Source organism: Lycium barbarum, chromosome 4, assembly GCF_019175385.1.
Source record: "Lycium barbarum isolate Lr01 chromosome 4, ASM1917538v2, whole genome shotgun sequence".
Classification (NCBI taxonomy): Eukaryota; Viridiplantae; Streptophyta; class Magnoliopsida; order Solanales; family Solanaceae; genus Lycium; species Lycium barbarum.
In genome coordinates this window covers 132,018,270-132,090,358 of record NC_083340.1, presented here as the reverse complement: position 1 = coordinate 132,090,358, position 72,089 = coordinate 132,018,270, and the positions used below count along the sequence as shown (strand labels likewise).

General features: G+C 36.5%; 3 protein-coding genes and 1 long non-coding RNA gene across 5 annotated transcripts; 3 read left to right on the top strand and 1 right to left on the bottom strand.

Annotated features, from left to right (window-relative positions):
- Window positions 1–6,221: 6,221 nt before the first annotated feature.
- Window positions 6,222–14,810, top strand: LOC132636509 (uncharacterized). Its single transcript, XM_060353421.1, has 2 exons — window positions 6,222–6,997; window positions 10,469–14,810. The coding sequence occupies exon 2, from the start codon at window positions 10,952–10,954 to the stop codon at window positions 13,130–13,132; it is 2,181 nt and encodes a 726-aa protein (XP_060209404.1). The 5' UTR covers window positions 6,222–6,997; window positions 10,469–10,951; the 3' UTR covers window positions 13,133–14,810.
- Window positions 14,811–23,138: 8,328 nt separating this feature from the next.
- Window positions 23,139–23,968, bottom strand: LOC132637800 (uncharacterized). The gene is made up of 2 exons (XM_060354836.1): window positions 23,689–23,968; window positions 23,139–23,620 (listed from the first exon to the last, which is right to left on the bottom strand). Exons 1-2 carry the CDS (start codon window positions 23,966–23,968, stop codon window positions 23,139–23,141), a joined length of 762 nt encoding a protein of 253 aa, XP_060210819.1.
- A 712-nt stretch (window positions 23,969–24,680) lies between these two features.
- On the top strand, window positions 24,681–27,576 carry LOC132638605 (uncharacterized). Its single transcript, XR_009581818.1, has 3 exons — window positions 24,681–26,402; window positions 26,499–26,690; window positions 27,276–27,576. It is a non-coding gene; the product is annotated as an uncharacterized LOC132638605 (long non-coding RNA).
- A 30,483-nt stretch (window positions 27,577–58,059) lies between these two features.
- On the top strand, window positions 58,060–61,466 carry LOC132638604 (uncharacterized). Of its 2 annotated transcripts, XM_060355428.1 has the most exons (3): window positions 58,060–58,478; window positions 58,583–58,663; window positions 59,181–61,466. In XM_060355428.1, the coding sequence occupies exons 2-3, from the start codon at window positions 58,618–58,620 to the stop codon at window positions 60,515–60,517; spliced, it is 1,383 nt and encodes a 460-aa protein (XP_060211411.1). In that variant the 5' UTR covers window positions 58,060–58,478; window positions 58,583–58,617; the 3' UTR covers window positions 60,518–61,466. The 2 variants fall into 2 exon arrangements, with proteins under 2 accessions (XP_060211411.1, XP_060211412.1); XM_060355429.1 differs by lacking the exon at window positions 58,060–58,478 and having other exon boundaries at window positions 58,506–58,663.
- Window positions 61,467–72,089: the final 10,623 nt, after the last annotated feature.

Sequence of the window (72,089 nt, the reverse complement as noted above, 5' to 3'; positions counted from 1 at the left end):
AGAACTGTGAAGATATGGGCAGCCAAGGTACTACCTCTATTTGCCATTGCAGATTCTTGGTCGAATGAGTCTTTCAGTAAATTTTTCTTTTAATTTTTAATGGTTCATAAGTAGCAGTCAGCACAGAGTCAAATCACCAGGATAAATATTCACTAGTTTTACAATTTCGTTGTTCTTGGTCCACATTAATTGTTCTGATTTCTGTGCTAATATTATCCTGATTCTTTTTGCTTGTACTTAGACAAGAACATATACATTTTTTTGGCTGCTCAGACAATTGTCAATGTGACATTTATTGTCACATTCTTTACATATGTAGTAGTGAGGATACTCAAAAGATTTATCGTAATTATATCAAATATAGCGTTGTTATGTTATGTTGTCTATAATAAATTTCATTTGAGTCAATATTTGAGGAACCTGTTGTTACCAAAACATCTTATGCGGTCTTTAGACATTCAGAATCTTTTTGCTTTTTCTTGTGGTTATCAATATTTCTCATAATGATAACTGTTTAATCTCCTGACTTGCTTCCTTTCGATCTCTGTCTATGACACTTTACATAACTCACCATTTTGTCATAATCCAGCCAAGCAACCCTATCCAAGACCTTGTTGAGCATGCTGGGCAGGTGATGTCAATAGATTTTCATCCAACAAAGACAGGTCTCCTCAGTTCTTGTGATAGCGATGATGAGATTAGATTATGGGATGTCAGTGTTGGTAAACTGTGTTTAGAACCGTAGGAAACAGAGACCAGAAACTGGAAAAACCAGAAACTAAAAGAAAAACATAAACTGTGTAAATTTGGAAAAAATTTCAGAAACAAAAAAATATCCGAGACCACAAAATTCACTGTGTGTCCTTAAGGAATTTAATCCCCTCATTGTACCCGAGGTTATGGATTACTTCCTCCCAGGATAAAACAGATATACCTGTGGCAGGAGTAGCGGTACCTCAAACGCCTACGACTTCGACGAACTCAAATCAAGCAACATATCACACACAGAGACTCGATAGTTTTACTTTAGAAAAGAAGAATGCAGAAGCGCAATGTAGGGAAAAAAATTTCAGTCATTGAAAAATGAGGTATTGCCTCAGTTTATATAGCCCCAAAAAATACCTGTACAGAACAGGTTTGGTGACTGTTCGGAAAGGCTTTGCCTTTTCCACAAAAAAAAATAAGAACGTTGGGATTTATTTTTATTCCGCGAAATTAATAATAATTTGGCAGAAATAATAAAAAAAATCAGAAAATAAAAATTGAATTTAAATAAATTTGGTCTAAAAAGATTATCAATCAATCAGATCATTTGACCCAATCCAAATCCAAAACCAAATTCAAATCCGAAGTCGAGCGACGACGACGGCGTGAGGGGAGTCCCTCTTCTCAACCCTTTAAGAGCTAGAAGAAGTGCTTTCTAATAGAAGCGCATAACTTTCCCTCTCTACCACCAATGTGATACAAAGCTTCTTTTCAAAGGACTTTGCTTTAAACTTTATTTTCCTTCCATTGTCTTTTTTCTCTCCATTTCTCATTCACACCAACTTAGCTAGCTTCAATCATTAACTAGCTTTAATAATCCCCCACATGAATGGGGAATGACTATATGATGCATGACAAAAAACTATGTGATTCGTAAGCAAGGATTAATTGCATCTGGATAAGTAGATTTTTCTTTGAACTTTCTGTAGTGAACATATGTCGAATATACTCGGTCAATCAGTAGATTTGATATCTTTGAACCGTCGAGCTTTGGTGTATACCTAGACAACCACATGTCACACAATTAACTCTTTAACCGTCTTTGGTTCTCATTGTTTTGTTCGTTTCAGCCATGAACACTGCCTGGTTCATAAGTGCGTAGAGAATTGGCCTTATAGAATTCTCCTTGAAGCGGCTTACACTTCACACTCACATATTGATTGTCATCCCGTAGATACACTATTTGATATACCCCGTATCAAACTTAGAAACCATTACAAATCCTTAATGCTTTCTCCTGGTACTGAACATTGTCTCATCACGAGAATGGACCAAATGTTATTGTGACAATGTAACCGTCATCAATGACTTTGTTTGATCTCTTTGAACCTAGATCTTGGGATCTCCAGTCTTCTAGGTAGAGTTACCGCCACGATGACTTACCCTCGGCCATAGTCCCATTCCCTCGATGTTCTTCATCGTATGTGACGAGACTTTTCGTTATACATAACGCTTCCAGTCCTTCCTATTGCCGCTTAGCTATCGCAATATATGCATATAAAAGCCAACGGTTTGGGCCAAAATGGAATGTCTTCTAAGAAATTCCGGAGCCATTCAGCTTCTTCACTGGCTTTGTCTAAAGCTATGAACTCAGACTACATTGTAGAGCGGGCGATACATGTCTGTTTGGATGACTTCCAAGACACTACTCTTCCATCTATGGTAAAAACGTATCCACTTGTGGATTTAGTTTCAGTTGAACCTGTCACACCCCTACGACGAGTATGACGGGCTCCGACCCGTATGCCGGGAACCACCTGACTTATCCGTTACTTTGAACATTATAAATCGTACTCAAAGAACAACTGCACGCAGAAAATTCCCAACATAGGAATATCCGATCAATCAGCACATATGTACATATGCAGACCGACAAGGTCACTACAACATAACGTATATCATAAAGCCGATAAGGCTAACAGTAAAGTATCAAGAGCTCAAAATAAGACCGACAAGGCCACGAATATATTATACCATAATATGAACTGGTGGAGCTATAAAATATCTAACTGTACACACGTCTACGAGCCTCTACATAGAATACAATGATCATAAGGACAATACAAAATAGACTGTAGCTCTGGAGTGTTGTTGCGAATCCGCTGATAGAATACCTACGGGTCTGATTCATCTCCCTGCCTACCTGAGGGCATGAGCGCAGCGTCCACAAAAAGGGACGTCAGTACGAATGATGTACTAAGTATGCAAGGCATGAATAACAACATAATATAGATATGGAAGGTAACATGGAATGAGAGAGATAACCTGTACATCTGGATGCCTCATAAGGCGGATGCCATGCCTGCTTAGCCTTAAAAAAAAAACATTTCTATACATATATATAGTACCATGCCCGGCCATTAAGGCTCGCTGTCATATATATAGTATCATGCCCGGCTATTAAGGCTCGGTGTCATATATATATAGTATCATGCTCGGCCATTAAGGCTCGGTGTTATCATCATTAGCCCGCATCCGGGCCTCCCGCGTCCGGGGTAATATCATAACATGCCCACTGTAGTGGTGTGCACATCTACGTGCCATGCCCGGCCGACTATAGCGCTGCGCGGTGTGAGAAAATACATACATATATATAAAGCATGCATGAGAGCCAAATAAAAGCTATAAATACATCGGAGTGACCTAAGGTCGGTAACCTCTGATTATATTATGGAATAATCATCATCGCTCTATCTCACCTTGAAGGAACAATTATTATAAGGCAAGATCAACAACAATTAATAAAAATTAAGAAAATCACGAAAATAGCTCAACCTTCTCATATTCACATTGAAATCATAAGCTTAGGACTTTTAAACATGAAACCATCATCATCGTCATAATCATCATAGAAACATTCTCATCTTTAGCATCGTCATTAACATTGTAAAAACATGTCCGTTGTTGTTGTCATAAAAGCTTATAAAATCATAAATCTCTGACTCGGAAAATAGGGACATTTTGGAAAACATTTATGGATTATCAAGAAAGAAATCATGCCTTTGAATCATGAACTCTAACTTTTGGAAGTAAGGAGGTTATGAAACATATGTAGGGAATTCTAGCATAGGAGTTTCTAGAAATAGGATCATCGTCATCATAAAACATGTTTATCTTTAGCATCATAAGAACTCTATGAATCATGAATCTCTAGCTTTTGAGAATAAGAATATTCTTGGACTACGGATTCACAGAAAGGGATTCTGGGACATTTGGAAAATACCTATTGGATTCATAAGAAAGGAATCATGTATTTAAAAGAAAGGGACTAGCCTTAACATACCTGAAAGATAATTTCTCGACTTCCAACTTACTTCCTGTTTTGCAATTCACTTAAGATCATTCATAGCCTCGTAATCTACATATACAACCATTCATATTGTTGTTAGTCTCATCGTCATACGCTCGTCTTAAGCCCTTAATTTAAATCCATTTAGAATCTACCGAAATTCGGGCAGCATCTCCCCTGTTGATATGCCTAGCCCGAAATCATAATATTAGCAACCAATCAACAACAATAATACCAACATCATCAACACCATTATCAGCACCAACATATGCCACAAAACAGCCCACACGTTGTTTTCCAACTTCCATAACTAACCAACTTACTATACTATTATTTAACGACTTTATCTCCGTCAATAAGCCTTAAATAATATCAAAAGAGAAAGATTCATACTTTTTTTTGTTTAAGAGCAATATCCTCAATATCCACGCTAAAATCCAGCGCAAAACAATACTAGAATCACAACCATGCGTTACCCGGACCTAAACCACTACTTGAAAATTGCTCACTTTTTAATATCCTCATTCTCCCTTCTAATTTCTGGAAATTTCTGGGCTAAAATCTGGTAAAAAAAAGGGTTATTACCCTTTATATAGGGGTCAAGTTCGGGCTGGGTTCACTATAGCACTTTACTGTAGCAAGTTGGTACTGTAGCAGTACTGTAGCACACGTTTCTGCTCTGTCAGCCTAACTTGTAACGTCCATAATTCTCTATTCCGATGTCATATCCACGAGCGGTTTGTTGAGTTAGAAACTAGACTCGACGAACTTCATTTTAGGCTTTTGAAACACCTTAAAACTCCCCATATACCGGGAGATATACCCCTCCAAAGTTGACCCAAAATTCTGTCCTTAATTCTGCCAACGTTTTCCAAACTTTCGTCAAACTTATTTTCTTCGATTTGCTTGATCCCGAAATCTTCCGAAACTCTCCATACATGATATTTATCACTAATCATACTTGCTAATGGTCATGTCCTTTGGTTCCAAGATTGTCCTTCTCGGCTACGACTTACAAGATCATAATTCATCCTTTACCCAAACAATGTACTTAATAATGCTTCGCTCCTCACACTCCAAAGTTGTTTTACCTAGTCATAGCTCGACATATTTACATTCAAATTTAACCAATGCTTCTCCGAGGTACGGGGTGTAACACTGAAAGTGCGGGGTGTAACAGAACCGGTGATCCAATTTGCATCATTGTACCTTCAATAACTGCAGGATACCTGTTACAATGCAAAAGAAAGTTTTGAGTATGTTTCAAATACCCCAAAACTCATTTTATTGCCAGCCAATGATTTTGGTCGGTATTACTAAAGTAGCGACTTAGTTTACTTATTGCACATGCAATATCAGGTCGCGTACAGTTCATGATATACATCAAACTTCCTAACATTCTGGCATAATCCAATTGAGAATGACTTTCCCCTTTACTCTTAGAAAGAGCAAGGTTCATATCAATTGGTGTCTTTGAAACTTTAAAATCCAAATACTTGAACATTTCAAGTACCTTTTCAATATAATGAGATTGAGACAATTCTAGACCTTGAGGAGTCTTATGGATTTTAATTCCCAAAATTAAATCGGCAGCCCCTAAGTCTTTCATATCAAACTTACTAGGAAGCATGCGCTTAGTAGTATTTATGTTAGCAATGTCGTTACTCATTATCAACATATCATCCACGTACAAACAAATAATGACGGCTGTTGACACCCAATTTTGTCCCTCCCCTATTTAATTTACTCGGTTTTCTAAATTTACTGACGAGCTAAATACTTTATTTTCACAATATTTTTTGCCACTTCTACTAATATCATTACTTTTATTTTTTACATTACATGTATCACTTTACTACAAATTTTAGATGATTTTGTCATCATTTTATTTTTTTCGAGTTTGGACTCGTTAAATTAATTACAAGACAACATTTTATAAAATATCTATTTTTTATTACATATTAATTATTTATTGTCTTTACATAATATATATTATACCAGTCATTAAATTGGAAGCCCAAAATAATTAAATAGAGGAGGAAAAATCAACAATTTTCATCTCATAAGCAATTGCTCGGAAGTATATCAATGTTGGACTCATTTTGAAGCTCGTATTTTAAAACAACGTATTATAATTTTTATTTCATCAAAACATTATTTTACAAGGGGGAAATTCTTGATAATAGCTATCTACCCCAAAAGAAAAACAAAAGAGAAAATAAATAAATAAATAAAAAAAAACTTTGCAGCATTCCTCTTTCTTCATTTCACCACGCCACAATCTGATTTCTTCTTCCACTTTTTCTTTAATGGGCTCCACATATATTTTTTTGGACTACATCTCAATCTCTTATTCTCCCTAAACCTACCCGCTCCCTCTTTCTTTCCTATCTTCTTCTTTCTTCCGCCTCCTTTGTCATCTTCTTCTTTCTTTTTTTTTATCCTTCATCGTGCTCCCCACCTCCTTCCTCTCTCCTCTCCTCACCCGACACTCCTTTCTCTGTCCCCCCCGCTCCTCTCTCTCGTACGCTCCTCCCCCTCCTTTCTTAAACCCTATAAATTGTTGTGCTTGGATCGTTGACGGGGGCATCGAAAAAAAGGGAAGATCTTGAAACAAAAAATCTCCCCACAAAACACAAGTTTAATCACCTCAAATTTCCGAGAAAAGAACAGTTTTCATCAACTTTGTTTAAAAACATTTTTTCTTGGAATTCAGCCTAAAGGATGGATTTTTTCAGATTCTAGGGGATGATCCAGTGATTTGGGGAACGGATACCATCTTCCACTCCTTTTCCGGTGAACTTTAGCCGCGACCAACAATTACTCTATTTTCATCTTTTGTTTTGAAACTTTAGTTACTTTAATCGGGTTCGGGTTCGGGTTCGTTCGCGTTCGAGAGTAGATTCAAGGCCATCGACGCCCCATTCACTGCACCTATAAAAGGTCGGTAAACCTTTTACTCTCTCTTTATTTTTGGTATTTTTGCGGGTTTAGTTTAATTTGTGTTTGTGTGTTGTTTAACATTTAAGTTAATTGCTGCTCAGTTTGGACTCACTATTTCGTAAGATATAGAATGTGGCTATATGCTCCGTTTGGTTAGCTTACTCGTATGTTATTAGTACGTTCGTACGCGAATAGATAAGCCAAAAGTAGTTTTTTTTTATACCATGTTCAGTGTTAGTTTAGTTTCGGTTTTAATAATGTTAGTAATTATCCCTAATCCTTCTCTGTTTGTAGTTTGGTTGTGATGTTATTAGTATTTTCAGTTCTGTTTTCGTGTTATTATTTTCGATGTTGTGTTGATATCGTTGTGCCATTGTTTTTTTTTGGTTCAGTTCTGTCCTGTTATTTAGAGCATTTAATTTTATGTTCCTTGTGTGATTAGTTTTGTCCTGTTTTAGTGATCTTTGGTTCTATTGCCATACAAAATCCCTATCTGTATTGTTGTTCTTATAGTTTGTTATTGCTGGATGAATTTCCATGTAGTATAAAATATGTTGTTTGTATTGTGTTGCTTCCCTTTTTCTCAATATAATTCTGTGTATATGAGTGCACATTTTAAGTGCTACGCATATTTGTTGAAGTTTATTTCCTGTTCCCAATTTGAAGTGTTTGACTGAAACCTGATCTGTGTATGGCTTTTCTAGTATATTTTGCTTTTCTCAGTGAGTTTGGTATGAGTTGTTTAGTGCTGGGCTGTTAGATTATGCATAAGATCCATGTTTCATGTTCGACATCGTAATGGAGTGTACCTTTCACTTTTGTAAGATTTAGTTACCTTGATCTCATTTTTACAAACTAGTCTTTTTTTTATAAATGTTTGGTCAAGTATTTGATTAGGCTCATCTGTTTCTTTCTTTTTAAAAATGACTTAGGCATTGATTCAAGTTTACTGGCTGGTTCAGAAATACTCCATCCTTTCCTCCATGTTTAAGTAATCTAATTTCTCTACAAAGATTAAGCTCACAATAGTTAATAATTCACTATTTTCCTCCAAGTTGAATTCGTACACTTAACACCTTATGTTCTTTCCTTTGTAAATATGTATGTGAAGCATGAGTGTTATGGTTTTGTTTGGTTTCGTAAGAATAGGATTATATTACCTTGCGTTTAGTTTTGCAACAGTTTCCATAACCCTGCATGTTTAAAAGATTGTTAAAATGATTGTTTGGTTGCTTTCCAAAATGAGACCATTCATTTTTCATGTTAAGATGTCTGTGTAATGCTCGGACTACTTTAAATAGGAGTTTATAATTAGAAATCAACACTGCATATTAACATGAATTCGTTTGGGCATTTGTAAAAATATGTAGCAGTTCACAAGCAATTAAATGTTTCAAGAAATATCATAGACACCAGTATAGGATATGCTATTATTTGGATACATGAATTTTTCTAACCCCTCTGTGACTTGAGTTAAAATCGTTCTTTGTGCAATATAAGCCTAGACTTTACTTGGAATAAGCAACTGTTGTAAGCTTTGTATAATGGAGGCTATTTATTAGGCTTCTCGAAATTATTTTGAACGCATGAAGCATTAATATGTGCTTGTCATTCAGTTTCGATTGTTCTATTTATTGGGACTAAGTAGATTCTAATCTTTATCTTTTTTTTTTTTTCGCATGTACACTTCGGGAGCAAATGGAGTCATAAATCATGACTCTCTCAAAACGGAGTTTCAAAAAATGAAACTCGGCATTAATACATTACCCGTGCATGGAGTCGACATATGTCCTTATTCCTTAATCTCATCCTACAACAAGAAAGCGATGAGATTCGCTTGAAGCTCGCCCATGGCGATTCCTCTTAAAGTTTTCAACTTTTCACTCTTTTTATTATTTTGTTGAATGTGTGTTGAATGATTTCTTTGGATGCGTGTTTGATATTCTTGTTACATGACACAATGGTTTAAGATTGGCATGCGATTATCTTTAAATGCATGATTGAACCAATCGAGTTTAAAAAAAAAATACTAAGTCTGATTTCAAAATCATTCACATAAACATATTTTTTTTTTTATTTTTTTTCAAAACTTGATACATGTATTGGTTAAAACAACTTTTGAATAGCCATAATTGAACTAATAGTATTTCATACGTTTTACTTTTAAATAAAACTTAGTGTCCTCTTTCATGCAAATTATCCTATTTTTCTACAAATCTTATTTTCGAATAACATTACTATATTTTCCATTTAAGGCCTTAGCAATATTTTTGATTCTTATTTAACATTTAGAACCTTCTTTTACGCAAATTATTACACTTTTTACAAGTATTATTTTAAACAACACTATTACACTTTCGTTTAAAAACCTTGACGACATTTATAAATCGTATTTCAAAATAGCATTAAAAGTACTCTTTTATACAAATTGTTATTTTCTACAAGTTCTATTTTGAATAGCATTCTTACATGTCTATTTATAACTTTAGCAATATTCACAAAGCTACTTTCTTTTCTATAACGCTATATTTTACACCTAGCTTAATTAATTATAAGTCCGGTCGGTTAACCATTGTTAATGGGTCTTAAAGGGTGCCTAATACCTTCCCTTTAGACTAATTGAACCCTTATCCAGAATCTTAAGTTTCGCAGACCTTAAACACAGTTAACTTTAAACATAACTTTTAATAAACTTTAGGTGTCCTAATTCACCGTAAATAATTAGGTGGCGACTCCTTAACAACAAACACAAAAACAGGAATCTCCAATATGTCGTACTTTTACTTTAACCTCCGGGTCAAAATGTGGTATGACAGCTTGGCGACTCCGCTGGGGACTACTTAGGTTCTAACCATAACGGACTTAGTTTAAGTAGGCTTTGTGTGCTTATTTTGAAATCGCTTTATTTATTTGTTAATTATTTTTTACATGCTATTAATTGTTTGTTTGATATAAACTGTTTGTCTGATATAAACTGTTTATGTGTTACTGTTTTGATAAACTGTCATTCCGTTCATATTTCTTCCACTCCTGGAAAACTCACACATATTCACACACTCAAAACGGCTTCGCGGTTCGCGCCCGTTCACTATTAAATTACCTTTTAGTTGGATCGATCTTGTGGATTTAGTCGATCAGCGGTGCAGTCGACGGCCACGGACTTTCCACTCCCAAGTTGTCCGCTTGGGGGAACCTTGTGTCATAGGAAGCCAACTCTTAGTCAGCCTAAGATAGAGCTAAACCAACACCCTTTATTAAGAGCATACATTTCATGACCTAGGAGGTTTAATACCCTTGGTGCATTAAATCCATTAGATGACTTTACCCAAACGTCCAAGCGGGTTCACGACCCCAAGTGACACCAATCATACTTTATGTGCATGTTTGAAGGATAACTGTGCCTAAATATTGACTATTTGCTTTAATTAATTAAACTTTAGTTGGGAAGGATGATTAACGTTTCTATGACAGGTATGGATTTGCATTGGAGTACAATGAATGACGAAGATCAATGACATCACAAATGGAGCTAGAAGTTAGGCATAGAAATTTTATTTACTTTATTTAGATTAGGAAACACTTTATGTTGTATTCATTTGACATGTAATAAATATTACATTATTTTTTTTACTTTTGAGAAAATAGAATCTGTTTAATTAATCAAAGCAACGGGATGACATATTATGGCACATTTTATCCTTTAAACAACGTTAGGCCCACCTCTGGCGCAAAGAGGTCACATGCATATTAGGACGTGCTAGTTGTTTTGATATAATCGTTTACATTTGTTTGACAACTTGTTTGACTCTACTTGATAAATTATTCGCTACATGCCTCACTCGACTTTACGTGACCATGACTTTACCTAGATATGTTCATGAGATTAACATCGTTTATACTGTATGTCTATTTTATCTTATTCCCGAACAGAGAGTTGATTCGTGTTGACGCTCGATGGCCGACCATCCTTACATCACGAGGTCAAAGACGTCATCGTTACCTGAACGTAGTTGGGCTGTCCAAGGAAATGAAATTACTATGTCTGATCCGGCCGCATCTGTTCCAACTAGTGTAGAAAACCTCGTGATCGCTAGCGATCTGCCTGAAACTTCCGAACATGGAACTGCTATTCAACGGGATGAACATATCGCCCGCCTGACTCAAGAAATTGAGAATCTACGTGGAGAACTAAATCGGGTTAGGGACTTGACCAATTTATCCATCACACTCCAAAATTCACCTTCTGAACCTAGCAATACTGCACCAGAACCACCTCGTTTCCCATCACTCGAATCCCCAGTTCCTGAGCATTTTCCTCCCCAAAACAATGCACCTACTAACAACAACTTACCTCCGATCACCCCCGCAAATCCACCAAATCCATCATCCGCCTATACTCCCCCGCAAAGTCAACCGCCCACTTACACTAACTATACTCTCCCACAAAGTCAACCACCCACTTACACTAGCTATACTCTTCCACAAAATCAACCACCCACCTACACTACCTATGCTACTCATAATCCACCACCCGTCAACCCCCCAAGTCAATCGCCAGTTCGCACTCCCTATGCTCCTTTACCCACCAACACCAATCCACTACCCACAACCATTCATCTAAACCCACCAAATCAACCACCTATAAACACTACTTATAACACACCACCACCGGTCCAGAACACCCCCATCGCCCAAACTTATCCAACCCAGCATATACACGGGGCACACTTTGCCACCCCTAATGCACAATATGTTCCTCCAGTATACGCCACAGAAACACAAGCCTTTACCAATCCAGTAACGGTCAGGTTCCAACCCGAAGTAGATCAGTACGAAGAAATGGAAAAGGATGCAAAGGCAGGGGCAGATAACATGTTGCTAAAAGAGATCCACAGTCTCAAAGAAGCAATGAGAAACCTTCAAGTTGCTAGGGGAACTAAGAGTGTAGAATATGAAGATCTCTGTGTTCAACCTGACGTCGATTTACCCGTAGGCTACAAACCGCCGAAATTTGATACATTCAATGGAACAGGCGACCCTCATACACACTTAAGGGCTTATTGTGACAAACTGGTTGGAGTGGGCAGAGACCAGAGCATAAGGATGAAGCTCTTCATAAGAAGCTTATCTGGCGAAGCACTTACTTGGTATACACAACAGGATGTCTGTAAATGGCGTGGTTGGAGTGACATGGCGCAAGACTTTATGGACAGGTTTAGTTTTAACACCGATATCACACCAGATAGAGTTTACATGACTAAGTTAACCAGGAAGTCAACTGAGACGTTCCGCGAATATGCGCTACGTTGGAGGTCAGAAGCGGCCAGGGTTCAACCTCCGATGAATGATAGGGAAATGACTGCTACCTTCATTGAATGTCAGGCTGGCATATTTTACGAGAAAATGATAGGTATGATGGGACAAAAATTCACAGAAGTTGTTCGAATGGGAGAAGCCTTGGAAGAAGGAATCAAATCGGGGAAAATTCAGGATCTTATTGCTTTACAAGCAATGAACAAAGCTATACAATCTGGTTCTATCAACGGGATTAAAAAGAAGAAGGAAGATGTCACTGCAGTCATGAACGCTCAAGGACATGAGCCGAGCCAAGCCATTCCATACTTTAACCACCCACAACAAACTTTCTACCCTTACCACTACCCTGAATCCTACCAAGCTCCACTACCTCCTTACCCCGTTTACAACACCCAAGCAAACTACTACCAACCCCGAGCGCCTCCGCATCAAAACCCACGCCCGTATCAACCCAACCAAGCACCAACTTACCAAAATCGACCACATACTATACCTAGAGCCCGTCCAAACCCTGACACCAAAAACACCCGTAATTACACTCAGATCGCTGAACCCTTGGCTCAATTGTTCGAAAGAATGAAAGCAGCAGGTATAATACAACCGATTGAAGGGAAAATTCCCGAACCTATCCCAAAATGGTTTGATGGTTCCAAACGCTGTGCATACCACTCTGGAGTTGTTGGGCACGCCACCGAAGATTGCTATGGGCTTAAAAACAAAATCGAAGCCCTGATTAAGGAAGGAGTAATCCAGCTCGCTGAAGCTAAGCCCAATGTGGTCAACAATCCTTTGCCAGCTCACGAAGATGCCAAGATTTGAAGGAGTCCAGTGCGGAAAGGGTCATATCAACAACTTTTTCGCTCTCGTGGGAACAATCCAATACAACTACTCGCAACACCAAGGCATTGACAATATGGGGCGCCTAACCAGGAAAGACTCCGAAGAATTGGACTTGTACTCCGTCCTCGATCCGTCAGGAGCCTTGGTAGCATGAACATGTAGTGAACTTGTTTTCTTTTATTGATGCTTGAACCGTACTCAAAATTTTGTTTGCTTTGCTTCATCTTTTGGAGGCTTAATCGTGAAAACTATGAATGCATTTCTAATTTTCCTTAATCATCTATTATTGTTATTTTCTACTATAATTATCAAATCTGCCAACTCTACGATTGTGACATGAAATGAACAACATACATCCCGAAAGAGTAACAAAGAAACTAGGGGACAAGACAAGATCCCACTCAAAAGAGTTGAAATAGCCGATAGGTGATGACATAAGCCTGAAAGCTAGCAATTCAAGAAGAGATCAAAGGACGACATTAGGTGAGACAACCTAGTTTGCAACCTTTCCTTTAACAACCAAATGCGAACTACGCTTGACCTGATTCCTCGGTGGATACGTAGGCAGCCCACATAGGGACTCGGTCATACTAGGTTAGAATTTTTCCCATTGGCATGCATACGAACTACGCTGACCTGATTCTTTTGGGGGGATACGTAGGCAGCCCACATAGGGTTCGGTTGCATTTAGAACAAAAATCAAAAGATTTTTGCATACATACGAACTGCGCTGACCTGATTCTCATGGGGGATACGTAGGCAGCCCACATAGGGTTCGGTTGCATTTAGAACAAAAATCAAAAGATTTTTGCATACATGCGAACTACGCTTGACCTGATTCCTCGGTGGATACGTAGGCAGCCCACATAGGGTTCGGTTGCGCTATAACGGAAAAATAAAAAATCCTTACACGAAGAAAACTACACAGGGCCTGATTCCCTCGGCGGGATTCGTACACTATCAACATATAGATCCGTCACACCTAGATAAAATCCAACAAATCTTTTACCATTTATATAACAGAACTACGCTGACCTGATTCCCTCGGTGGGATACGTAGGCAATCCACGTCGGGTTCGGTCCCTTTACTAGAAAATTTTAAACCATTCTTATATACCTTACGAACTACGTTCTGACCTGATTCCTTGGCGGATACGTAGGCAACCTATATAAGGTTCGGTCACACCACAACATAAATTTAGCACACCCTTCTGAACCCAAAACTGGGGCATATTTTGGAAAAGATATAGACGAAAGAACGGTTGGACATCGACAAGATTAAGGCTATCAGACAGGAAGTATTATAGACCAATTACTTTAGAAGCGTCACAATCTAAAGTTGGCAGAATATTTTACAACTTACATATGTATACGTTTACATATATATCTTTCCTTACATACATACATTTACATATACATATTTCACAACCTATATACATATAGTCACATTTCCTCATACATATACCTACATGCCTACCTTTCAAATGAAATACTTTCTTTCAATTATTTCACTACTGTTCATCTACCGAGGCTTAAACAGAGGCCACAAGATCCACACAAACAGGATGAATGGAGCGCCAACAAAGCCAAGCTTGGAGTCAACACGAATCAACTTCCCCCTCCCGAACTAAGAATTTTTCTTTGAGTGCAGGAATTAAAAGACCGCGAGATCAACAGTCAAGTCTATCACGACCGAAAAGCATCATCTGGCTCAATATGGCCTCGCCTCAAAAGCCAAACGGCTTCATTTCTAAACTCTATCTTTAATTTTATTTTATCAGAACAACTTTATGACTTCATTAACGAATATACCTGTTTTGTAGGTTAAAGACAAATCAAATCAGGATTACGCGTCATTGATTCAGCCTGTTGTGATAGCGTCGACTTCATCAGCCAAACGGCTATGCTATCACTTTACTACATACTTTATTACCTTCTTTATCTGTTTTAACCATTTTGCCTGAACTTTACAGGAATCAACATTAAGTCTCCGAAGACAACCGGAGGGATTTATCATCAAATCTCCGAAGACAACCGGAGACATCACATGGCTATACGGCCTCATACGCACAAGCCGGACGGCTACACTATGACTTTACCCTCTATTTTATCATTTGTTCTACCAACTTTAACCACTTTACCCTGAACTTTACAGGAATTATCATTGAGTCCCCGAAGACAACCGGAGACACAACATCAAGTCCCCGAAGACAACCGGAGACATAGCATCAAGTCCCCGAAGACAACCGGGGGCATCATTCGGCTATACAGCCTCACATGCATAAGCCGGACGGCTACACTATGACTTTACCCTCTATTTTATCATTTACTCTACCAACTTTAACAACTTTACCCTGAACTTTACAGGAATTATCATTGGGTCCCCGAAGACAACCGGAGACACAACATCAAAGTCCCCGAAGACAACCGGAGACACAACATCAAGTCCCCGAAGACAACCGGAGACATAGCATCAAGTCCCCGAAGACAACCGGGGGCATCATTCGGCTATACAGCCTCACATGCATAAGTCAGACGGCTACACTATGACTTTACTCTCTACTTTATCATTCACTTTACCAACTTTAACGATTTTACCCTGAACTTTACAGGAATTATCATTGGAGCCTCCGAAGACAACCGGAGACATCGTCCACTTTACAACTTTATCCTGGACTTTACGGGAATCATCATCAAATCTCTGAAGACAACCAGAGACATCGCATGGCCACACGGCCTCAATACGCATAAGCCAGACGGCTACACTTTGACTTTACTCTCTACTTTATCATTTACTTTACCAACTTTAACAATTTTACCCTGAACTTTACAGGAATTATCATTGAGCCTCCGAAGACAACCGGAGACATCGTTTGGCTATATAGCCTCATCAGCATATCATTGAGTCCCGACAACCATCGGAGACATCACCCGGCTACACGGCCTCACTTGCATAAGCCAAACGGCTACACACTTATTTTTCTCCTTACTTCATTCCTTTATTTCATCATCTACCTTACCGCTTTAATGAATTTACCTTAAAATTCGCAGATATCATTTATCATCGAGTCCCGGAAGACAGCCGGAGACCTTATCACTATCATCTTCCAATGCAGCGGGAGATATTATTACATCCCTAGCATGCGCATCACACATTCATTCAAGTCCCTGAAGACAACCAGAGAGAACATTGGCCACACGGCTTCATTTTTCATTCCCCCAATCATATTTACGATCATTTACACTCTTTATAGTTTTACATTTTTTAACTTTATTACTAATTTTGACATGAATTTCAGTTTTGGCAGAAAATACAACCTGCAGCGACACAGCACAACGTGGAACTTTATCTTACGCAGTGAACTGGGGCAAATTTGCTAAAGAGGAATACCAAACTCACAAGCAAAGGTCACGAATCTACTCTCGAAGTCAATTCCGCCTATGTCCACAAACACGTGATACGTAGGTTAATTTCTCTTTCACATCCTCCGCTAAAACTCTACTAAATCTACTCTTCTCACCATCTCATATTCCTTTCTACATCCCCAGTGTTTCCATAACTCAACACTGGGGCATCTTTGAAGAATTTACACCGTGTCTAGTAGAGTCCTACTTATGGGTGTGTTGTGCATCACATTTATAATTAGGAGGCTATAAACACGTGTTCCATTCTTGAACGTCTCGTCACTTGTCTACAACCCCCTGCAAGATTGTGAATCCACAAAAACTTTCGAACTACACATGGCCTGATTCTCGTGCAACCCGAGATATGTAGGCAACTCGAAACTGAGATTCGGCCATAATTTTCCATAATTCCTTCGGCCCTCATAATATTTTCCATCAATTTTCCCAAAAAAAAAAAAAAATCGTACTTTCTTATAAATCCATATTCGTTGGTCCAAAATTGGCTACTACGTCAACTTCTTCGCCTGAAGACTCTTACATCGTCTCCGGTCGAAGAGGGGCATCTGTTGACACCCAATTTTGTCCCTCCCCTATTTAATTTACTCGGTTTTCTAAATTTACTGACGAGCTAAATACTTTATTTTCACAATATTTTTTGCCACTTCTACTAATATCATTACTTTTATTTTTTACATTACATGTATCACTTTACTACAAATTTTAGATGATTTTGTCATCATTTTATTTTTTTCGAGTTTGGACTCGTTAAATTAATTACAAGACAACATTTTATAAAATATCTATTTTTTATTACATATTAATTATTTATTGTCTTTACATAATATATATTATACCAGTCATTAAATTGGAAGCCCAAAATAATTAAATAGAGGAGGAAAAATCAACAATTTTCATCTCATAAGCAATTGCTCGGAAGTATATCAATGTTGGACTCATTTTGAAGCTCGTATTTTAAAACAACGTATTATAATTTTTATTTCATCAAAACATTATTTTACAAGGGGGAAATTCTTGATAATAGCTATCTACCCCAAAAGAAAAACAAAAGAGAAAATAAATAAATAAATAAAAAAAAACTTTGCAGCATTCCTCTTTCTTCATTTCACCACGCCACAATCTGATTTCTTCTTCCACTTTTTCTTTAATGGGCTCCACATATATTTTTTTGGACTACATCTCAATCTCTTATTCTCCCTAAACCTACCCGCTCCCTCTTTCTTTCCTATCTTCTTCTTTCTTCCGCCTCCTTTGTCATCTTCTTCTTTCTTTTTTTTTATCCTTCATCGTGCTCCCCACCTCCTTCCTCTCTCCTCTCCTCACCCGACACTCCTTTCTCTGTCCCCCCCGCTCCTCTCTCTCGTACGCTCCTCCCCCTCCTTTCTTAAACCCTATAAATTGTTGTGCTTGGATCGTTGACGGGGGCATCGAAAAAAAGGGAAGATCTGGAAACAAAAAATCTCCCCACAAAACACAAGTTTAATCACCTCAAATTTCCGAGAAAAGAACAGTTTTCATCAACTTTGTTTAAAAACATTTTTTCTTGGAATTCAGCCTAAAGGATGGATTTTTTCAGATTCTAGGGGATGATCCAGTGATTTGGGGAACGGATACCATCTTCCACTCCTTTTCCGGTGAACTTTAGCCGCGACCAACAATTACTCTATTTTCATCTTTTGTTTTGAAACTTTAGTTACTTTAATCGGGTTCGGGTTCGGGTTCGTTCGCGTTCGAGAGTAGATTCAAGGCCATCGACGCCCCGTTCACTGCACCTATAAAAGGTCGGTAAACCTTTTACTCTCTCTTTATTTTTGGTATTTTTGCGGGTTTAGTTTAATTTGTGTTTGTGTGTTGTTTAACATTTAAGTTAATTGCTGCTCAGTTTGGACTCACTATTTCGTAAGATATAGAATGTGGCTATATGCTCCGTTTGGTTAGCTTACTCGTATGTTATTAGTACGTTCGTACGCGAATAGATAAGCCAAAAGTAGTTTTTTTTTTATACCATGTTCAGTGTTAGTTTAGTTTCGGTTTTAATAATGTTAGTAATTATCCCTAATCCTTCTCTGTTTGTAGTTTGGTTGTGATGTTATTAGTATTTTCAGTTCTGTTTTCGTGTTATTATTTTCGATGTTGTGTTGATATCGTTGTGCCATTGTTTTTTTTTGGTTCAGTTCTGTCCTGTTATTTAGAGCATTTAATTTTATGTTCCTTGTGTGATTAGTTTTGTCCTGTTTTAGTGATCTTTGGTTCTATTGCCATACAAAATCCCTATCTGTATTGTTGTTCTTATAGTTTGTTATTGCTGGATGAATTTCCATGTAGTATAAAATATGTTGTTTGCATTGTGTTGCTTCCCTTTTTCTCAATATAATTCTGTGTATATGAGTGCACATTTTAAGTGCTACGCATATTTGTTGAAGTTTATTTCCTGTTCCCAATTTGAAGTGTTTGACTGAAACCTGATCTGTGTATGGCTTTTCTAGTATATTTTGCTTTTCTCAGTGAGTTTGGTATGAGTTGTTTAGTGCTGGGCTGTTAGATTATGCATAAGATCCATGTTTCATGTTCGACATCGTAATGGAGTGTACCTTTCACTTTTGTAAGATTTAGTTACCTTGATCTCATTTTTACAAACTAGTCTTTTTTTTATAAATGTTTGGTCAAGTATTTGATTAGGCTCATCTGTTTCTTTCTTTTTAAAAATGACTTAGGCATTGATTCAAGTTTACTGGCTGGTTCAGAAATACTCCATCCTTTCCTCCATGTTTAAGTAATCTAATTTCTCTACAAAGATTAAGCTCACAATAGTTAATAATTCACTATTTTCCTCCAAGTTGAATTCGTACACTTAACACCTTATGTTCTTTCCTTTGTAAATATGTATGTGAAGCATGAGTGTTATGGTTTTGTTTGGTTTCGTAAGAATAGGATTATATTACCTTGCGTTTAGTTTTGCAACAGTTTCCATAACCCTGCATGTTTAAAAGATTGTTAAAATGATTGTTTGGTTGCTTTCCAAAATGAGACCATTCATTTTTCATGTTAAGATGTCTGTGTAATGCTCGGACTACTTTAAATAGGAGTTTATAATTAGAAATCAACACTGCATATTAACATGAATTCGTTTGGGCATTTGTAAAAATATGTAGCAGTTCACAAGCAATTAAATGTTTCAAGAAATATCATAGACACCAGTATAGGATATGCTATTATTTGGATACATGAATTTTTCTAACCCCTCTGTGACTTGAGTTAAAATCGTTCTTTGTGCAATATAAGCCTAGACTTTACTTGGAATAAGCAACTGTTGTAAGCTTTGTATAATGGAGGCTATTTATTAGGCTTCTCGAAATTATTTTGAACGCATGAAGCATTAATATGTGCTTGTCATTCAGTTTCGATTGTTCTATTTATTGGGACTAAGTAGATTCTAATCTTTATCTTTTTTTTTTTTTTCGCATGTACACTTCGGGAGCAAATGGAGTCATAAATCATGACTCTCTCAAAACGGAGTTTCAAAAAATGAAACTCGGCATTAATACATTACCCGTGCATGGAGTCGACATATGTCCTTATTCCTTAATCTCATCCTACAACAAGAAAGCGATGAGATTCGCTTGAAGCTCGCCCATGGCGATTCCTCTTAAAGTTTTCAACTTTTCACTCTTTTTATTATTTTGTTGAATGTGTGTTGAATGATTTCTTTGGATGCGTGTTTGATATTCTTGTTACATGACACAATGGTTTAAGATTGGCATGCGATTTTCTTTAAATGCATGATTGAACCAATCGAGTTTAAAAAAAAAATACTAAGTCTGATTTCAAAATCATTCACATAAACATATTTTTTTTTTTTTTTTCAAAACTTGATACATGTATTGGTTAAAACAACTTTTGAATAGCCATAATTGAACTAATAGTATTTCATACGTTTTACTTTTAAATAAAACTTAGTGTCCTCTTTCATGCAAATTATCCTATTTTTCTACAAATCTTATTTTCGAATAACATTACTATATTTTCCATTTAAGGCCTTAGCAATATTTTTGAGTCTTATTTAACATTTAGAACCTTCTTTTACGCAAATTATTACACTTTTTACAAGTATTATTTTAAACAACACTATTACACTTTCGTTTAAAAACCTTGACGACATTTATAAATCGTATTTCAAAATAGCATTAAAAGTACTCTTTTATACAAATTGTTGTTTTCTACAAGTTCTATTTTGAATAGCATTCTTACATGTCTATTTATAACTTTAGCAATATTCACAAAGCTACTTTCTTTTCTATAACGCTATATTTTACACCTAGCTTAATTAATTATAAGTCCGGTCGGTTAACCATTGTTAATGGGTCTTAAAGGGTGCCTAATACCTTCCCTTTAGACTAATTGAACCCTTATCCAGAATCTTAAGTTTCGCAGACCTTAAACACAGTTAACTTTAAACATAACTTTTAATAAACTTTAGGTGTCCTAATTCACCGTAAATAATTAGGTGGCGACTCCTTAACAACAAACACAAAAACAGGAATCTCCAATATGTCGTACTTTTACTTTAACCTCCGGGTCAAAATGTGGTATGACAACGGCGTGGTTCGAAGTGTTCTTAATGTAGACACATTTATCACACTCATTTATCTTAAATCCATTTGACAGCATCGTAGGGTCAAATTTTGCATGTCACTGTTTAGGTGCTTGTTTTAGTCCGTAAAGAGACTTAACAAGTCGACACCTCTTTTTCTCTTTCCCGGGAACTACAAACCCTTCGGGTTGTTCCATGTAAACTTCTTCCTCCAACTCTCCATTTAAGAAGGCTGTTTTCACATCCATTTGATGGATTTCAAGACCGTATACGGTGGCTAATGCTACTAACACCCGAATAGATGTGATCCTCATTACCGACGAGTATGTATCAAAGTAATCAAGACTTTCTCGTTTTCTAAACCATTTAACAACTAGTCTTGCCTTATACTTATCAATAGTGCCATCAGCTCTCGTTTTGCGTTTGAAAATCCATTTGGAACCTTTACCTCGAGGAAGATCAACCAATTTCCAATATAGATTCTATCTCACTATTGATTGTCTCTTTCCAAAATTGAGCTTCTGATGAAGACATAGCTTTGTTGAAAGTTCGAGGCTCATTTTCCAACAAAAATGTTAGAAATTTTGTTCCAAAGGAAGTAGACGTCCTGTGACGTTTACTGCGTCTTGGATTTTCCTCATCAGGAACATTTTCCTTTGTTTCTTCCCAAGGTCATTTAGATTCTTTTCTAGACGACTCACATTCCTTTTTATATGGATATATGTTTTCAAAGAAGTCAGAATTATCTGATTCAATTACCGTATTCACCTGAATATCGGGATTTTCTAATTTGTGAACCAGAAATTGATATGCCTTACTATTTGTGGCATATCCTATGAAAACACAATCAATGGTTTTAGGTCCTCTTTTACCCTTTTGGGTTTAGGAAGTTGCACCTTGGCCAAACACCTCCACACTTTGAAGTATTCCAAATTGGGCTTCCTTTCTTTCCACTTTTCATACGAAGTAGATTGTGTTTTGCTATGGGGTACTCGATTGAGTATTCGACTAGCTGTTAAGACAGCTTTCCCCCACAAGTTCTGGAGTAAACCAGAACTTGTTAACAGGGCATGCATCATCTCTTTTAGTGTTCTATTTTTCCTTTCCGCAATTCCGTTGGATTATGGCGAGTAAAGGGCAGTTGTTTGATGAATAATGCCATATTCCAAACATATTGGTTCAAAAGGAGATTCATATTTACTGCCCCTATCACTCCTTATCATTTTAATCTTTTTGCTAAGTTGAGCCTCAACTTCACTTTTATATTGCCTGAATGCTTCAATTGCTTCATCTTTATTATTAAGTAAATAAACGTAGCAATATCACGTACTATCGTCAATAAAAGTTATGAAATACTTCTTTCCACTGCGAGATGGGATTGTCTTCATGTCACATATATCTGTATGGATTAAGTCTAAAGGACTTGAATTCCTTTCAACAGACTTATAAGGATGTTTAACATACTTAGATTCAACGCAGATTTGACATTTTGATTGATTGCATTCAAACTTAGGCAATACTTCCAAACTAATCATTTTACGCAGGGTCCTATAATTGACATGTCCTAAACGTGAATGCCATAAATCATTTGACTCAAGCAAGTACGATAAAGCAGAAACTTTATTATTATCAATGACCATTACATTTAGTTTGAAAAGGCCCTATGTGAGCTAACCCTTTCTTATGTACATCTCGTTCTTACTCATTACAACCTTATCAGAAATATAAACACACTTAAAACCGTTCTTCACTAGAAGTCCAGTAGATACTAAATTTTTCCTAATTTCAGGAACCTGACAGACGTTATTGAGAGTCACCACCTTGCCAGAGGTCATCTTCAGCAGTGTCTTTCCATAACCTACAATCTTGGTCGTTGCAGAATTTCCCATATATATGGTCTCGTCGGGCCCGGTGGGAGCATATGAAGCAAAGGCATCTCTAACAGCACAAATATGGCAAGTAGCGCCAGAGTCAATCCCAAGTGGTGCCAGAGTCAATCCACCACTCTTTCGGATTTCCCACTAGGTTGCACTCAGACAACATAGCGCACAAGTCATCAACTTCCTCGTTTGTTTCAACCATGTTAGCCTGACCCTTTTTCTTTTCCTTTTTCTGAGCACGGCAGTCTGCAACTTTGTGTCCGATTTTCCCACAACTGTGGCAGTTTCCCTTGAATTTCTTCTTGTTGGGATAGTTCCTTGGTCCCGATGCCTTTTTCCTCTTTTTCAAATTTGTTTGGGCAGTTTTAACAATATGTGCTCCCCCTATGGTTGATATCCCATTAGCTTTCTTCTCTGCTGCCTTGTTATCTTTCTCGATTCTCAACCGGACGATGAGATCTTTCAGTTTCATCTCCTTTCGCTTGTGCTTCAAGTAATTTTTGAAGTCTTTCCATGAAAAAGGCAACTTCTCTATCACTGCCGCAACTTGAAACGCGCCACTAATAACCAAACCTACTACAAAAATATGTAAGTAATGGCACACTTAATACTTTTGACAGAAGTATTAATTAGACTTATACCTTCGGCGAGGATATCGTGGATGATAACCTGCAACTCTTGAACTTGAGGAACAACAGACTTGCCATCTACCATTTTGTAGTCTAGGAACTTGGCAGCGATAAACTTCTTTAATACGGCATCTTCTGATTTATATTTCTTTTCCAATGCATCCCATAGTTCTTTTGATGTTCCCACATTACTATAGATGTTGTAAAGATCATCCTCCAGTCCTCTAAGAATATAATTCTTACACAAAAAAATCTGAGTGCTTCCAAGCCTCAGATACAAGAAAATGTTCATTCTCAGGTGTTGATTCCGGCAGAACCGGAATGACCTCCTTAATAAACTTTTGAAGCCTTAAAGTAGTTAAATAGAAGAACATCTTTTGTTACCATTGTTTGAAATCAATGCCGGTGAATTTTTCGGGCTTTTCTGCCGGAGCCGGTGCTGGTGCAGCACGACTGGAGGACGCAGCATTGCTCGTAGAACCAACCGCGGGGGTTGGTGTGGCAGTAGCAGTAGCATTCAAATTTGGAGTTAGGTCTCCTATTTCTATTGCAAATTAAACAACAAAAAGCTTTAACAAATGGTAAAGTTTTTAAATCTTCGAATCGAATAAGTTTTTACAGCAACAAATATAATACACAACAGTGAAGATTTTATTTCTTCAAACCGAATCAAGTTTACACAAACAGAATTACAAAAAGACATAATACATAAATAAGCCCTTAAACTTGGCTTCAGCTGGCATGTATGCCCTTTAACATTGGGTGCACAAGTAGGCACTTCAACTTGTATAAAGTTGAACAAGTAAACACAAATGCTGATGTGGCATTGATGTGGCGCTGACGTGGCCCTCCAATATTTATGTGCCACGTCAGTGTCATGTCATTTTTCGTGTTTAATTGTTCAACTTTATATAAGTTGAGGTGCCTACTTGTGCACACCCAAAATTGGAGGGCATACTTGCAAGCTGAGGCCAAGTTTAAGGGCCTATTTATGTATTATGCCTTAAAAAAAAAAAACCTCAAACAGAATGCAGGAAATTGTATGTTGTATACTTGATGAAGTTTTTGTATCTTCAAATCAAGTACCCATATGAGTAGAAAGTTATGAAAATTTTAATCTCAACCGAAGTAGAAATCCGAAGATTTTACTATGAGACAACATACAAGTTCGTTATATTCAAACAACAAACATACAAGTTTCTTTTATTTCTGGAAAGCACTGTTATTTGTTAAAGAAAAACACTTTTTTTCTTTCTTTCTGATAACGTTCTGTAATGGTTAAACAGAAATAGATGAACACAGAAATAACTGTTAAATTTCTTAAGCTTGTTGGTAAACTGTGTTCAAAACCGTAGGAAACAGAAACCAGAAACTAAAAGAAAAACAGAAACTGTGTAAATTTGGAAAAAATTTCATAAACAAAGAAATATCCGAGCCACAGAAATCACTGTGTGTCCTTAAGGAATTTAATCCCCTCACTGTACCCGAGGTTATGGATTACTTCCTCCCAAGATAAGACGGATATACCTGTCGCAGGAGTAGCGGTACCTCAAACGCCTATGATTTCGACGAACTCAAATCAGGCAACGAACCACACACAGAGAGACTCATAGTTTTATTTTAGAAAAAAAAGAATGTAGAAGTGCGATGCAGGAAAGTTTATATAGCCGCGAAAAATATCTGTTCAGAACAGGTTTGGTGACGGTTCAGAAAGGCCTTGCCTTTTCCAAAAATAATAATAATAATAATAAGAACGTTGGGATTTATTTTTATTCGCGAAATTAATAATAATTTTGGCGGAAATAATAAAAAAAATCAGAAAATGAAAATTGAATTTAAATAAATTTGATCTAAAAAAATTATCAATCAATCACTGAATCTGAAGCCGAGCGACGACAACAACGCTAGGGGAATAGTCCATTTTCTCAACCCTTTAAGAGCTAGAAGAAGTGTTTTCTAATATAAGCATATAACTTTCCCTTTCTACTATCAATGCGGTACAAAGCTCCTTTTCATAGGAACTTTGCTTTAAACTTCATTTTCCTTCCATTGTCTTTTTTCCCTCCATTTCTCATTCACACCAACTTAGCTAGCTTCAATCATTAACTAGCTTTAACAATCAGTAGGGGTGATTGCAGACTCATTCTTAAGGTTGGTGTCTCTGTTTCCTTCCTTTTTTTTATTTTTATTTTTATTTTTTTTATAGATGTTGATAAAGAGGGATCTCTATTTGACATGCGAAGGCTCCATAATTTGATAGTTAGCAGCCTTTTCTGTTTCCATTTCAATTTGGAGATTACTTAATTACCTGTTTCTAAATCATTGTTGAATATGTTTTTTCATGAGTTCCTACATTTGATTGTGGGAAATGTTTTTCTTATTATTCTATCTTCATCATTCCAAGAAATTTCAAGGTTTTGAAGAAGAGTCGTCAGTCATCACGTGAATACACATGCAAAAATATAGTATAGGAAATAAAAGGGTTTCGTAATGTTATTTGAACCAAAGCCCGTGTCACATTCAGCAAGACATTGTAGTGTTCTAAACAGAGTGGTTTATAGAGTTCATTCACGAAAAATTGTATTGATTAGCTCTTGGTACAAATGCTGGGAGGTAATAGACAAGTTAAATTTCAACCTCACGTTGGGAACCTTTTGGCAAGTACTACCGGAAATACTATAAATATCTTTGATGTCAAGACTAAAAGCATCCAAAGAAAGTTACAAGTAAGATCTCATTCCTGATCATTGATCAAGCTTGTTTTAAATTTCTTATTTGTTGCTTTACTATAATGTATCAATTTCGATTTCTTTGATTTATAGGGACACGTAAAAGACGTTCGTTCAATCTGCTGGCAGTGGGAATTACCTGGCATCCGCGTGCGAAGACGTTGTACGAATATGGGATGTTAATGAAGGAAGGTGTATGTTTGAACTATTCTCCAGTGGCAATAAGTTCCAGTCATGCAGTTACCGCCTCTGAACTCTCAAGTGTTGGTGATTGGTTCAGATGAGGTATGCTTAACATAATTTGGACATTTTCTGCAAAAGCGTTGAGCTCATATATAAGTTCTTTCTAGACTTGGTTCGATTAATGTCTCCATAGATTTGCAAAACAGCATATCTAACATAAGATGCTTAGATATTGAGCCACCCCCAAAAAAGAAAGAAAAGGAATAAAGAACTTCTCTCTTGGTCAGCCAAAGCTAAGAAATGGATAAGGAATAATAAGAGGGTAAGAATATGCGATGTCTGCAATTTTGGGTTCTGGTATCACAATGATGTCTTAGAGTGCACATTTTAATATGAGGTTTGCTTCCTACAATAACATTGATTTTCTTGCTATTTTCTTATCTCACAAAAAATGTTGATTGCATATTGATTTCACCTTAACAGTTTTGCTTTCCTACTCGTGTTCGATCATCCCGCAGTGCTTAATGACTTCTCTGTTGAGGGGAATTCAGGAATATTAGAGCTCCAAACTATGTAATTGCCGTGTCAGATGTAATTGTTTATGTTTGAAGCTTATTCACATGTATAGACCTTGATTTTCTTTCTCCTTTTCCCTCTTCATATGATACTTGTCGAATATTGTTGCAGTTCTTGGAGGTGTGGAATCCAATCTCAACGAAAAACACCATTTGGTCATCTAGTGCACATGCTGGTGTAATTTCTTCATTAGCAGATCAGACTATGGCGATGACGCTTCTTTGTGGATCAAGATACAACTGTCATTCTTTCTTCTCTCTCTTATCCAAATTACATTAATATCTGAATGAAACCACAACTGCATCCACCCTTTAGCTAACAACTAACAAGGGTGAATTTGGGACCAAGGATGGTGACTGTATTCTTGGTGCTTCACCAAAGTAATGAGTTATCGGAAAGACTGAATTATTAGTCACAAAACTTTGCCTATTGTTTCAAACTCCTCTCCTTTATTTTATCATTGGGTTGATTTTTAAAATGTTTATTAGACTTGTTTTTATTTAATGCACGTCAAAGTTTAAACTTGAGTAGTTAAATGAATTAAGAATTTTAAATTGGAAAGTTTGTAAAAACAATAATTAGTTAAATGATGTCACTCGTTAATAATTGGGCTCATTTTAATCCGATCCACATTATAACCCGACTCAAATCCCATTTTAACTCAATCCTTAGTGATCTTCCCTTCATTTCTTAATCTTCCCCCTTCTTTTTTTTTTTCTTTTTTTTCCATTTCCCAATTCCATTTCCTTAGAAAATCACATCTCAAACCTGTGAAACCCCAGACTCACGCCCTCACCTTCATTGACAATTATATTCCTTTTTTATTTATGAAGTATATGGAAAACATTGAAAATAACTAATTTGCCATCTCTTGCTAAAAATTTAATTAGTAGTAAATTCATGAAATATAAAAATATTATCTTTGTACTTTTACTTTTTGATTTTATTGTATGAACACTATTACAAATGACAAATTTTAAATTTTTGAAAGAAGATACCTCAAAAATTGTTGAAATTTTAACTACGGTTAGAAAAGGTAGAATGGTTGTATATTAAAAGAGGTGAAAAAGAAAAAGAAAATCACCAAAATTATGGAATTTGATCCGATCATAACGAATACATTTAATTGATTTTTCTATTTGTTTCATTTTGTTTTGTTTTCTACTTCTACTTTAGTTTTTTCTAATTATTATTTGAATACAATTAAAATGATAATGTTATGAAATATAATTGTATATAACTATTAAAGCTAGTTAATGATTGAAGCTAGCTAAGTTGGTGTGAATGAGAAATTGAGGGAAAAAAGACAATGAAAGGAAAATGAAGCTTAAAGCAAAGTTCCTTTGGAAATGAGCTTTGTACCACATTGATGGTAGAAAGAGAAAGTTATGTGCTTATATTAGAAAGCACTTCTTCTAGCTCTTAAAGGATTGAGAAGAGGGACTCCACTCGCGCCGTCGTCGTCGCTTGGCTCCAGCTTCGGTCAAAGCAATAAAAATAAAAACTCCAACGTTCTTTTTTTTTTTCGGAAAAAGGCAAGGCCTTTCCAAACAGTCACCAAGCTGTTCTGAACATGTATTTTTTTCGGCTATATAAACTGAGGCAACGCCTCATTTTTCTGCACTGAAAATTTTCGCATTCTGCCTTCCTTTCTAAAATTAAAAAAAAAACTATCGAGTCTGTGTGTGATTTGTTGACTGATTTTGAATTCGACGAAGTCGTAGAAGTTTGAGGTACCGCTACATCTCCGATAGGTATATCCGTTTTATCCTGGGAGGAAGTAATTCATAACCTCGGATACAGTAAGGGGATTAAATTCCTTAAGGACACACAGTGAATTTTGTGGTCTCGGATATTTCTTTGTTTCTGAAATTTTTTCGACTTTACACAGTTTCTATTTTATTTTATTTTTAGTTTCTGGTTTTTGTTTCTAACTTTTTGAACACAGTTTACTAACAAGCTTAAGGAATTTAATTTATCTCTGCGTTAATCTTTTTCTGTTCAACGATTACAGAAGGTTAAAAGGAAAAAAAAACAGTGTTCTTTAACAAATAACGGTGCTTTCCAGAAATAAAGAGGAACTTGTATGTCGTTTGGAGACTAAAATCTTCGGATTTTCTACTCCGGTTGGGGTTAAAGTTTTCATAACTTTCTAATCATTTGGGTACTTGATTTGAAGATATAAAACCTTCATCAAGTATACAATATACAATTTCCTGCATTCGGTTTGAAGTATTTTAATTCTGTTTGTGTAAACTTGATTCGGTTTGAAGAAATAAAATCTTCAACGTTGTGTATTAAATCTGTGTCTGTCAAAACTGATTCGGTTCGAAGATTTAAATATTTCACCGTTTATTAAATTTTTCTGTTGTTCCGTTTGCGACAGAAATGGGAGACTTAACTCCAAATCTGAATGTTACTGCTACGGCCACACCAACCCCTGCGGTTGGCTCTACGAGCAATGCTACGTCCTCCAGTCTTGCTGCACCAACACCGGCTCCGGCAGAGAAGCCCAAAAAATTCATCAGGATTGATTTCAAACGATAGCAACAAAAGATGTTCTTTTATTTAACTACTTTAAGCCTTCAAAATTTTATTAAGGAGGTCGTTTTGGTTCTGCCGGAATCAACACCTGAGAATGAACATTTTGTTGTAACTGAGGCTTGGGAGCACTCAGATTTTTTGTGCAAGAATTATATTCTTAACGGACTGGAGGATGATCTTTACAACTTCTATAGTAATGTGGGAACATCAAAAGAACTATGGGATGCGTTGAAAAAGAAATATAAAACTGAGGATGTCGGATTGAAGAAGTTTATCGCTGCCAAGTTCCTGGACTACAAAATGGTAGATGGCAAGTCTATTGTTACTCAAGTTCAAGAGTTGCAGGTTATCATCCACGATCTCTTCGCTGAAGGTATAAGTCTAATTAATACTTCTGCCAAAAGTATTAAGTGTGCTATTACTTACATATTGTTTGTTGTAGGTTTGGTGATTAGTGGCGCGTTTTAAGTTGCGGTAGTAATAGAGAAGTTGTCTCCTTCATGGAAGGACTTCAAAAATTACTTGAAACACAAACGAATGGAGATGACACTGGAAGATCTCATCGTCCGGTTAAGAATCGAGGAAGATAACAAGGCAGCAGAGAAGAAGGCTAATAGGAGATCAACCATAGAGGGAGCACATATTGTTGAAATTACTCCAACGTATCTGAAAAAAGAGAAAAAAGACATCGGGACCAAGGAACTATCCCAATAAGAAGAAATTCAAGGGAAAATGCCACAATTGTGGGAAAATTGGACACAAAGCTGCAGATTCCCGTGCTCCGAAAAAGGAAAAGAAGAATGGTCAGGCTAATATGGTTGAAACAAACGAGGAAGTTGATGACCTGTGCGCTATGTTGTCTGATTGCAACCTAGTGGGAAACCCTAAGGAATGGTGGATTGACTCTGGCGCCACTCGCCACATTTGTGTTGTTAGAGAAGCCTTTGCTTTGTATGCTCCCGCCGGGCCCGACGAGACCATATTTATGGGAAATTCTGCAACGGCCAAGATTGAAGGTTATGGAAAGATACTGCTAAAGATGACCTCTGGCAAGGTGGTGACTCTCAACAACGTCTGTCATGTTCCTGAAATTAGGAAAAATTTAGTATCTACTGGACTTCTAGTAAAGAATGGTTTTAAGTGTGTTTATGTTTTTGACAAGGTTGTAATAAGTAAGAACGAGATGTACATAGGAAAAGGCTACCTCACAGAGGGCCTTTTCAAACTGAATGTAATGGTCGTTGATAATAATAAAGTTTTTGCTTCGTCTTACTTGCTTGAGTCAAATGATTTATGGCAATCACGTTTAGGACATGTCAATTATGGGACCTTGCGTAAAATGATTAGTTTGGAAGTATTGCTTAAGTTTGAATGCAATCAATCAAAATGTCAAATTTGTGTTGAATCTAAGTATGTTAAACATCCTTATAAGTCAATTGAAAGGAATTCAAGTCCTTTAGACTTAATCCGTACAGATATTTGTGACATAAAGTCAATCCTATCTCGTGGTGGAAAGAAGTATTTCATAACTTTTATTGACAATAGTATGCGACATTGCTACGTTTATTTACTTAATAGTAAAGATGAAGCAATTGAAGCATTCGGGCAATACAAAAGTGAAGTTGAGACTCAACTTAACAAAAATATTAAAATGATAAGGAGTGATAGGGGCGGTGAATATGAATCTCCTTTTGAACAAATATGTTTGGAACATGGCATTATTTATCAAACAACTGCCCCTTCCTCGCCATAATTCAACAGAATTGCGGAAAGGAAAAATAGAACACTAAAAGAGATGATAAATGCCCTGTTAATAAGTTCTGGTTTACCCTAGAACTTGTAGGGGAAGCTATCCTAACAGCTATCCGAATACTCAACCGAGTGCCCCATAGCAAAACACAATTTATTCTATACGAAAAGTGGAAAGGAAGGAAGCCCAATTTGGAATACTTCAAAGTGTGGGGGTGTTTGGCCAAGGTGCAAGTTCCTAAACCCAAAAAGGTAAAAATAAGACCTAAAACCGTTGATTGTGTTTTCATAGGATATGCCACAAATAGTAAGGCATATCGATTTCTGGTTCACAAATCAGAAAATCCTGACATTCAGGTGAATACGGTAATTGAATCAGATATTGTTGACTTCTTTGAAAACATATATCTGTATAAAGGGGAATGTGAGTCGTCTAGCAAAGAATCTAAATGACCTAGGGAAGAAACAAAGGAAAATGTTCCATATGAGGAAAATCCAAGATGTGGCAAATGTCCAAGGACATCTACTTCCTTTGGACTAGAATTTCTAACATTTTTTTTTTAAAATAAGCCTTGAACTTTCACCGAAGCTATGTCTTCATCGGAAGCTCAATTTGGGAAAGAGGCAATCAATAGTGAGATAGAATCCATATTGAACAACCATACCTGAGAATTGGATGATCTTCCTCCAGGGAACAAACCTTTAGGTTCCAAATGGATTTTCAAATAGAAAATGAGAGTTGATGGCACTATTGATAAATATAAGGAAAGACTAGTTGTTAAAGGGTTTAGACAATGAGAAGGTCTTGATTACTTTGATACATACTCGCCGGTAATAGGGATTACATCTATTCGGGTGTTAGTAGCGTTAGCCGCCGTGTACGGTCTTGAAATCCATCAAATGGATGTGAAAACAGCCTTCTTAAATGGAGATTTGGAGGAAGAAATTTACATGGAGCAACCCGAAGGGTTTGTAGTTCCCGGGAAAGAGAAGAATGTGTGTCGACTCGTTAAGTCTCTTTACGGACTAAAACAAGCACCCAAACAGTGGCATGCAAAATTTGACCATACGATGTTGTCAAATGGATTTAAGATAAATGAGTGTGATAAATGTGTCTACATTAAGAACACTCTGAACCACGTCGTCATTGTTTGTTTGTACGTGGATGATATGTTGATAATGAGTAACGACATTGCTAACATAAATGTTACTAAGCGCATGCTTGCTAGTAAGTTTGATATAAAAGACTTAGAAGTTGCCGATCTAATTTTGGGAATTAAAATCCATAAGACTCCTCAAGGTCTTGCATTGTCTCAATCTCATTATATTGAAAATGTACTTGAAAAGTTCAAGTATTTGGACTTTAAAGTTGCAAAGACACCAATTGATGTGAACCTTGCTCTTGCTAAGAATAAAGGTGAAAGTCATTCTCAATTGGATTATGCCAGAGTGTTGGGAAGTTTGATGTATATCATGAACTGTATGCGACCTGATATTGCATGTGCTATAAGTAAACTAAGTCGCTACACTAGTAATCCTGACCAAATCATTGGCTGGCAATGAAACGAGTTTTGGGGTATTTGAAACATACTCAAAACTTTGCTTTGCATTATAACAGGCATCCTGTAGTTATTAAAGGATATATTGATGCAAATTGGATCACCGGATCAACTGAAACAAAATCCACAAGTGGATACATTTTTACCATTGGTGGAGGAGCAGTGTCTTGGAAATCATCCAAATAGATATGTATCGCCCGCTCTACAATGGAGTCTGAGTTCATAGCTTTAGACAAAGCGTGAAGAAGCTGAATGGCTCCGAAATTTCTTAGAAGACATTCCGTTTTGGCCCAAACCGTTGGCTCCTATATGCATATATTGCGATAGCCAAGCGGCAATAGGAAGGGCCGGGAGCGTTATGTATAACGAAAAGTCTCGTCACATACGATGAAAACATAATACCGTTAGACAACTACTCTCTAGTGGAATTATCACAATTGACTATGTTAAATTAAGAGATAATGTGTCGGATCCACTAACTAAAGGCCTAACTAGAGAGGTGGTTGAAAGATCATCGAGGGGAATGAGACTATGGCCGAGGACAAGTCATCGTGGTGGTAACTCTACCTAGAAGACTGGAGATCTCAAGATCTAGGTTCAAAGAGATCAAACAAAGTCATTGATGATGGTTCAACATTGTCAAAATAACCGTTTTGGTCCATTCTCGTGATGAGACAATGTTCAGTACCAGGATAAAGCATTAAGGCTTTTTAATGGTCTCTAAGTTTGATACGGGATTTATCAAATAGTGTATCTACGGGATAACACATTTAGGAATCACCTATATAAGTGTGAAGTGTAAGCCGTTTCAAGGAGAATTCTGTAAGGCCAATTCTCTACGCACTAATGAACCAGGCAGTGTTCATGGCTGAAACGAACAAAACAATGAGAACCAAAGACGGTTAAAGGGTTAATTGTGTGACATGTGGCTGTCTAGGTATACACCAAAGCTCGACGGTTCAAAGATATCAAATCTACCAATTGACCGAGTATATCTAGCATATGTTCACTACCGAAAGTTCAAAGAGAAATCTACTTATCCAGATGCGATTAATCCTTGCTTACGAATCACACAGTTTTTGTCATGCATGTTTTTCATCATATAGCCATTCCCCATTCATATGGGGGATTGTTAAAGCTAGTTAATGATTGAAGCTAGCTAAGTTGATGTGAATGAGAAATGGAGGGAAAAAAGACAATGTAAGGAAAATAAAGTTTAAAGCAAAGTTCCTTTGACAAGGAGTTTTGTATCACATTGGTGGTAGAAAAGGAAAGTTATGTGCTTATATTAGAAAGCACTTCTTCTAGCTGTTAAAGGGTTGAGAAGAGGGACTCCCCTCGCGCCGTCATCGTCGCTCGGCTCGGCTTTGCTTTGGATTTGGTCAAATGATCTGATTGATTGATAATCTTTTTAGACCAAATTTATTTAAATTCAATTTTCATTTTCTTATATTATTTTTTTTATTCCCACCGAAAATATTAATTAAATTTCGTGGAATAAAAATAAAAACTCCAATGTTCTTAATTTTTTTCGGAAAAGGCAAGGCCTTTCCGAACAGTCACCAACCTGTTCTGAACAGGTGTTTTTTCCGGCTATATAAACTGAGGCACGCCTCATTTTTCTGCACTGAAAATTTTCGCATTCTGCATTCCTTTCTAAAATAAAAAAAACTATCGAGTTTGTGTGTGATTTGTTGCCTGATTTTGAGTTCGACGAAGTCATAGAAGTTTGAGATACCGCTACATCTGCGACTGGTATATCCGTTTTATCCTGGGAGAAAGTAATCCATAACCTCGGGTACAGTGAGGGGATTAAATTCCTTAAGGACACACAGTGAATTATGTGGTCTCGGATATTTATTTGTTTCTGAAATTTTTTTGACTTTACACAGTTTTTTTTTTTTTAAGTTTCTATTTCTATTTCTAACTTTTTGAACACAGTTTACTAACAATAACTTATATTAAGCGAATGAATTTACAGAGAGAAAGCTTTTTGGTGACATCTCAAATTAGTATCCCCATAATTTTTACATTATCAATTTCTTCTTTTCATAGTTTTTTTTTCCGGTTCTTCAGTATATATAGGTGGTAACATAAACTATCAGACTTTGTATTGCTTCCTTTAAAATTTGCATAATTTGGGTGGTTCGGGTGATTTTGCCTATTTCCCCGAGGAAGATTTCTTGGGCTTTGATTTTGGAGAGATTGATCATCATCGTGGTCTCGCAGGGTCCGGTTGTCATCATCTTGTCGGCTCCGATCACCATCATCTTGTGGCAACTAGTCACCTTGTGGATTCAGCAAGGGGCCAATAATCCGGTTACGTTCGTCGGGCATCACATGAATATTTCTTTGAAACAAATAGAAGCAGATTAGTAAAAGGTTAACGATGAACTAAAACAACACAATTGCCCTAACCCCACGGTGGGGCCCAAACTGTTAAACCTAAAATCTAAATTAAAAAGTAACAATTGAATTTATAAAATAGGATCACAGACAAGTGTATTGTCTTTGCAATAATCAACTTTTTGATAATGTAAATTTGACTAAAAAAACATAAGATAGACAACGAAATGTATTTTAAATGATAAAATAAAGAGAAAGAAAAGAGAATTTTTATTGATAAACCCTGGTTTAGCCGATAAATAGCGTAGCCAAATAAAAACGCAATATCTTGTTATAATTTGAGAGCTTCTTCACTAATAATAGTGAAAATTAGATCATCTATAAGGGCAAAAAGTATATTTATAGTACAACCCTAAAGTAACCTATTCTTAATATTCTGCTTTTCATAATGATCCTGATATGCACGTCTCGTGCGTAACACATACTTACTTCTAACTGCTATAAAGGATCCCGGATATTTCGGAATTGGCACATCTGGATGCTTATCATATCCGAACATTTGTGTCTAGTCGGACACGTTACTTGGGATCAAGATTATCTTGCTTTGATAGGAAAGGTTCAGGATAAGTTTGCTATAGATTCAGAGCAGACTTCTCGAATCGTTCTCTAAGCTCTTTCCAAAGCAACCTTTGATGACTTTGAACTGACTAAATTCTCTACGCGTCGATTTCTGAGTTGTCCACGTGTCATGTCCATATTTCACCAATATAACTTTAATAATTGGGCGGTTCAATAGAATAATTGACAGAAGGTCAAAGTTAAAAAAAAAAAAAAAAAAAAACTCAAATTTTTAATTTCAATTCTATTAGAACTTTTAATTCCAAAATAAGTTGAAATCATCAATATCTTAGTGAATTATACTTTAAGAAACATTTAACAACATTTATAATTAAGATAATGCCTTTTCAAATCTAATCATTTAATAATTTAGTTTGTTGTTTATCGTGACACTCAAAGAGTTGAAAAAGATGGTACAAGATCAAATTTGTAACAAGATTGATTCAATTTTAAATGATTAGACAAAAGCAGGATGTCTTGCGGTCTTTGTTTAAAAGGCTTTCTTGGGATTCGCCCTGGCCGAGGCACTTGCAAAATGCCCTAAGATTTAGTTGTGGGGTTTAGTTTTGCAAAGTTTACGCCTCAAGACCCAACTGTGTGCCTTCAACACGCATAACTCTCAACGCTCGGAGATCACTCAACAACTTAATAATGTTTATTGATTACACTAGGCATAGTGGTACTGATAATGTTTATTGATTATTTACTTTTAAGGAGTTGATATGTGTAGTTTGATAATTTTTTTAAGAAATTATGATTTTTCAATTGGTTCGGAAGTTTAGAGTTAAGACATATAGTTGATTTGTATCTCATGGTAACTTTTACACTATTGTATTATTCATACTTGTAAAAATATGCTAGATATTTTGTTTTCTTTGAGTTTTTTTCATCTTCTTAAACTTTTAATGTACTTTCAATATCTTTTGTGTTATTATACTATTTTATTAAAGTATAATTTTTTTTTAAAAAATGAAAATTCATGGGGCGTACGCTCCATGTCTCAAGGCTATGCTTCGCTCCACATTAAGTAAAATGCCCCACCTTTTGAACATTGCCTCTAATGGCTACAACTTTCAACAAATAATTAAAAAGATTCATTTATTACTACTAATAAGTACATAATCATTTACTTATACATAATTTGAGCAATTATGAAGTCTATATATTTTGGGACCTAAAGTTCTTGAGCCGACCCTGCTTAATGGTAGATTAAAGTATAGTAATTTACAAAATATGATACTTTATTCGTTCCAATTTATGTAACATACTTTTTCCTTTTAGTCAATGCAATTACGGATGACACATTTTTATGTTTAATAACAATTTAATTTTAAACTTCCAATTTTACTCTTATTGAAATGAGTTGAGACCAAAATATCTATGACTTGGTTTAGACCGCAAGTTAAAATTTTCCTATCAATCTTGGATTTCTTACCCAATAATAACACCTGCAAATAAATTGAGACGGAAGGAGTAAACTTTTTAAAAAGTATGTATATTAAAATTAATAGGGTGCTCATTTAATCTATTATTTCTTAAAATTTGTTTAACATATATTTATGTTATATTTTTTTATTTATTTTTTTGGTGAAATAGATATTTCATATATATATATATAGACACACACACACATATTAACAAAACATAACACATCAGTAGGCTCAGATTGAGCATAATTTAGTGGCGCATTGTTTGATTACATGCTAGAATATTTCTACCAAAATAAGTTTCCGAAATGTCTGCTCAAACAGCGTTGTTAGCATACATTGGGGGACTGTCACAAAAAAGTCCTTTGCAAAATGCTTCCTCTTGCTCCTTCCTTCGCTAGAAGGTTTGCAACTCTGTTTTGTTCACGGTATATGTGTGTGACCACTGAATTCTCCAACTTCTGGATTAGCCACCTGCATTTAGGAATAATCGGGTTATAGATAGAATGACCATGTTTAAGAATCGTAATTACCTCTATGGAGTCAAGATTAATCTCTAATGGTGTAAGATGGTGTGTCCATGCCATGGACAAGCTCTCATAAAGAGCTCTCAGCTCAGCACGGGTGTTGGTCGTGTGGTGGAGGATTTTAACGAATCCCATAACCCAGTCCCATCTGCTATTTCTAATTACTCCACCTAAGTCACACATCCCCTGGTTTCCCAAAGCTGAACCATCAGTGTTCAGCTTGTACCATCCCCTATCAAGTGGTTCCCATTTGACACTAATGTTAATGGTATGCTTTCTTTGATGAGTATTACCAGATCCTATAATGTAGGAGGCTTCTATTGCCTTGGCAATATTATTCTCAACACTGATATTATCTTTCCTATTATTAAAAAGATTGTCATTTCTTGTCAACCAAATGTGCCAAAAAGAGTGGGAGGATATGGATCTATTTGAGAGAATTGTTGAAAGGGTTGTTCTTGATGTATTTCCATATTTCAGGCCATTCTTGAATGATGTTGTTTGAGGTGCTGAAGGGAGAATTGGACTGGAAGATTGTTGGAGTATTCTATTCCAAAAACTTTGTGATTGGGGCACAAAAAGAAGATGTGAGGGATATCTTCTCTTGGGCCCTGACAATAATGGCACAGAGGGCTGGCGTTTAAACCAATTGAATTGAGATAGTGCCTATAGGCAACCTCTCATGATGCAAATCTAGAGAGAGAATTTGATCTTGTTTGGGAATTGTAGAGTCCAAATCCACCTAAATGTTTTGACTAACTCCTGCACACTGTTTTGGGAGTAGGTCAGATGTTTGTAGGCTGAGTTTGTGCTAAAAATCCCATTGCTAGTTAGGCCCCAGACCATCTTGTCCTCCTTGTCGATGTTGATTGGGAAGATAATATTAGTGATGGCATCTTGAGTGCTGAAGGCAGGCTGTAGGGAAAGCTATCAACGTTCCAACTACCATTGTGATAGTAGTTGCTAATTTTTAGAGACAAAATGTCTGGTGGCTAAGAACTATGAAGAGTTTTGAGGAAGGGTTGATGCTCATTGATATAGTTGTCTGTCAATAAATTGACTCTGTTCCTTTTGTATACTACCCATTTATTAGCCTTAAAGCAAATTTTCCATCCATGGAGGATTCATTTCTAAGTCCTGGAAACTATGGTCTTCCTAATGGTGTTGGGGATGTAGTTCTTGGAAATTAGAGTTTTGGCCCAAAGTGTATTGGGGTTGGAGTACATTCTCCAAGCTAGACTAGCTAGTATGAAGCTATTCTTATCTTCAGATTTTTGAAGTCCCAAACCTCCATAACTGAGAAGGTGCAGTTTCTTTTTTTCTCTGCACTAGAACCCCATATGGAGTTTCTCTCCAATCTGTTCACAATCTGAGTAGTATACTTAGGTAGTTGGATGTACTGCATAACATGGCTTGGGATGCTACTTAGGCTGGCTTTGGTTAGGATGGTTCTCCCAGCCATACTGAGAAATTTAGTTTTCCAACCAGCTAGTCTATTGTGCATAATGTCAATGATAAATTGAAGGTCACTATAAGTTGGTCTAGAATGGAAGATGGGGAATCCTAAGTATTTACCAAAGTGATTCCGCTTGGGGATGGCTAGAATGTTGGTACAGTCTTGGATAGTTTGCTCAGAACAATTACCACCATAGATGGCCTTGCTCTTTGCATGGTTAATCTTTTGCCTTGAGAATTGGCTAAATTCTCTCAAAGTACTAAGGATGGCAAGGCAGCTTTGAGGATCAGCCCTACTAAACAAAGTTAGGCAGCTTTGAGGATCAACCCTACTAAACAAAGTTAGGTCATCAGCAAAGAAGAGGTGTTAAATTTTTGGCCCCCTCGGCTACTGCTGATGAGGATCCAAAGCTAGCACTGAACTTTCAGGTCAATCCTTCTAGAAAGCATTTTCAGGCAAAGAATGAAAAGATAAGGACATGGGGTCACCTTGTCTAATGCCTCTACTGGGGTTGAAAAAATCAATCTTGTTGTCATTAACAAGGACAGAGATGTAAAAGAAGGAAACACAAGACATGATGAGGTTCACCTGACTTTGAGGGAACTTAAAGTAGTTTAGAGTAGTCTTGATAAAGGACCATTCCAACCTATCAAAAGCCTTCTCTAAGTCTATTTTTAGAACGACGTTCCCATTTTTACCTCTTATTTTTTTAAAATGAGAGATATACTCTTGAACAATAAGAGCATTATCAGCAGTTCTTCTTCTAGAAATGAAGCTTGCTTGAGTAGGACCAATGATGTTGGGCAAGTGAGGTTTGATCCCATTAACAATGATCTTGGTTACTATCTTATAAAGAGTAATACATAGCCCAATGGGTCTATAACTCCTTAAGATAGTAGCATTAGCACGCTTTGGAATAAGACGCAAGAATGTCTTATTGACTTTAGGGTCTATTTTTTATGATTAAAAGGTGTGCTGGATGAAGGCAATAACCTTTGATTTTAACATCTGCCAAAATTTCTGATAGAAATAGGGGAGTAAACCATCAGGGCAAAGAGCTTTCAGGGCTAGAAAGAATGGATTGCCACACTAACTTCAGACTTATGGAAAGGAGATTTTAATAGTTCTTGAGTTTGAAGACTAAGGATTTGCTCATATCACGCCCGAACCATGGCCTGAGCGAAACACGGCACTCAGTGCCTTACCGCATGTGACCGAGTGAACCACATGGCTTGCTGAATCATCATGAGGCATACATGAGCGGAATATAACATGAAACATGATGGGCCTTACGAAAACACATGAAGTCATAATAATTAATAAAATACTCGTTTAAAACATGAATGCGAAAATGCCATGAATCGAGCCAAAGATGGCTAAACAACTCTGAGCATCTAACATAACATAACTGACTAGTCTATGAAACCTCTATCATGAGTCTGGATCGTAAACCTACTTGCTGGGACAAAGCCCCCAGCATACCTTTAATGCATAACTAACATAAGGAAATAGATAAATGATTAAACCTTGAAGGAGATGGGGCTCACCAACAAGATAATACGTGAAGAATACTACTGAGCAGATGCATCGTCCTGTAAATCCGTACCTGCATCATGAAATGCAGGCCCCTGGGCAATAAAAATGGAACGTCAGCACATTGAATGTACTGGTATGTGTTGACACCCAATTTTGGCCCTCTTTTTTTTTTGTTTAATTAATTTCACTATGCTTCTCAGTCATGAAAATTCCCCAAAAATGAGTTTGGAATATTTTCACTAATTACTACGCTATTTTTTAGATATTATTTCTCTAAAATTAAGAAAGGTTTCTCTAGTTTTTTTTTAAAAAAAAATCACCAAACATCATTTTTTTTTTGTATATATAATTTTTTAAAAAAAAAATTTTACTAAACATCATTCTTTAAAATTAAATCACTCAAAAATAGTGTTGGTATTCGGCATTGGCGTTTTTCCTTTAATCCTGTTTGTTACTATATTAATCACCTTCTTACTCTATTTTAGAATTAAATACGTATATTAAATTGCTTGTATTGTAATTTACATAAGTGTATATTTTTGGGAATTAATTAGGACAAAGAAGCATATTTTAATTAATTGATTGAAGTATAAAGGGGTTAGAAATTAAATCATCTACCCATAATATTGGGCCAATTCCCTTCTCCCCTTAACCCAAAATCTGAGGCCCAATTTCCCCAGCCTAAAACCCAACCGCCCCAGCCCAAAACCCCGCCGACCCGACCCAGCCCAATAATCCCCAACTAAGTCTTCAACCAATTATTTTCCATTCTAACCAAACTAAATGAACCAAACCAGCCTTTTCTCTCCCCAAAAGTGAAACCTAGCGTCACCACCACCCCACCCCATCTCGTCACTTCCATTACTTCACCGCCACCGCACCCTTAGGACCGCCGGTTAAAGACATCACCGACGCCGCTGCCTCCCACCACCTCATCTATCACCTTTTTTCCTTACGATTGAGAGCTGTCACAGCTCTGTTGATGACTGCGAAAAGGAAAATTCGAAGATCTTTCAGATTGAAGATTACTTTGTCTTCAATTCAATGGGTAATAAAAGAATCAGCCATCAGACCCAAAAAACATGAAGGGACCTCTAAATTCGGAGTCCCAATGAACCTCTAGAGTTCAAATCATCTCTGAAAAGGTGAGAATTCTTTTACCCCTTTTTCTTTTCAATCTCAAAATTCTCATAACTTCCCCCCTTTTTCTTTATTTTTAAATTTTGAATCTCCAAACTCTTGGAGAAGTGGTTGAGCCCCTCAACATGTGGCTATAAATACCAGCTTTTGTGTTCTGTTTTGGGACAAGTTCAGAGGCTGAAAATTCCCCTTTGAACAAGGCTTTCATTGAGAGAATATCTCTTCAAAGCTTTCATACTCAGAAAAATCCTCTTTCTTTTTACTCTAAGTTCTTGGCTAAGAAAATCTACAAAAATACTTAGTTTTCATTCTTTTTATTCGTCGCAAAAAAAAAGGGGGGCAGGGATCAATAAAAAAAAAAAAGAAGAGTTCTCGGCTGAGCAAAGACCACTTCAAGGGATTCCGAGACTCGACGACGATAATAGCCTCAGTTCGCTGTCCCCGAGAAGGTCAATAATCGACCTAAAATTTCCTCTCATTTCAGTTCTTAGATAAATATGTAGTTGCTTGGATGTTATCATCGTTCGTTTATTTTCAGTTTTAAGTGAATAATCAGAACCTGTAAATCTTGTTTCCTTCTTTAGTTTTCTGTTTAAAGGGTGTTAGAATCTGCTTCTCGTTACTTTGATGAAAGATCAGTATGTAAAACTTAAAACAAAGGAATTACGACGTTTATGAAGGAAACTACTCATTTTCACAAGTTTGAACTAATCGAAACTCCCTGATGTTGGAGTAACGTTATTACTTATAAATCTTTTACTTCATTGCTCAGGAAAGGTTATTGTTTTCCCTGCCTGCTCTACTCTATGAAATTTGGAATTTTGAGTGTGTTGAGATGCAAGAATATGTCGCCAGTTATATTTTTTAGAAATGTTGTAAACAGCCTAGTCTTCAAGTTCTTCTAAAGAAATCGAATGCTCGAATAAATTATCAAGACACTCTGTCTTTCCTCTACTAGCAGATATCGTGCTCGTTAAGATATTAAAATGTGAATGTGTTTCGTGACCATAGGAAACCGTAATTTATCATATTATTTTACCATGTTTGTAGTTGAGGTCATAGTTTAGTTAATGAGATAATAGATTATAGCAAGTCCATAACGAGAAGAATATTTTGTGTGTATCTGTCATCTCTTTTCTTTGCCATGTCCATGAGACCTTCTTAACTTAAGATGACTCGTGTTTATCGATTTTCTGAAGTTTCTTTCATAGTTAACTAAATATGCTTTATACGTTAGAAAGCTACATTTGTTCCAAAAAAGAAAGTTACTGTTTTCTGGTCAAAAAGTTACTATTTTGATGGGAGAAAAAGGTTACTATTTTGATTAGAGAAAAGGATACTATTTTGATTAAAAAAAAAATCTTACTGTTTTGAGTAGGGAAAAGTTACTTGTCTTGAAAGGAAAATTTACCGGTTCGTGAAAATTAAATTCGTCAAATCTGTGTTTGACTTCGTCGTTTGGCTAATTTCTCTGTTTTGCGAGTTGCTCTCGTTAAATGGCTAACTAAGTTAGTAATCATCTTCGTCCTCGTCTTACATTTCATTTTCGGGTTATCAAACTAAAAAGAAAACGTGGTGATGTTCCTTATTATTTATTCAGTTATGTTTGTTTGAACCTGCTTGTCTTCTGTTTGTTATTAGAATGGTTGAGATGAGCTAACAACACTTTGGCAAAAAATGGATTTGAGACCAGAAAATTAGTTCTTATACCATTAAAATGAGTTTTTCATAACCCTAAGAGTAAGAACACTCAGAAATCCGGCGAAGCCGCGAGTTTCGAGGACGTTCTCACTCAACTATAATTTTTGGAAGTCGTTTCCATTCATTGGAAATCGATTCGATGTGAAAGGTGTTCATCGACACTCGTCGCCCCCGTGGCTGCACGACAAAAATGTAATCTTCCTTTCTTGTCTTGGTTCTATTTATTTCGAATCTTTCCGTAATTAGAGTGATTTAGTTTGTTTTAATGTTAAGTTGCTGATTTGGAAGTATTATTTTCCCCTTTCTCCTAGCATTTTATCTTTTGTTCTGTTATTCCAAGATTCATGTAGAGTGTCTAGTTGCAATCGTATTAGAGTTAAGTAATTAGTGTACTTTCCCTTCATGTGCAGTGTGCTTGCTATTTGTCTCAGTTTAAGCTAGATCAGGTTCAATGTTTAAAAATGGAGATTAATGTATGTGTTTAAGATTGTACACTGTTTTGGTATAATTGCTAGCATGATTCAGCTATAATTTATATTAGTTTGGTTAATATAAATTGGTTGTGAATTATATGCTTTAAATTCCAAAATATTCCCTGTCCAAGCATGATTTCATAAACGCCCAGTTTTAACTTTGTTGTTATAACTAGCTAAACTTAGGACTAATCATTGGTAGCCCAGTTTAAGTGTTGTTTGGTTAAGTAGTCTAGTTACACTGCTTTCTTTAAAAATACGTAGTATCAAGGTTTTGGCAGCCTAAGCATATGATGATTTAGCTCCAATCTTAGTTCCCTATTTTAGTGTTTGGTTTGAGAATTCTCTTAAGATATTCTCCTAGTAGTTTTCCTTGTAGAGTTTGTTGTTGTGAAGGCTGAAAGTCAAGGCATATGATGGGATTTTTTTTAGCCTTCTCCGATAGCCTGCCATGCCTAAGGTTCTGGAAACCCTTTGGATCTTGCGCGGTATTGAAAACATGAATGGAAGTAGCCCCCATTGTTTCCCTAATATTTTTAGCCTAATGCTTTGTTCTATATGGCCACTCTTGGAAAGTTAATTTTTTCTTTAAGAACAATGTTGAGTTGATGCACTCCTTTTCATGTGTTGGTTTACTAGCTGTTAGTTGGAGTCGTTTGAAATGGTTTGACTAAGGGTCTGTTGAGGTTTAGTTGAGTTTCCCTCGTGTTTTAATCTTAATAAGGATTCCTATTTTTCTTACAAACTTGACCTGTAGCTAATCCTCACTTAAAAATCACAAGGAGCTGTCCCTGTTTTGTTTTAGTACAGGTTAAACCCGGTAGTTTTTCTTTGTTTTATCATGTTGTAGCATTAGTTCCAAAATGTGCATTTGCTTAGATATTAGTGTGACTTACTACTGCTCAATCCCTTTATTTTAATAATATAAACTTGTCTTCCAGCTCCTCTTTTATCCCTTGCATTTAATTTTTCCTTTCTATCACTAAGATAATAACTGAAACAGTCTATCCTTTTTTAAGTTAACAATGCGTAATGTCTTGAAATTTGATTGCTTTACAATTTAGATTGCTTCTAATCCTTTTCTTTCTTTTGTTTTCTTTGCATATGTACGTGGGAGTATACTGGAGTTGTATGACAACTCCAAATCTGCCCAGGTCATAGTTGCAGGTAGCCAGCAGATTTATTTGCTCGTGTCTAACAGTCTTTGCTCGCGTCTAGCCATCCCCGATCTCTCTCGTGTCGACGCCTTCTTTCCTCTCTTCAAAAAATCTATGTCTTTGTATTGATGTGTCGTTTACATATTTTACTAACATTTTGTGAGTTTTGTATTTGCAGTATTTATTTCTTGTTTTGGGCGTGAATTCTCAAGAATGGTTAAGAGGAATAGTTTGCTTAATCTCTTCCCGCTATTAGACTTTACTTAATCAATTGGGTTTAGGTGTGCTAGATATGTTAATTTTCTAAACAATTGCCAAGTTTTTTAACTGATTTGCTATAGGAGTAAACAATTGCCAGGTTTTCTAAAAAATGAGTTTGCAGGAAACACAAAAGATGTTGATATTTCCTAAGATCAAATGCCTAACAAGGCCCAAATGGTCTTACATTTTTTTGAAGTCATCTATTTTTGATAAGCTAACATGAGCAGGCCCAAATTCCGTTTAATACAAGGAAACCATATTAGGACCCAAGTATAGTGGTCCAAGTATTTTCAAGAACTACAAGGTATATACTCTACTTTATATACAAAGATTTTATTTTGCATGTATGTATACTATTCTTACTTTAAATACCTTTAATCATTTTCTCATCACATGCATACATATGTACGTTATATTATAAATACTTATCTTTAGTATACATTATATACAACAATCATATTATACCTCATCTTCTAAAACATACATACGTACTCTTTTGAAAACAATATATATTCCTAATACATATAATTTTACATCTGTCTTAATTACTTTCCTTTATTCTGGGTATACCAACATACTATTTTCATACGCGCATACCATACCTGTACTATCTTATTTTTTATTAATTCCCTTAGTCGTATTTTCATTACATGTACACATATAGTATTATCGTGTCATCATAACTATTTTTAAGTATTCACCTAGGATATACTATCACATATGTAGATTATTTTCTTATAAAAAATATACATCTCCTTATTCTATATGACACTTACTATTCTCATATAAAATAAATGTCATACATATTTTCCTCATGCATACATTAGCATTAACCACTTCCTTTATAAATATGCATTTCCTCACATAGTTATATTTACTTAAACCCCCCTTTATACAAATAGTTTTGAGAGAGTAGTTTCTTTTCCAAAATTCTTTAAATAGATGATAATAAATAAGAAATAATTAGATAATCCCCCTCTAGTATTAATTAAGCTAAGTTTAAAGACTGTCTTCGGATAGGCTCTGAGGGGTGCTTAACACCTTCCCCTCGGGGTAAATAAAACCCTTACCTAGAATTTCATAGGTTTCAAAGACTAAAAAATGGAGTTTACTTTTTAAATGGTTTCCTAATATTTCCTAAAATTAGATGGCGACTCTGAAAATTTGCAAAATCAAAGAAAACATAGTCATAAGTTGTGAACTAGTTTTAATCCGTTAAAAAACAGGTAGGGAGGGCATAAATATAACCGACAACATGAAGTAAAAACATTTTTAAGTAGGGAGGGCATAAATATAACCGACAACATGAAGTTTAGTACTTGCGCCCTACCAGAAAAGCCTCTCATACCTTGCCAGGGTATAAGATGTAATATGACATGAAAGGATCCAATCAATATTAAGGAATCGTCCGACTGAGCGGAGCGATCCTTATCCTACGGTGGCTAATGTAGTTTCAGGCTACTTGAAGCCTTCTCGGTAATTAGTACAACTCCCAAAAATATGAATATGATATAGTTGGATAAGAAGCCCATGAATTATATAACTTGCTTATAAACATGATTCTTGCTTGTATTAAAACATGAAGGTAATGTATAATATAACTTGTATAAAAATATGGAAAACATGTAGAAGTTCAAGAAAATAAACATAAAAATTCATATCTTGCATTTAAGAACCCATGGAATGCAAAGTATGGGTTTTTCATGGATTACGGACAGATTCTCAATAACCAAAAGGGAATATTAAGAATATAATAACGAACTATTAAAGAAAACATGGTATATCATGGTACATGAACTTAGGGTTATCATGAACATGGCTAAACCCTAGTTTTGGTAAACATCCGCATGATCTTGGAAGAACGTGGCGTGGGGAAGAACAATGATATTCCCACACGTAGATAGAAACTCTACATATCTAGTAACGCTCCAAACTTGAAATAAAAATCTGAACTTTGAAGAAGAATCCCAAAGCTTAAGTCTTGAATCCCTTTAATTGGGTTTTCTTGAAAACCCGAGGTTAAGAATAATGAATTCTTGCTTAATGTTCATTAAAATATGTTAGAATCCAATTGAAATAGGCTGGGATTGCTTAACTTAATGCTCTTGGTGATGGAGAATGAGAGATGTTCGTTCTAGGGCTTGGAAACTGGTGAAAAGTGAAATTAGAATTGAACCCCTCGTATTTAAAGGTTCTGGCCAACGCGGGAGAAGTACGGCCTTAATGTACAGCCCGTACTTCAAAGTACGGTCCGTACATCATGGTCGTACATTGGGTCAAATTTCCAGTGATCAATCAATTTTGACGGGGGAAGTACGGGCTCAAGCTACGCCCCGTACTTCAAAGTACGGCCCGTAATTGGGTTGTAAACTCTCAGTGCTCTCTGCCAATTCCCCTAGATGTACACCCACCATTGTACGGCCGGTACATCATTGTACGGCCCGTACAATTCTCGCAACTTGTACAATCACCGATTTATAGGGAATTTTTCATCCCAACATACTCTGTCTTGGTTTTTAGGTCCTGAATCATAAACGTGGCCTAGTTTAATGTACAAGGTGTTACAATATCTCCCCCTTGGGATAATTCGTCCTCAAATGATGGGTCATGGTTAAGAATGGGATGGGACTTAGCTTTAATACATGAACGTGCAGGAAACACGACGTGCAACAGGAGGACTGAGCTGACATGACATGATTACATGGAAACATGAATGCTGAAGCATGAGACATGACTGCTGAATGCCTGAACATGAACGTAAAACATGAGACATGAAGACATAAGAGACATGACATGGGTACGGAGATCAGTTACCTTAGACGTTCTCCTCTGGCTCGTCAAACAAGTATAGATACTTGGATTTCATATCTTCTTTGGCTTCCCATGTAGCTTGTTCAACTTTCTGATTCCTCCATAAAACTTTAACTGAGGCAACTTCGTTAGTTCTCAACTTGCGAACCTGACGATTAAGAATGGCTGCGGGGATCTCCTCATAGGTTAGGCCATCCTTAACCATTATGGTATCAGCAGGAACAACCAACAACGGGTCTCCTACACACTTCCTCAACATGAATACATGAAACACTGGGTGAACAACAGCCAACTCTTGGGGCAACTCAAAGTTCATAAGCTACTTGACCGACCTTTTGCAGAATTCTGTAAGGTCCAATATATCTGGGACTGAGTTTCCCTTTCTTGCCAAATCTCATAACACCCTTCATAAGCGAAACCTTAAGGAACATCCGATCATTAACTTGAAATTCTAACTCCCTTCGCCTCACATCTGTGTAAGACTTTTGGCGACTCTGAGCCGTTTTCAAACTTTCTTGAATCAACTTGACTTTCTTCATAGCCTGATAGACCAAATCTAGTCCTAACAACTCTACTTCACTAACTTCAAACCAACCAATTGGTGATCTACATCTTCGCCCATACAGAGCTTTAAACGGTGCCATCCCAATGCTAGCATGATAACTACTATTATAAGCGAACTTAATGAGAGGTAAGTGATCATCCCAATTACCTTTAAAATCTAGGACACATGCTCTCAATATGTCCTCAAAAGTCTGAATAGTACGCTCTGCCTGACCATCTGTCTGCAAATAAAAGGTTATGCTGAGGTTCACCTTGGTACCCAATCCTTTCTGAAAGGATTTCCAGAAGTCCCCTATGAACTGAGCACCACAATCTGAAATAATAGACACTAGGGTCCCATGCAATCTGACAATTTCGTTAACATACAACTTGGCGTAGTCTTCTGCTGAATCTGTGGTCTTGACTGCAAAAAGTGTGCCGACTTAGTGAGTCGGTCAATGATTACCCAAATAGAGTCATGCCTCCTAACTAAACGAGGTAAACCTTATAAAAAGTCCATACTGATCATTTCCCATTTCCAGACAGGAATATCAATATTCTGAGCCAAGCCACCGGGCCTCTGGTATTCGGCTTTCACTTGCTGACAATTCGGACACTTAGCTATAAAATCCGCTACATTCTTCTTCATATTATTCCACCAGTAAATCTCTTTCAGATCATGATACATCTTAGTAGAACCTGGGTGAATGGAATACCTGGAGTTGTGAGCCTCTGACATGATTCGCTCTCTGAGGCAATCTAGGTCTGGAACACATAATCTGCCTCGGTACCTCAAGGTACCATCATCTTCCCCTTGTTCAATAGTCGTTGTCTTATGCTTGTGAATCCCGTCTTTTAGTTGCAACAAGTAAGGATCCTTATATTGCTTTTCTTTAACTTCAACAACTAAGAAGGAAAGAGCTATATTCTGAACAACCACACCGCCATCCTCGAAGTCCAAAAGTCGAACTCCATGACTGGCCAAACGGTGAACTTCCTTGGTCATAACTCTCTTATCTAAAACAATGTGGGCTAAACTTCCCATAGAATGCCGACTAAGAGCATCGGCTACAACAGTCGTTTTCCCCGGGTGTTAAAGAATATCCACGTCATAGTCCTTAAGCAACTCGAGCCAACTTCTCTGCCTAAGGTTCAGCTCCTTTTGCTTGAAGATATGCTGCAGGCTTTTATGATCCGTGAAAATATCCACATGCACTCCGTACAAATAATGACGCCATATCTTAAGTGCAAAAACCACAACTGCCAACTCTAAGTCATGAGTCGGATAATTCTTTTCAAGAGTCTTAAGCTGTCTAAACGCATAAGCAACAACCCTACCATGTTGTATTAAAACACATCCGAGACCAACTCCCGAAGCATCACAATAATCCACGAACCCTTATGTTCCTTCTGGTAGCGTTAAAACTGGAGCAGAAGTCAATCTCTTCGAAACTCTGCTCACATGCATCTGACCATTGAAATTTGACTTTCTTCTGAGTCAACTTAGTTAGCAGAGCCGAGATAGAAGAAAATCCCTCAACGAAACGCTTGTAATAGCCTGCCAGACCCAAGAAACTTCTGATATCTGATGTTGAGGTGGGTCTGGGCCAATTCTTAACAGCGTCAATTTTCTGAAAATCAACTCTAACTCCTTCGCCTGAAATTACATGGCCTAAGAACGCCACTGACTTATGCTAAAACTCACACTTTGAGAATTTTGCATAAAGCTCACGATCCTTAAGTGTCTGCAACACTATTCTGAGATGTTCTGCATGTTCAGCCTTACTACAAGAATATACCAAAATATCATAAATGAACACAATGACGAACAAATCGAGATAAGGCTTGAAGACCCTGTTCATAAGGTCCATGAAAGCTGTTGATGCATTTGTCAACCTAAACGACATGACAAGAAATTCAAAATGCCCATAGCGGGTCCTGAAAGCGGTTTTAGGAATATCAACTTCCTTAACCTTTAATTGATGGTAGCCTGATCTGAGGTCAATCTTGAATAACATTAGCCACCCTGAAGTTTGGTCAAATAAGTCATCTATTCTGAGAGGAGGATACTTGTTCTTAATGGTGACCTTGTTCAACTAACGGTAGTCTATACACATACGCAAGGATCCATCTTTCTTTCGGACAAACAAGACCGGTGCCCCCCAAGGTGAGACACTTGGTCTAATAAATACCTTGTCAAGAAGGTTTTTCAACTGGACTTTTAATTCTTTCAACTCTGCTGGAGCCATTCTATATGGCGGAATAGATATCGGCTGAGTGTCGGGAAGTAGATCAATTCCAAAGTCAATCTCCCTGTCAGGAGGGACTCCGGGAAAATCTTCTAGGAAGACCTCTGGAAATTCATTAACGATTGGAACGGACTGGAGGGCTGGAGCCTGGACATCTGAATCCCTGACTCGCACTAAGTGATAAATATACCCCTTGGAAATCAGCTTTCTGTCTTTAAGATAGGAAATAAATCTACCCCTAGGTACTACTGAATTACCCTTCCATTCTATAACTGGTTCTTTAGGAAACTCAAATCGCACTATTTTGGTTCTACAACATACCGTGGCATAACATGACTCTAACCAATCCATGCCCATGATCACAACAAAGTCTACCATCTCTAACTCTGCTAAGTTTGCTATGGTTCTGCGGTGATAGACCATAACTGGACAATCCCTATAGATGCGTCTAGCTATGACTGATTCTCCAACTGGAATGGATACTTCAAAGGGTTCACGCAGCTTTTCGGGTTCTATCTCAAACTTCTTAGCAATAAAGGGGGTTACATAGGATAGAGTGGATCTGGGGTCCATGAGAGCATAAACATCATAAGTGAAGACGATTAGCATACCTATGACAACATCTCCACGGGCCTCTGTATCCTGACGACCTGTTAGTGCATACAAACGGTTCTATCCACCGCCTGTATTACCAGACTTTGTTGCTCCACACCCCTGCTGGGCCTGAGAATTACGAGGAGCTACTGAATTAGTGGACTGTGCCACATTACCTCTGATACCTTGCCTAGTTGACGGACAATCTCTCTGAATATGGCCCCTCTGGCCACAACCATAACATGCATCCTTACCCACAAGACACTCGCCTGGGTGCCTCTTACCATACTTACCGCAAACCGGATTAGTATAGGCCTGCTGACCCACACTAGCCTGAAAGTAGGAACCGGCTGGCCTAAAGCTCTGTTTCTTATCATTCCGAAACTTTGGGACCGGGGCACTAGCCGTGGATGGAGTGGGTCCTGATGACCTATTCTTAAAGAGCTGCCTAGCCCCGCCCTGATTAAAGTTACCTGAAGACTTGGCCCTCTTGCTGAATTCCCTATCCTTCAATTTCTGTAGTGCTTCCGCTTCCTTAAGTTCAGCTTCGTTACCTTGCACAAAGGCCAATATCTTAGAAATAGTCATCTTGTCGTTTTGAGCAGTAGTGTTAGCATCCCTGTGCAGTTCGGGTTTTAGCCAAAGTATAAATCTTCTAACCATTGCCCTTATGTCGGGAACCATATGAGGAGCATATCTGGACAATGACACCAACTTGAGATAATAATTATGGACAATCATATCATTTTGCTTTAGTCTCTCGAACTCTATAGTTTTTGCTTCCCTGACCTCAATTGGCATGAAATGGTCAAGGAAAGCATTAACGAACTCATCCCAGGTAGCAAGAGGTGCATCCTCCCCTCGGGATTGTTCCCATGACTCATACCAGATATGGGACACATCCTATAGTTGAAAAGTACCAAACTTTGCTGCTTCTGTCTCAGTAGCATGCATAATGTGGAATACCTTCTGCAACCCATCTATAAAGTTCTGCGAATCCTCCTCTGCCTTAATCCCTGTGAACACTGGAGGTTTCATTCGCATGAATTCTTGAGTCCTGGAACTGGTAGATCCTCCACTAGCACTGATGCTAGGAGTCGTTTCCTGTCGCTGCGCCTGGTTAGCAATAATATGAGTGAGCAACTGGATAGCTCCCCTAACATCCATGTCCGAAGTATTAGGAGGAGTAACTATAGGAGCAGTTGGGGATGCTGGGCCTGTAGCGACTGTCTGAGTCTGAACGGTTTCTTCCTGAGCTGCATTAGTGGCAGCCCTTTGGCTGGTAGCTGAGTTCCTCTTCGTGTATTTTCTTTTCGGAGTCATTTTCTAAAATACGCAATTCGCACAAGTTAGAAGAATTCCTGGAAGTACTGCTCTAACTGCACGATCTAGAGTATGAAAGAAGTGAGACAAATCCTGAATGTCTTGGTGGTCAACTGTTTATATATATGGGGCCCTCACACATATAAAAGTGACCCCACTGGACACGGTTTCATAGACTCCCTAAGACACTTGAACCTAGTACTCTGATACCAAGCTTTGTCACGCCCCGAACCATGGCCAGGGCGAAACACTGCACTTGGTGCCTTACTGCATGTGACCGAGCGAACCGCATGGCTTGCTGAAACATCATGAGGCATACATGAGCGGAATATAACATGAAACATGATGGGACTTACAAAAACACATGAAGTCATAATAATTAATAAAATACTCGTTTAAAACATGAATGCGGAAATACCATGAATCGAGCCAAAGATGGCTAAACAACTCTGAACATCTGACATAACATAACTGACTAGTCTATGAAACCTCTATCATGAGTCTGGATCGTAAAGCCTACTTGCTGGGACAAGGCCCCCAGCATACCTTTAATGCATAACTAACATAAGGAAATAGATAAATGACTAAACCCCGAAGGAGATAGGGCTCTTCAACAAGATAATACGTGAAGAATCCTACTGAGCAGATGCGTCATCCTATAAATCCGTACCTGCATCGTGAAATGCAGCCCCCCGGGCAATAGAAAGGGGACGTCAGCATATTGAATGTACTGATATGTAAAGTGACTGAATGAAATAACATGGGACATGAAATAACATGATAAGAAGTGAAACTGAAACCTGGTCATGAACATGAATATATATAGATATGACATGAGTAAAAACATTTTTAAGTAGGGAGGGCATATATATAACCGACAACATGAAGTGTGGATGTCTTTATTATACAACTTCTACAAATTTCAATAGTTCAAATTTATTCAACTAATCAAGTAAATTTCATTTGATGTTTCCCATCAAAAGTACTATTCTATTATTATTTTAATATCCTCTTCTGTTACTAATTAATATACGTCAATCTATAATCTGAATTTCGTGTCCACTCAAATGGTATAACATTCTTGTTAAAATTTGTTGACATCAGTTCGTCCTGTGTTTTTCAGGCACAAAGCATGGCCTTGATGTCTCAGGCAGGTTCTTCACATTGCATTTACTCTGAAAGGATAAGATGTATAGGTGGGAATAGCAACATCACGAACAATGTGGAGATGTTCAATATGAAGGAGATATGTTCTTCTTGGAATTCCTCAACTTGCGCCCTACCAGCAAAGCCTCTCATACCTTGCCAGGGTATAAGATGTAATATAACATGAAAGGATCCAATCAGTATTAAGGAATCGTTCGACTGGGCGGAGCGATCCTTATCCTACGGTGGCTAACGTAGTTTCAGGCTACCTGAAGCCTTCTCAGTAATTAGTGCAACTCCCAAAAACATGAACATGATATAGTTGGATAAGAAGCCCATAAATTATATAACTTGCTTGTAAACATGATTCTTGCTTGTATTAAAACATGAAGATAATATATAATATAACTTGTATGGAAATATGGAAAACATGTAGAAGTTCATGAAAATAAACATAAAAATTCATATCTTGCATTTAAGAACCCATGGAAAGCAAAGTATGGGTTTTTCATGGATTGCGGACAGATTCTCAATAACTAAAAGGGAATATTAAGAACATAATAACGAACCATTAAAGCAAACATGGTATATCACGGTACATGAACTTAGGGTTATCATGAACATGGCTACAACCTTAGTTTTGGTAAACAAACACATTATCATGGAGGAACGTGGCGTGGGGAAGAACAATGATATTCCCACACGTAGATAGAAACTCTACATACCTGGTAACGCTCCAAACTTGAAATAAAAATCTGAACTTTGAAGAAGAATCCCAAAGCTTAAGTCTTGAATCCCTTTAATTGGGTTTTCTTGAAAACCCTACGTTAAGAATGATGAATTCTTGCTTAATGTTCATTAACATATGTTAGAATCCAATTGAAATAGGTTGGGATTGCTTACCTTAAAGTTCTTGGTGATAGAGAATGAGAGTTGTTCGTTCTAGGGCTTTGAAACTGGTGAAAAGTGAAATTAGAACTGAACCCCTCGTATTTATAGGTTCTAGCCAACGCGGGAGAAGTACGGCCTTAATGTACGTCCCGTACTTCAAAGTACGGTCCGTACATCGTTGTCGTACATTGTGTCAAATTTACAGTGATCAATCAATTTCGACGGGGGAAGTACGGGCTCAAGGTACGCCCCGTACATCAAAGTACGGCCCGTACTTTGCTGCCCGTAATTGGGTTGTAAACTCTCAGTGCTCTCTACCAAATCCCCTCGATGTACGCCCACCATTTTACGGCCCGTACAATTCTCGCAACTTGTACAATCACCAATTCAGAGGGAATTTTTCATCCCAACATACTCGGTCTTGGTTTCTAAGTCCTGAATCATGAATGTAGCCTAGTTTAATGTATAAGGTGTTACAGCTCATCTGCTAAGGGAACTTGGCAGTTGTTACCAGAGTAGTCTTGCTCAGTAGTGAAAAGAGTGTTGTAGAAGGAAAAGATAGCCTTCTTGATGTCCTCTGCCTCATAGATCCAGTTTCCCGCTTTATCTTGTAGGCTGAGAATCTTGTTTCTTCTCCTTCTATTCAGAGTTGAGGAGTCGAAGAATTTAGTGTTACTAGTCCCCTTAGTTAACCAGCTAATTTTATACTTAAGCTTCCAAAAGTCCTCCTCATTCTTCAAGATTGCGTTAAGCTCCTCAGTCAACTTTTTCTCCATATTGTGGAGAAAGAGCTGTAAAGGAAGTTTGGTGATTTCTGGATGCCAACAATTCTAGTGAAGAGATGTTGTTTTTTGTGGAAGATATTTCTAAGCACCTCCTTGTTCCAGATTTGCACTCAGTCTGAAACTTCCTAATGTCCCTAAGAATGTCCTCCTGACCAGTAAAGCACTCATTAACTAGTGTGGAGAAGGATGGATGGGAGCACCACATAATTTCAAACCTGAATGGTCTATTGTCATGATCTCTGTGAGTCCTGCTCATGGCCCCTCATGTTTGAGGGAAGGTTCGTAATATCTCTTAAGTATGCACTGAACAGTTTTTGTCTTTTAAGTTTTTCAAAAGTTAACACTTTTAGTCCTTGCCAAATATTTACAGAACTTTATCTGTTAGATTTGATGAGAACAATAAAAAAGGGAAATTAGCAGGAGCTCACATTTAGAAATATAATTTTTGTAGTATCCGCTATTTTTTTATTTATTTCTAGAGTCTGATCTGATGCATCTTTTTAAGGTGTAATTTCTGCTATATTTTATATGAGTTTAGTATCTAGTGAAGCTTTTTGTGTTGTATATTTTAGGATTTGATCGGACTTTCTTGATATTAATGATTAAATCATTTTTTCTATTGTTTCCATCAAATCTAACAGACAGAGTCCAGTAAACATTTGATAGAAACTAAAAGTGTTACTTTTAACAAACTTAAAGGACCAAAACCATTTAAGACACTATTTTAAACGTACCTCAAACATAAAGGACCATTTTCTTTATTATTGAGAGCAAAACATAAACAATAAATAAATATGAATAAAATAGAATCATAAAAACATGAAAATTAGTCTTTTTCATATTACTATATAATATAAGAGGGAATGTGAGGACTTTTGTAGTCCTCACAAGAGTTTCCCAAATTTTTAAAAACTTTTTAATTAATTACTTTTATGTCCTAATTTTATTTATTTAAGTAAATTTTTTTATTTTTTATTTTTAAGGTCTACTTTTCAAAAGCTATCGAACCTGGGGACTTTTGTAGTCCTCACAATAATTTCTAATTCTTTTAAAAAAATTAATTAATTACTTTTAGGTCCTAATCTTATTTATTTAAGTCAATTTTTTTATTTTTTATTTTTAAGGTCTACTTTTCAAAAGCTATCGAACCTTCTACCTCATTTTTCATGTTCTTTAATTTTCTGGTTCGTGCTCGATATCCGCATGTAAGCCCAATTAATCTAGATAATTAGCACTGTATCGCGCCTATTCGGAGGGAACGCTTCCTCCAAAGATTTTTTCCATATCCATGTTCGAACCCCTAATCCCTAATTAAGAGAGGAGCAGCTCCATCCGCTGCACAAGTTAAATTATGTATTTGTCTTAAAAGTTCATTAACTATGTATAGATTATTTATTTAGAACTAAATAACTTCAGAAAATTAGGATACATAAGTTATAAATGTCAAATTCTGGCTCCGCATTTGATTTGAAGTAAATAATTTTATCAAAATGGAAGTTAAAATATTAAAGCAGTGGAATGAAAATTTTGTTTTTATATAATTACCCACTTGTGGGACTACAATGGGTATATGGTTGTTGTTGTTGTTGTTGTACACTTGTACTAACACAGATTATATTTTTTTAGTTAAAATATCTACTTTTATATCTTGAGTTTGGGCCCGGGCTTAGCACGGACCTCACATAACTAGTAATAAGTAAATAGAAGAAGAAATAGAGCAAAATTCTTGTGGACAGTCGGTAATGGGCATTATACAACAGTTCATCGCAGTGGCCGAGAAGCTTTTTAACCAGAGAAGTCAACAGAAACCATCAGATGCATATGCTTCTAAAGGCAAGTACAGTGACGGCGTTACATCGGTAGTGACCAAAAAAACAGTAATAGTTCCATTAAGTATAATGAAGGAGCTCAATCATATGAATACGTTAGCAATATTCTCTGCAAGCAGCTTCGTAAATTAGCTATTTTGTATCTTGTATCTTATAAGAGACCAGTTCCCCTGTATTTTCTCTTATTCTATGTGAGGAAGTTACCTAGATCCTCTCCGTCCACATGCCCGTTTAGGCGAAAAATGATTAGACAACTTCCTTTGATATGTGGGCATTTCGAGTTTTGGGCTAAAATCATCCCTCTACTATGGGCCAAGCCTAAGGTACATCCTCGTGTTACCATAGTGAGCAAAAAACATCCTTGTACTATTCAAAAAGCGGCAAAATCCATCCTTCTGTTAGAAGCTGTCAAGAAACTCACGGTCCCAACAAAAGAACGTGCCAAGCACGTGGCTTTCAACCTAAATTTTCCAAATATCTCCTTCCCGCCCGATCGTCTTCCACCTTTCAGCAAACTAATACTTCTAAAACCAGCAGTTTCTTTCCATATATGAACTTTGGAGAATAATCTAGGGTTACTCGATGAAGAAAAGCAGAGTGTTCTCCTGAACAAAACAGAGGACTCTTTTTCTCACACTTCATAAACAAGGTAAAAAGAATTGTAGCAATCGGAAAAAGTGAGAAATTTTCCTGTTCTATTACGATTGTTGATTTTTATCAAACTAAACTTCTTCTTCATTCTTAAAACACCAGATACTGTGGGTTGGAGCAAAGAAACAATAGAAAGAATGTTGGCTCGATGTTTAAGTGGCCGATCATCCACACCCAACTATGGTACTATGGATATTCAAGATCTTTAAGTCTTTGCTATGAATATATTATCTGTTACTGGTTATTATAGTATTATACACAGTCGCTTTCACATTAGTTTATACAAATACTACAGATTTTTCAAAGTCCTGATAACTTTTTTATTTGATATATAAGTCTATTATTTTAGATTCTGTTTGGATGGGCTTATGCCTATAAGCTGTTTGCAGCTTATAAGCTAAAAAATAAGTTGGGTAGTCTAACTTATTTTTTTTGGCTTATAAGTTGTTTTCAGCTTATAAGTTGTTTTAGATAAGCTAAGTTAAATGGGCCCAATTATTTTTTTGAGCTTGTTTTAAGCACAAAATGACTTTAAGCTGGTCAGCCAAACACTCAAAAAAACTGAAAACAGCCTATAAGCAACTTATAAGCCAATCCAAACGGGCTCTTAATATTCATTAGACGTGTATTTATTTGTTAGCTGTTTATATTCATATTCATATTTAAAATAATAGTCTCATATTGGTAATGTTATATGCAGATCCTATCTCTGAAGCCTTACTTTTCACAATTAAAGTACACCATGGTGGATCATTTGTTCGTACTCCGACACGAGGCTACATAGGTGGGAAAGTCGAATATTTTGACTATGTAAATGGGACAACGATAAAGCTATCAGATTTTAAGAATATGGCCGAGCAATGTAATTATGACAAGGAGTCAGTGGTGTTTTGGCATAAATATGGTTTAAACCTTTATAAGGTTCGATTAGTCGGGAGCAACACTAAAGCTACTAGAGTTGCTACTTGCATTCCAAAGGATAGAGTGGTTGAGATATATTTTGAACATTTGGATTTCTATCGTGACGAAAATCAATGTCATGAGGAAACAGAAATGAATTCTTTACCAATGATTGATGTAGGAGCAAGCAGTGATGATTCTCATGATAGTGATTTTGAAGATTCTGATTATACTTTGGAGGAAGATGATCTATTGTTCTCCAAAAACGTTGACCCTTCGGCTGAATCTTTTGGGATAAGTATCCATGGGAAAACGAAGAAAAATGATGCAACGCAAGATTATGTAAGTGAAGATATGCGAAGAAAGATGCAGAATGAGGAGGGTGACTCGGATTGCGTAGATTCTGATGACACAAGGAGTTTGAATAGTGACTGCGATTCTGAAACTAATGATTGTGAGTTTCCCAAGCACAACCCAAAAACTGATGCCCTTAATCCTAAATTAGAGTTGGGAATGGTATTTGGTAACAAAAAAGAGTTTAAGGAAGCTGTCATTGCAAATCAAGCCAAAATTGGAAAGTCAATCAAGTGGATCAAAGATGACAGAGAAAGAGCTAGGGCAGAATGTAGACGTAAAAAGTCTGGATGTAAGTGGAAGATATTGGACTCGGCAATGCAAAGGGACACGTCTTTTCAAATAAAGACGTTTGATTCCGATCATACTTGTTTTGGGTGGAATTATAAGAATAAAATCATCACTTCAAGCTGGATAGCAAGGAGGTATATTGATAGAATTAAATCAAATAAGACTTGGAAAGTATCAGAATTCAGAGATACATTGAGTAGGGAATTACAATTGCATGTGAGTATACATCAAGCAAGAAGGGCAAAGGAAAAGGCTATTGCAATGATCGATGGACATATCAATGATCAGTTTAGTATATTATGGAACTATTGTAATGAAATTGTTAGAACCAATCCTGGTACTTCTGTTTTCATGAAACTAACTTCAAATGAAAGTTCTGACAAGCTGATGAGATTTCAGAGATTTTATGTTTGCTTTGCAGCTTGTAAAGCTGGTTTCAAGGCAGGTTGTAGGAAAATTGTTGGGATGAAAAACATTCTAGAAATAGAATAAAGCGTCGGAAATGATTGAAAACTTAACAAATTCACCAAGTGATTCAACCTATCAATAATACCAATGCAGTTGAGAATCTCAATGAAGAATGGTACCTCTCTAATCTAGAAAACTCAACTTTGCAAGAAAACAAGATTAACCTACTTTGATCTATGTTGCTCGGACTCTTCAAAATGTCAACTAATGCGTGTCGGATTCGTCAACAGTAGTGTGTTTTTGGAGAATTCAACACAGGTGCGGCATTAAAAGTGAAGAGTCCGCGCAACTTAGACTTTGATTTTTAGTGTCGAGATATTTCTTTATGTATTACAAAATGAATACAATACTGGATTATCCAAACCAGAATGAGAAAAGAAACAAAATTGTCACATCATTCTAACATTTTATCAAACAGGTAAGGGACATCTTAATGTCCAGTTATCAAATCTTGGTAATTTCTAATAGTTCTTAGCAAGCAATAATTTTTGTAAAAATGATGAAGATGAGGAGAACACAAGTCAAATACATTAACCAATTATAGACATAGCTTGCGAACTTTTACCATGTCTTGTGAGGAGCGATGACAATGTAGACATAGCTTTGAGTTGGAGTAGAAGAGTTGGAGCTATGGTTTCTATTCCTAGAAGTTCTAGGCTATTTTAGTTGAAGGAAAATTGAGTTATTGAAGTCTCTGCTTTGCTGTGGTGGACGACAATGAGAAGGATACTTGGAAAATTTAAGGGGAAAGCCACGTGCTTGGCACGTTCTTTTGTTGGGACCGTGAGTTTCTTGACAGCTTCTAACAGAAGGATGGATTTTGCCACTTTTTGAATAGTACAAGGATGTTTTTTGCTCACTATGGTAACACAAGGATGTACCTTAGGTTTGGGCTATAGTAGAGGAATGATTTTAGCCAAAACTCGGGCATTTCTCTTATAGCTTTTGGAGTACATTGACATGGAAAAGAATCTAAACCTCTGCAATTTATTTTTTGCTTCTAATAAATATCAGATTTAGAGGGTTTGATAGACACATTTGAGGACGAATTCAGGAGTTCAATAGGAACAATACTTAGTTGAAATGTCAAAAAGAAAAGAGGGACAAATTTAGGGGGTTGCATATGCATTAAGCCTTTCATTTAAGTTCCAATTTTTTGATGTGGTCATATTTATTTATTTATTTATTTTTCCCTAATGTACATTTTATTTTAGATTTACGAATAAGTGTTTTTCCTTGTGCTTGTAGAAAAAACAAATTACAACTTCAAAATAGTCACATCTAAACATGCTTATATTTTTCAGATAACCATCTAAGAATCATCTAAACATGCTTATAATTTCTCTTTATGATTTCTTTTATAGGTTAGTTTAGTAATGTAGATTAGAAAAAAAAAATCACTATACTAAAGAAGCAAATTAAAGATGCAAAGATAGAAATTATTAGTTGATTATTCTGTAACTTGGAATCGTTTTTCACATCTATGTTTAAAAAATGAAGAAATTACCATTACTTAATTAGATAAAGATTTCTCGAATTTACTCTAGCAGTTCGATTGTACATATCATGTTCCTGTGTAGCAACACCTTGTGGTCTTGTTTTCAAATTTAAAGGCTATTCCCATTTACAACTATTTTTAAAAAAATGAGAAAATTGAAATTACTTAAGTAGATAAATATTTCTCTGAATCTAAAATGGGAAAAACGGGAGCATAATTCATTGTATTTCATGTTATTATATTACTAGTTCCATGAGGCCCGTGCGCATAATTCATGTTTTTTTTTTGTGCAGATTGCCCTTCAAAAGCACCGGTAGCACCGGTAGCACCGGTCTTTAATTTTTGCCCCTCAAATTTGAAATCTTTAGTTTTTTCCCTTTGCCTAAAAACTCATGAATTTCGGGTTCGAACCTCCGCTCAGAAAAATTAAAAACATTGCAAGGCAGAGGGTTAGATTCGCTAGGCAGAGTTTGCCTTATGCCTAAAGGCAAAGAGAGTTTGCAGGCACACTACGCCTGATGGCTTGCAAAACTATGTCGGAGACCTAACTTTGACTTGCAAAACTATGCCTGAGGCCTAGCTTTGGCTTGCAAAACTATGCCTGCAGGTAGAGTTTGCAGGCAAACTATGCCTGAGGCCTAACTTTGGCTCGCAAAACTCTGCCTGCAGGCAGAGTTTTGCATTCAAAATTTTGCCTAAGGCTTAACTTTTGCCCGAATAGGCCTAACTTTGCTACAAAACTCTGTCTTGCGATTTTTATTTTATTTAACTAAGCCAGGGTTTGAACCCCAAACCTCATGGTATTAGGCGAAGGGCAAAAATTAAAGACCGCCAATTACTGGGCAAAAATTAAAGACCACCCCAGAATAAGGGCATTCCTGCGAATTGTCCATAATTCATTATGTTTCATGTTATTATATTACTAGTTTCGTAAGGCCCGTGCGTCATGATACAGACATAGTAATTTAATTAAAAAATGTAGTAACTGGTGTCACATTTTTCTAGTGCATAATTAATTTAATCTACTATGTACATTAATCATTTATTGTTGATAAGTCTTGTGGATAAAATTGTTCACAAAATTTTCTTATGCAGTTTAAAACAATTAGCTAGGAAAAAAGATGAATTACATGAGAATCCTCTAATTCAACATAAATAAAGTATGACATCAAACAATTACCAAAATTCAAGGTAGTTTAACTTCTTCAAAGTGATTATTGAGATATATGCTTCTCTACTATTTCTTCCGTCTAATTTATGTGGCACCGTTTAACTTGACACAAAGTTTAAGAAATAAAGGAAGATTTTTAAAATTTGTGGTCTAAAATAAATCTTTGACATTTGTGTGTCCATAAATTATTTCATCAAGAACAAAAGAAATTTATTATAATTAAATTATTTTTAATTATAAAAAAATGACATTTCTTTTTGGCATATTAAGAAAAAAGTATGCCACATAAATTGAAACAAATAGAATAAGAGATAAGAAGAACTTCACAAAAAGTTACACCTTTTATAAAGTCTCAGGTAAATTGTGTTAAATAAATCAATGATGGGAAAATGAGAAAACAAAGGAAAAAGTAGCATCCATGTGGAGCAATTTCATAGGGTCAAATAGTATGTGAGGACGACGACTCTAACTAGATGGCCTATGCCCGTGTTGCGCACGGGTCCAACACTTCGGATTATAGTGTATCTATGTATATGTAGTTATGTTTAAATAATATATATATATATATATATATATATATATATATATATATATATATATATATATATATATATATATATATACTATGCTCAAAATACGATTAATATAACATTTAGTTTGTGTTCCGTATCTAAAACTTTATTTTATTCGTGTTTGCTACGAAAATTTATTAATACTTTTTAAAAGAGAAGACTTGTTTAAAAGAAAATTATTTTCCTCTCTTTGAGATAAAATAATAGCAATATTTAAGCATCAGTTAATATTTTCAATTTTAATTGGATTAATTTAAAAGTGTAAAATAGTTATTATTTTTTATCAAATTTTGATTTGGATAAATCTAATTCACATTATTAAATTAATTTTATATGTTTGAAACGAAACAAAGTAGAAATTAATTTTCTATTTAAACGAAGAAATGCTATTTTTAAATTTTTAGTAAATATTTTCGGTTTAACTCATTTTACTTGCCATGTTATCTTTTGCATGGTTTTTTAAGGAAACGTGAATTAGAATTATAATTTGACTAATTTATCTTATTCATTATTTGATCTTCATTTGATATTAATCTCTTTTCACATTTATTAGAGTAAGAATAAAAATAAAAAAGTAATTAAATTGTATCTTATTTTTTAAATATATATATTTTAAGTATATTTATTTTAGTAAACATAATAAATAAATTACATGGCGGAATAGGAAATACATCAATTAAATATTTTGAAGAAAAGTAATAATATGAGGTCCATGTTTTTTGCTGTGCAATAATTTCATTTGCTCTCACTAATGGGTTAATATGCATGTGGCAATGAATCCACTATTATTGACTTGATGGGGGATACTTTGGGAATTACATGAATATTGTTTGATTTTTTAGTATATGAGGTGCACGGTTTTTTTTTTTTTTTTGACGTTGCCTTTTTTTTTTTTTTTTAATATGGGTCCATTTTTTTTCATGAGTATTTTAAGTATGTTGTTGTACAATAATTTCATTTGCTCCCACTAATGGGTTGATACGCATGTGACAATGAGTCCATCATTATTGATTTAATTATTTGATTTTCTAAGCATTTATTTTTTAACATTGTTTGCTTTATTAATATTGGATTCACTTTTTTTTTTTTTTAATATTGCTTGATTCTGTTAATATGGGGTCCACTTTTTTTTTCCCGTGAGTTTGGATGTGGTGAGTTCCACTTTTTTTTATTGCTTGGTGTTATTTAGTATGGGACCCACCCTTTTTTTTTAAGGGACAACGGACGATGAAACATGGGTCTAAACCCATGCTTTATATAGTTTTTTTTTTTTTTATATTGCTTGGTGTTGTTATATATATATATATATATATATATATATATATATACTATGTTCAAAACACAATTGATATAACATTGTAATTTGTGCTCCGTATCTAAAACTTTCTTATATTAGTGTTTGCTAAGAATACAAAGTCTGCATTTTTTTTTTTTGATCTTGTTTATTTTTTTAATATGGGATTCACTTTTTTTTTTAATATATTGCTTGATTTTGTTAATATGTGATACTATGTTTAAAACACGATTAATATAACATTGTAGTTTGTGCTCCGTATTTAAAAATTTATTATATTAGTGTTTGCTACGAATACGCATGATGTTTAATATGGGGCCCACAATTTTTTTCACATTTATTAGAGCAAGGAAAAAAATGAAAAACCAATTAAATTCTATCTTATTTTAATATATGAGTATTTTAATTATGTTGCTGTATAATAATTTCATTTGTTCCCACTAATGGGTTGATACGCATGTGGCAATGAGTCCATCATTATTGATTTAATTGTTTGATTTTCTAAGCATTTGTTTATTAACATTGTTTGTTTTATTAATATGGGATTCACTTTTTTTTTTTTTAATATTGCTAGATTCTGTTAATATAGGGTCCACTTTTTTGTTCCCGTGAGTTTGGATGTGGTGAGTTCCACTTTTTTTTCTTCCTTTTTTTTATTGCTCGGTGTTATTTAGTATGGGGCCCATCCTTTTTTTTTTAAGGGACAACGGACGATGAAGTGTCACGCCCCGAACCATGACCTGGACGTAACACGGCACTCGGTGCCTGACTGCATGTGACCGAGCGAACCACATGGCTTGCTGAACTATCATGAGGCATAACATAAGCGGAATATAACGTGAATGCATAATGAGCCTTTATAAAACATGATAAGTCGTAATACTTAATAAAAATACTTGTTTAAACATGAGTGCAGAAATAACATGAATGAACCAAAAATGGCTATACGACTCCGAATGTCTGGCATAACATAACTGACTTGTCTAGTCTATGAAACCTCTATCATGATCTGACTGGAAAACATACTTACTGGGACAAGTCCCCCAGCATACCTTAGATGCATAACTAAGCATAAAACAAAAGTTGACTAAACCCCGAATGAGATGGGGCTCACCAATAAGCTGATACGAATGTTGTCTTACTGAGCAGATGTGTCGTCCTGTATATCAGTACCTGCATCGTGAAATGCAGGCCCCCGGGCAATAAAAAGGGGACGTCAGCACATTGAATGTACTGGTATGTAAAACAACTGAAAGAAATAACATGGGACATGGAATAACATGATAAGAACTGCAACTGAAAACCTGGACATGAACCTGAGCATGAGCATGAATACATATATATATAAAAAACATGGTAAAAATATCATAAGTAGAGAGAGCATTTCATAAACCGACATATCATAACACCACGTGGGAACGTGGAGTCTGGTACCTCGCCGGACCAGCTGAGCCCCTATACCTTGCCAGGGTATAAGGTAGTAACTTACCTGATGGAACCATTCAGTGTAAAATTAAGGTATCGTCCTAACTAGGCGGAGCGATCCTTGTCCTATGGTGGCTACATAGTTTCAGGCTATCTGAGCCTTCTCGGTAATGCGTGCAACTCCCAAAAACATTAACATAACATAGTTGGCTAAGAAGCCCATGATTTTCGTGAATTAACTTGTAATCATGATTCCACGAAATAACTTGTAACATAGTTTCATGAAATAACTTGTAAACATGGTTTCAGGAAATAGCTTGTAAATATGATTTCAGGAATAGCTTGTAAACATGATTTCATGAAATAACTTGTAAATATGGTTTCATGAAATAACTTGTAAATATGGTTTCAGGAAATAGCTTGTAAACATGATTTCATGAAATAGCTAGTAAATATGGTTTCATGAAATAGCTTGTAAACATATTCTTGATTCATGAGTAATAACAAAAGTTCATAATCATATATGTGTAATTGACTTGAAAACATGCTTGTAACTTGCAAAATAAAATCATTAAGTTTCATATGAACATAATGAGAACACATGAGGAAGAATTCATGATTCATGGATTAAGCTAGGATTCCTAATATCCGTAATGGAAGGTTAGGAATACAACAACGAATATAGATACAAAATTCATGTACATAAATACTTAAATATGGGCTACCAATATGTTGGGTTTAATGCCCTAAGATTTTAACTTCATGGATATCAAGGAAACGAAGCATGGGGAAGAACATAGAGATTCCCTCATGTGGATGGAAGTTCTACATACCTTAGTTGTTCCAAAACTTGAATTAAAGACTTGGATTTTGAAGAAGATTTCATAAATCTTGATTCTTGATTCTTGAATCTTGAGATGGGTTTTCTTGAAAACCCTAGATTAGGAATGATGATTTCTTGTTTAGATTACAAGGATATATGTTAGAATTGAGTTGGAATAATTAGAATGGACTTACCTTGGTGTTCTTGATGTTGGAGGAGAGTAGGAAGTCGTTTTAGGGTTTGAGGGAGTGAAAAATAATGAGTTGAACTGATATGGACGAATATATAGTGTTCTGGAACATTGCAATTTACGTCCAGCAAAATACTGGCCGTATTTCAGTTTACGGGTCGTAAACTGACTTTACGGGCCGTATTTTACCCCATGGACTGCACTGCATCTCTTCAGTAAAATGGTCATAAATCTTTGTACAGATGTCCGTTTGACCCCCGTAAGATACCGTTGGAAAGGTATTTCAATGCTATACAACTTTCATCAAGGAAGTTTTCTCAAATTCCAAACACGGTTTGAAATACGGGCCGTAAAGTGAAATACGACCACTGTTCATGGGCGTAAACCACCATATCACAACTGAACGGAAAACATTCAATTCCCACATTCTTTATCTGATTTTCTAAGTTTAGGATCGTGGTCAAAACTTTCGTTAAAGGCACGGGGTGTTACAATATCTCCCCCTTGGGATCATTCGCCCTCGAATGATGGGTCATGGTTAAGGATATGGCTGGGCATGGCTTGAATACATGAACGTGAAGAAACATGACATGGAACATGGAAAGCTGACATGACATAGTTTCATGAAAACATGATTGCTAAAACTTGAGACATGAATAGAGAATACATGAACTTGAATGTGAAACGTGAGGCATGAATACATAAGGGACATTATAACTCTTCTCCAAAATGTCATTAAGTCATCATTAATTCGATACTTGTAACTATTTCCCGACACACAACATATACCTTGCTTTCCTTAACAACTTTCGTCTCTTACCTCAAATGTCCTTGAAATCTCATTTAGAATCATTAAATATTACTTCTTACTCGTCAACATATCGTATACTTCATACCATTTGTGGTTCTATTCGCGGTACGCTAACGGGGAAATTTCCAAGGTGTAACATTCTCCCCCCCCCCCCCCCCCCCTTTTGGAGCATTCGTCCTCGAATGTTAACATTCGGGATTCTACAAAAATTTCGCCAGAGTTTCCCCTGTAATATGGCACTACCAACCTGTCACAACAGCCCATAATATCATTGCCTCACAAGGCTACATCACAATAGCACTATAAATTGGCCACACACGATCAAAAGCATGAAAAGAAAGCTTACATACCTCAAAATCTTGGTGCTTCATTATAAATCTCTTCTGCGGGCTGAAACAAATGCGGGTACATGGATTTCATATCCTCCTCGGCTTCCCATGTAGCTTCCTCAACTTTCTGACTCCTCCACAGGACTTTCACTGAGGCTACTTCCTTAGTTCTCAACTTGCGAACTTGACGATCAAGAATGGCTACAAAGATCTCCTCATATGTGAGGCCATCCTTAACTGTTATAGTAATAGCAGGAACAACCAACGATGGGTCTCCTACACACTTTCTCAACATGGATACATGAAACACTGGTGTACAACAGCCAAATCTTGTGGTAACTCAAGTTCATAAGCTACTAGACCAACCTTTCGTAGAATTCTGTAAGGTCCAATATATCTGGGACTTATCTTCCCTTTCTTGCCAAATCTCATGACACCTTTCATAGGTGAGACTTTAAGGAACACCTAATCATCAACTGAAAATCCTAGGTTCCCTTCGCCTCACATCTGTATATGACTTCTGGTGACTCTGAGCCGTTTCAAACGCTCCTGTATTAACTTGACCTTCTCCATATCCTGATAAACTAAAATCTGGTCCTAACAACTCTGCTTCACCAACTTTGAACCAACCAATTGGTAATTTACACCTTCGCTCAAAAAGGGTTTCAAATAGTGCCATACCAATACTATCATGATAATCTTTTTTTTTTTTTTTTGTAAACTCAATAAGAGACAGGTGGTCATCCCAATTACCATTGAAATAAAGGACACATGGTTACTGAACTGAATGAATATAAGATTACTAAACTGCTGAGATACTAAACTGAATGTCTATTGTACTGACTGAAGACTGGGCTGACTGAATACTGGATTAGCTGAATACTGAGCTGACTGAATACTGAGTTAGCTGAATACTGAGCTGACTGAATACTGGATTAGCTGAATACTGGACTGGCATGAATACGTGGGTACTAGACTGATATCTAAGTACTAAGCTGACATAAATATCTGAGTATTGAACTAACATGAATATCATAACATGAGGCCTAAATAGCGTATCTGTCTGACCATTTGTGTGAGGATAAAAAGTTGTGTTAAGGTTCACCTCTGTACCCAATCCTTTCTGAAAGAATTTTTAGAAGTTCGCTGTGAACTGAGCACCAACTCTGAAATAATGGACACTGTGATCCCATACAATCCGGCAATTTCATTAACATATGACTTGGCATAATCTTCTGTTCAATCTGGGGTCTTAACTGGCAAGAAGTGCGCTAACTTCGTAAGTCTGTCCACAATCACCCAAATTAAATCATGCCTCCTAGCTGAATGAGGTAGACCTGATACAAATCCCATATTGATCATTTTCCATTTCCAGATAGGAATATCAACATTCTGAGCCAAGCCATCAGGCCTCTGGTGTTCGGCTTTCACCTGCTGACAATTCGGGCACTTAGCTACAAAATCTGCCACATTCTTCTTCATATTGTTCCACCAGTAAATCTCCTTAAGATCATGGTACATCTTAGTGGAACCTGAGTGGATGGAATACCTAGAGTTGTGAGATTCCAACATGATTCTCTCTCTGATCCCATCAACATCTGGAACGCATAATCTGCCTTGATATCTCAAGGTACTATTATCTCCCTCCTCAAAAGCTAAGGCTTTCTATTCTTGAATCCCCTCTTTTATCTGCAGCAAGTAGGAATCACCAAACTGCTTCTCTCTAACTTCTATGACTAAGGAGGAATAAGCCATGTTCTGGGAAATAACTCCACCCACTTCAGAGTCTGAAAGTCGTTTCCTTCGGGAGAACAAAAGGCCTGAGGTCACGAGTTCGAAGTGCTGCAGCGCGTAGCGAATTGTTGTGATTTCACTGCTACAATACCTGAGTATGTCATGTCATGCAGATCATGTTCATCAGCTCAATTGGTGAGAGTCGTCTCCTTTGGGAGAACAAAAGGGGGGAGGTCACGGGTTCGATACCAGCCGCTGCAGCGTATATCGAATTGTCTGTTGGCACCTGCCCATACTATACCTGAGTATGCATGTCATGTATGTATGTATGTATGTACGCATGTTCATGGGGTCAGTATGGTTAGCGCCCAGCTGTACCCAGGGGTTCACAGTATGGTTAGCGCCCAGCTGTGGGTCTCTCTAATTTCATCTACATCTGGAACGCAAAATCTGCCTCGGTATCTCGAGGTACCATTATCTCCCCCTTGTTCAAAAGCTAAGGCTTCCTGTTCGTGAATCCCTTCTTTCATCTGTAGCAAGTAGGAATCACCAAACTGCAGGGATAAACCATGTTCTGGGCAACAACTCCACATACGGAGCCTGAGAGTCGAATTCCTAGCCTGGATAAGCGGTGAACTCCTTTCACCATAGTTCTCTTGTCTGCCTAAATCATGAGCTGTACTCCCTATACTTGATATCTCTTTTTTTTTTTTTTTTTTTTTTTTTTACTCACATCTGAGCAATTTCTCATGGGGAGAAACTAAATTTACTTACATGAACGGATTGCTACTGTATTCATAACTGGCATACTCTATCTTAATGACTTAACTCTGCTCACACTGTAAATCTTAGGACAACTCCTTTTGACGACTCTTAAAGGTTATTCTTCTGTAGCTTGCTCTCTTACGGCTTAGCTAATTTCTTCTTCCACTAGTCACTCTACTCTAAACTTAACTTAAGCCCTTGGTTTCTAACACACATTCGGATGTATCCGAACTGTCACCCACTTAAGAGTGTTAACTTGACTAAGTAACTCAAATCGTACTTCTACTAACTCTGCTTAATATTTCTAATTCACTGTATCTATTCAAACTTACTTACTATGCTTCTGTTAACCACTTGCTAGCATCATATTCTCAAATTCTTCTATGATTACTTAAAGTGAAGCATAAAGTTATTTCTAACTTTTCCTCCTTATCTGACTATTCTGGGGTTGTATCCTATCTTTCTGTATTATAAACATGGATCACACTTAGGGAAATTTCATCTGTCTCATACAAGGAATTGGAACAACTAACCCCAAACTCCCTATATGCTTCAAAATTATATCATACTATGCACATCAGAGATAAATACTTAATCACATAACCTAAGAGGAATTATCATATCTTTCATCTCATAATAATATCTGCTTCTTATAGTAACTTACTCATGTCATACTCTCTAGGTCTGATCTGAATAAGCTGAAATGATTTAAAACTAATACGAAAAAATAATTCAATATCGTCTGCTCATGTTTTTCTTATCGCATCAGTCCCTTCCTAGTCATGTACATATATCATATGGCAAAATATATATATCCTTGAAAATTCGAGACTTTCTAGTATTACAAGTGGTTGCCTTTTATGCTATTCCCCTGCTCAAAACTACCGTAGACAATTTATGCTTGTTGCGGTTACCTTCGTAACATGCTACCTCGTGGGGTCTTAAATCTGAACTATCCACTGCACAATAACCACATAAGACATA

What these genes read in the sequence shown, in the direction of transcription:
- LOC132636509 (XM_060353421.1), top strand. Translation starts at nt 10,952, where the DNA reads ATGGCCGACCATCCTTACATCACGAGGTCAAAGACGTCATCGTTACCT.
- LOC132638604 (XM_060355428.1), top strand. Translation starts at nt 58,618, where the DNA reads ATGTTGGCTCGATGTTTAAGTGGCCGATCATCCACACCCAACTATG. An exon ending in ATCATCCACACCCAACTATG is followed by an intron (nt 58,664 to 59,180) that starts GTACTATGGATA and finishes TGTTATATGCAG; the next exon opens with ATCCTATCTCTGAAGCCTTA.
- LOC132637800 (XM_060354836.1), bottom strand. Translation starts at nt 23,968, where the DNA reads ATGAACATTTTCTTGTATCTGAGGCTTGGAAGCACTCAGATTTTTTTG. An exon ending in CCACGATATCCTCGCCGAAG is followed by an intron (nt 23,621 to 23,688) that starts GTATAAGTCTAA and finishes TTTTTGTAGTAG; the next exon opens with GTTTGGTTATTAGTGGCGCG.